The following is a 72089-nucleotide window of genomic DNA, read 5'->3' on the forward strand; positions in this document are numbered from 1 at the left end:
CCGTGCCGGGGTGGAGGTTGGGGGGGGTCCGTGCCGGGGTGGAGGTTGGGGGGGTCCATGCCGGGGTGGAGGTTGGGGGGGGGCCGTGCCGGGGAGGGGGATGTGGGGTCCGTGCCGGGGTGGAGGTGGGGGGGGTCTGTGCCGGGGTGGAGGTTGGGGGGGGGTCCGTGCCGGGGAGGGGGATGGGGGTCCGTGCCGGGGTGGAGGTTGGGGGGTGGGTCCGTGCCGGGTTGGAGGTTGGGGGTGGGGGTCCGTGCCGGGGAGGGGGATGGGGGGTCTGTGCCGGGGTGGATGTTGGGAGGTGGGTCCGTGCCGGGGAGGAGGATAGGGGGGTCCGTGCCGGGGAGGGGGTTGGGGGAGGGCCCGTGCCGGGGAGGGGGATGGGGGGGTCCGTGCCGGGGAGGGTGTTGGGGGGGGGTCCGTGCCGGGGCGGGGGATGTGGGGGGTCCGTGCCGGGGAGGGAGATGGGGGGGGGTCCGTGCCGGGGAGGGGGATGGGGGGGTCCGTGCCAGGGAGGGGGATGGGGGGGTCCGTGCCGGGGAGGGGGATGGGGGGGGGGGTCCGTGCCGGGGAGGGGGATGGGAGGTCCGTGCCGGGGTGGAGGTTGGGGGGGGTCCTTGCCGGGGTGGCGGTTGGAGGGGGGGTCCATGCCGGGGAGGGGGATGGGGGGTCCGTGCCAGGGTGGAGGTTGGTGGGGAGGTCCGTGCCGGGGTGGAGGTTGGGGGGGGTCCGTGCCGGGGAGGGGGATGGGGGGTCCGTGCCGGGGTGGAGGTTAGGGGGGTGTCCGTGCCGGGGTGGAGGTTGGGGGGGTGGTCCGTGCCGGGGAGGTGGATGGGGGGTCCGTGCCGGGGTGGAGGTTGGGGGGGGGGGTCCGTGCCGGGGTGGAAGTTGGGGGTGGGGTCCGTGCCGGGGAGGGGGATGGGGGGTCTGTGCCGGGGTGGAGGTTGGGGGGGGTTCCGTGCCGGGGTGGAGGTTGGGGGGGGTCCGTGCCGGGGAGGGGGATGGGGGGCGCCGTGCCGGGGAGGGGGATGGGGGTGTCCGTGCCGGGGAGGGGGATGCGAGGGCAAGTGTGTTGGACCACCTGGCCAGGTGCCAGCCTCCAACAGTTGGACCCATGCGGTCCATGCCACCTGGCTGGGGGGAGGAGGGGATATGGGCAATGATGACATGTCGTCGTTCCCCTCCCCCCCACCAGGCCGTCATGTTTTCCGATCATCCAGTGATGTTGGCCGCCGTGGCGGCAGCCCCTCATGTCTATGTTGCCCTGGATGAGGAGGAGGAGGAGGAGGAGCGTGCCAGAGAGGCGGCGCAGGCTGCCACAGAGGGACAGGCGGCAGCCGCCCAGGCTGGAGAGACACCTGACCGACAGGACGAGGAGGGGGAGGAGGACGTCGCGGCCCCACGGCAACGGAGGCACCCGAGGGCGCCCCGTGTGTACCGGCCCCGGCAGTCATACCAGGACCTCACGGACCGGGAATGCAGGAGGAGACTCCGGATGAGCCGGGAAACCGTGGCACACATCTGCCACCTGCTGGCACACCTGTCACCACGTGGCACTGGCGGGGGACACCCTCTCCCCGTGTCCGTCAAGGTTACGGTGGCCCTGAACTTTTATGCAACGAGGTCATTCCAGGCACTGAGTGGGGACCTGTCCGGCATATCGCAGACATCGGTGCATTGGTGCATCCGGGCAGTGACAGATGCCCTATATGCCATGGCGCACCGCTACATCCGCTTCCCCGTGGACCGGGCCAGCCAAGATGCCCGGGCCGTGGGCTTCTCTGCCGTGGCTGGGTTCCCCATGGTCCAGGGCGCGATCGATGGGATGCACGTCGCCGTGCGGCCACCTGCAGATAACAGGGCCGTGTTCACCAATAGGAAGGGGACCTATTCGATGAACATACAGGTGGTCTGCGACCACCGCATGATGATCCTGCACGTCTGCACCCGTTACCCAGGCAGTGTACACGACTCATACGTGTTGTTGCGGTCATCCATCCCCGGCATGAATGAGGGACGCCATCCCCGGCTGAGGGACTTGTTGCTGGGCGACAGGGGCTACCCATTGCGATCGTGGCTGATGACGCCTATACGGAGGCCACGCAATGAGGCGGAGAACCGCTACAATGATGCCCATGTAGCGACAAGGGGAGTGATAGAGAGGTGCTTTGGCGTGCTGAAGATGCGTTTCAGGTGCCTGGACCTCTCTGGGGGCGCCCTCCAGTATCAGTCAGATAGGGTCGGCCGCATCATTGTGGTGTGCTGCGTCGTGCACAACATAGCACAGCAGAGGGGCGATGTGCCGCAGGCAGAGGAGGGTGGAGTGGAGGAGCAGCAGGAAGAAGCGCAGTCCTCCCCAGATGAGGGGGATGGGGGTAATGGTCAGGGCAGACGGGGTAGACACAGGCGGGTGGCTGTCCACCGTTACCGGCTGGCCCAGCGGGCACGGGACAGACTGATAGCCGCCCGCTTCACTGACTAGATGGGCGTGGGAATCGGGTAGTATGGCCACAGACCGCACACCATGGCAACAGCCGACCACCCACACCCCCCCACCCATCCACCCACCCAGCACCCTCACCCCCCTCCCCAACCCCACCCACCCCACCCGCATGCACACCACCCCCCCCCCATTGCCGATCCACCTGCGGCACAACGGGCCGGGCTCACACAGTTGCGGGTGGACGCGTGTCTATTGCAGGCCATGGAGGATGATGACAACCCGCCCTGCGATGAGCTCCTGGCTCTACATCGTTGGACTATGTCTGACCCATGGCCACAGTACCACCATCCACCCGGACCATCCCTGCATGCGGCTGTGACACTGCAGCGCACCGTCCCGTCCTCTGCCCGGGGGATGTTGATGGCGGCCCAGGGGGAAGGGGGCAGACTCACCTGGGGCTGAGGTAAGACCACCCCTCACACACACACTTGCGCTCAACGTACATGACACGCCCGCACACTTTGGACAGAGCACAAAGGCAGCTTCGGTAGGTTTAACATTGACTTTAATAACCAAAGGAGTTCATGCACGTGCCCTAGCCCCTAAAACTCATCTGTGCCCTGCACCCGTGCCAACTTACTCAGTGTCTAATTGTTTGGCCTTACGGGCCCTTTGACTACGTCTACGTGGTTCCCCAGATGGTACAGCAGAACTGGAGGTGGACTCCTGTGATTCCTGCCCTCTGACACTGGATCCCTTTGGCGGCCGTTTCCTGGGGTGCCCTGGCCTAAATGGGCCAGGCTGCGGCCCGGGCGACTGGGATGGCGAGCTGCCAGACTGTCCTGCCCGTTGCCCACCCGATGCACCTGGGACAGAAGGGGGGGAGTCCGAGGTGTCGCGGTGTACCGGGACCTCCCCTACAGGGGGAGCCGGGACGGACCACACCACCTCCTCCTCCCTCGGGGTGCCCGATGGCCCCCAGGCCTCTACATGGGTGGGGGATGCGAACGGACTGGCCTTCCGACGCCCCCCCGACATCTGGCGCTGCCAGTCCTGGAGGCCCGTGCTGGTATCGACAGGGGTCTGCAGGTTTGCAGCCATGGAGCCCAGGGGGTTGGCAAACCCTGTCTGTAACAGTGCGACGCCGGCTCGCACATGGCCACTGGCGCCGATGCCCTCAGCGATGGCCTGCAGAGACTGGGCCATGGCCTGCAGAGACTGGGCTATGGCGTTGTGCGCCTCTGCCATCTGGCGCTGGCACTGGCTCATGGCCTCCTGTGAGAGGGCAGCCATTTCCTGGGCCACAGACGCCGCCTGCACGGAATGCCCCAGGCCTCGCAAACCGTTCCCCATGTCTGACACCGTCGCACCCATTGCCTCCACCGCGAACGCCACCCGTGCGGTGTCAGCTTGGGTGGCACGCATGACCGGCACCACTCCCAGCTCCTGGACGCGGGTGGACCCCTCCACCTGCGACTGTAGCCGCCGCAAGCCGCCCGTCACCCTCTTCGCTCGTCTCCGGGTCGGTGGTTGCATCGGATCTATGTGTGGGTGTGGTAACTCCAGGAACCCGGGATCCATCTGGGCGGCAGATGTTCGCTTGGGCTGGGCTGCCCTCCGACCGCCCGGCCCCTCTGCTGCTCCTACCTCCACCTGCTGTACCGGGACGGCTGTGTTGTGCGCACCAGTGAGTGTACCAGACGTCTCATCACTAAAGTGCCCCACCGAGGTGAGTGTTTCTGCGATGGTGGAGGGTGTTGGTGACAGCAGTGGAGTTGTGTCGTGCTCTTCGTCCCACTCTGAGTCCATTGCACTTTGGGGTGGGGTTCGTCTCCACCCATCCACTCTGTGTCACTGTCCAGTATTTCGTCTTCCTGGGTAGTGGTGTCCCGGGTAGGGGTGTCCTGGGCAGTGCTGTCCTGGGTAGTGGTGTCCCGGGTAGTGGTGTCCCGGGTAGTGGTGTCCCGGGTAGGGGTGTCCTGGGCAGTGCTGTCCCGGGTAGTGGTGTCCCGGGTAGTGGTGTCCCGGGTAGGGGTGTCCTGGGTAGTGGTGTCCTGGGTAGTGGTGTCCTGGCTCGGATGTGACGGGGGCCTGTGGCTGCCCCCCTCATCGCTGGGTGGTCGCTCCCGCACGTGACGGGGGTGTCGTCTCCCTGTTGCTCCAGGTATCTCCGTCTCCCGTGGTGTGCGAGGGGCATCCTGCGGGCGTCGCATGCTGGAGGGTGCGGGTCTCGCCATCTCCCGTGGTGTGCGAGGGGCATCCTGCGGGCGTCGCATGCTGGAGGGTCCGGGTCTCTCCGTCTCCCGTGGCCTCCGAGGGGCATCCTGCGGGCGGTCTGCATCTGCGGGGATAGGTGCCTGGACGTTTGGTCCTGCAATACACAATGAAGCATGCATGGTTAGACATCAGGCAGTGATCAGGTGATATGGGGGAGGGGGATATAGGGGAGGGGGGATATGGGGACGGGTTGTCGGTGGCTCACTTGCTACTACGCCCCCGACCTCTGCATCAGCAACCTCCCGGTCCTCAGGTCCGCCAGCCAGTTCCAGGGCCCTTTCCTCGTGTTCGGTCAGTGGCCTCTCATCAGCGGGGCCTCCTCCAGTCCTCACATGCTCCCTATTGTGTGCGCGCTTATCCTGTGGGGGGGGGGGGGGGTGGCAGGTGTAAAAGGCAACACTGTCAGGCAGGTATATGAATGCACGCCATCGGTTGCGCGTGCATTGCAGAGGTTAAGGTTCGGGCTGGATTCACTTGGGGATATGGGGGAGGGGGGGATACGGGGGATATGGGGAGGGGGGATATGGGGAGGGGGGATATGGGGAGGCGGGATATGGGGGAGGGGGGATATGGGGGAGGGGGGATATGGGGGATATGGGGGAGGGGGGATATGGGGGAGGGGGGGATATGGGGGAGGCTCACCCTGCCTGCTCTGACGAGGTCGTTCACTTTCTTGTGGCATGGGTGCCTGTCCGTGGTGTCAGGGCCGCAGCGGTGACGGCCTCTGCCACTTCCCTCCACAGACGCCGGCTGTGGCGTGGGGCAACTCTGCGGCCGTGTCCGGGATACAGGGCGTCCCTCCTCTGCTCCACCGCGTCCAGGAGCGCCTCCACGTCCCGTGACTTGAACCTCGGGGCTGAGCGGCGGCCATCCATCCAGTCGGGTGTTGCGGTGGGGTGTTCCGGTCGGGTGGGGGGGAGCAGCACGGCCTTATGAGCCGTCACGCCGTGCGGCGCGTATGACGCTGCACGCCGTGAACCACTGCGCAAGCGCGGATCCCGTTACGTCGCTGCTAGCCCATTTCGGGCCGGAGACTTTCGACCCATTTTTCCGACGTGACGCAAGTCGGATTTGCGCCGTTTTTTGCGCCGATCGGCGGACTTTCATAAGAACATAAGAACATAAGAACATAAGAACTAGGAGCAGGAGTAGGCCACCTGGCCCCTCGAGCCTGCTCCGCCATTCAATGAGATCATGGCTGATCTTTTGTGGACTCAGCTCCACTTTCCGGCCCGAACACCATAACCCTTAATCACTTTATTCAAAAAACTATCTATCTTTACCTTAAAAACATTTAATGAAGGAGCCTCTACTGCTTCACTGGGCAAGGAATTCCATAGATTCACAACCCTTTGGGTGAAGAAGTTCCTCCTAAACTCAGTCCTAAATCTACTTCCCCTTGTTTTGAGGCTATGCCCCCTAGTTCTGCTTTCACCCGCCAGTGGAAACAACCTGCCCGCATCTATCCTATCTATTCCCTTCATAATCTTATATGTTTCTATAAGATCCCCCCTCGTCCTTCTAAATTCCAACGAGTACAGTCCCAGTCTACTCAACCTCTCCTCGTAATCTAACCCCTTCAGCTCTGGGATTAACCTAGTGAATCTCCTCTGCACACCCTCCAGTGCCAGTACATCCTTTCTCAAGTAAGGAGACCAAAACTGAACACAATATTCCAGGTGTGGCCTCACTAACACCTTATACAATTGCAGCATAACCTCCCTAGTCTTAAACTCCATCCCTCTAGCAATGAAGGACAAAATTCCATTTGCCTTCTTAATCACCTGTTGCACCTGAAAACCAACTTTCTGCGACTCATGCACTAGCACACCCAGATCTCTCTGCACAGCAGCATGTTTTAATATTTTATCATTTAAATAATAATCCCTTTTGCTGTTATTCCTACCAAAATGGATAACCTCACATTTGTCAACATTGTATTCCATCTGCCAGACCCTAGCCCATTCACTTAGCCTGTCCAAATCCCTCTGCAGACTTCCAGTATCCTCTGCACTTTTTGCTTTACCGCTTATCTTAGTGTCGTCTGCAAACTTGGACACATTGCCCTTGGTCCCCAACTCCAAATCATCTATGTAAATTGTGAACAGTTGTGGGCCCAACACTGATCCCTGAGGGACACCACTAGCTACTGATTGCCAACCAGAGAAACACCCATTAATCCCCACTCTTTGCTTTCTATTAATTAACCAATCCTCTATCCATGCTACTACTTCCCCTTAATGCCATGCATCTTTATCTTATGCAACAACCTTTTGTGTGGCACCTTGTCAAAGGCTTTCTGGAAATCCAGATATACCACATCCATTGGCTCCCCGTTGTCTACCGCACTGTTGATGTCCTCAAAAAATTCCACTAAATTAGTTAGGCACGACCTGCCCTTTATGAACCCATGCTGCGTCTGTCCAATGGGACAATTTCCATCCAGATGCCTCGCTATTTCTTCCTTGATGATAGATTCCAGCATCTTCCCTACTACTGAAGTTAAGCTCACTGGCCTATAATTACCCACTTTCTGCCTACCTCCTTTTTTAAACAGTGGTGTCACGTTTGCTAATTTCCAATCCGCTGGGACCACCCCAGAGTCTAGTGAATTTTGGTAGTAAATTATCACTAGTGCATTTGCAATTTCCCTAGCCATCTCTTTTAGCACTCTGGGATGCATTCCATCAGGGCCAGGTGACTTGTCTACCTTTAGCCCCATTAGCTTGCCCATCACTACCTCCTTGGTGATATCAATCCTCTCAAGGTCCTCACCTGTCATAGCCTCATTTCCATCAGTCACTGGCATGTTATTTGTGTCTTCCACTGTGAAGACCGACCCAAAAAACCTGTTCAGTTCCTCAGCCATTTCCTCATCTCCCATTATTAAATCTCCCTTCTCATCTTCCAAAGGACCAATATTTACCTTAGCCACTCTTTTTTGTTTTATGTATTTGTAGAAACTTTTACTATCTGTTTTTATATTCTGAGCAAGTTTAGTCTCATAATCTATCTTACTCTTCTTTATAGCTTTTTTAGTAGCTTTCTGTTGCCCCCTAAAGATTTCCCAGTCCTCTCGTCTCCCACTGATCTTTGCTATTTTGTATGTTTTTTCCTTCAATTTGATACTCTCCCTTATTTCCTTAGATATCCACGGTCGATTTTCCCTCTTTTTACCGTCCTTCCTTTTTGTTGGTTCCGCTGATAACGGAGAATTTCACCCAATGTCTGTGATTCTTTTAAAAGCTTCAAATTGCCGACGAATTGCCTTTTAAATGACTTTCAAATTGTAATCAACAGAAGACAAATAAAACAATTCTTATTGGCACCGGAGAAGTTTTAACTTCAATTTCTGCTGAGTTCCAGTAATCGCAAAGTACTGCTAGTAACCGAATGGTAGAAATCCTTCAACTGAGAAGTTTTAACTTAAATTTCGACTGAGTTCCAGTAATCGCAAAGTGCTGCTGGTTACCGAATGGTAGAAATCCAGGCCAACCAAGGAAAGAAGCCCACATAGCTGACGCCCAATTCATCAAGTTAAAGATTTACTGGTCAAACCACTGGCTTACAATCAGATAAGAGTTACAATATGCCTTGTACATGAATGTACCTATGACAGCAGGCCCTACCCAACCCCACACGTCCACCCAACCAAAAATAAATACCGACCTCTATAATCTCTAAGGCAAAGTAAGTAGATACAGATAAACACATAAAACTTCACGTTCAGCTCGGTGACAGAGGCCACCTTAACATAGAACTATAAATGGCAGAGGTTCTTCTTAACAGAAATCAGAGCAGCGAAAATGGGAAGTTAAACCGTCGAACAGTAAATTAGTTGAAGCATTGGAGAAAGGACAGAGATATTTAACATGTGTTCAGATTATCTGATGTTTTGATAGTAGGGAAAGTTAGCTTCAGTGGAATTGCCGGTAACTAGGAATATGTTAACTTCTGAAGACACATTTGGACAGGTTTCATTTCCCATCGTTCAATGAGAACAGTTTTGCCAAGATAACAATTAACTCAATTAATGAGAACAAAGAACAAAGACAAATTGTAGCACAGGAACAGGCCATTCGGCCCTCCAAGCCTCCGCCGAACCAGATCCTCTATCTAAAACTGTCGCCTATGTTCTAAGGATCTGTATCCCTCTGTTCCCTGCCCATTCATGTATCTGTCTAGATACATCTTAAATTACTCTATCGTGCCCGCCTCTTCCACCTCCGCCGGCAATACGTTCCAGGCACCCACCACCCTCTGCGTAAAGAACTTTCCACGCATCTCTCCCTTAAACTTTTCCCCTCTCACATTGAACTCATGACCCCTAGTAATTGAGTCCCCTACTCAGTGAAAAAGCTTCTTGCCATCCACCCTGTCTATAACTCTCATGATTTTGTAGACCTCAATGAGGTCCCCCCTCAACCTCCGTCTTTCTAATGAAAATGGTCCTAATCTACTCAACCTCTCTTCATAGCTAGCGCCCTCATAGAATTTACAGTGCAGAAGGAGGCCATTCGGCCCATCGAGTCTGCACTGGCTCTTGGAAAGAGCACCCTACCCAAGGTCAACACCGCCACCCTATCCCCATAAACCAGTAACCCCACCCAACACTAAGGGCAATTTTGGACACTAAGGGCAATTTATCATGGCCAATCCACCTAACCTGCACATCTTTGGACTGTGGGAGGAAACCGGAGCACCCGGAGGAAACCCACGCACACACGGGGAGGACGTGCAGACTCCGCACAGACAGTGACCCAAGCTGGAATCGAACCTGGGACCCTGGAGCTGTGAAGCTATTGTGCTATCCACAAGGCTACCGTGCTGCCCTCCATGCCAGGCAACATCCTGGTGAACATCCTCTGCACCTTCTCCAAAGCATCCACATCCTTTTGGTAATGTGGCGGCCAGAACTGTACGCAGTATTCCAAATGTGACCGGACCAAAGTCTTATACACCTGTAACATGGCCTGCCAACTCTTGTACTCAATACCCCTTCCGATGAAGGGAGGCATTCTGTATGCCTTCTTGACCTCTCAATCGACCTGCACAGTCACCTTCAGGGTACAATGGACCTGAACACTCAGATGTCTCTGTACATCAATTTTCCCCAGGGGTTTTTCATTTACCGTATAGTTCGCTCTTGAATAGGATCTTCCAAAATGCATCACCTTGCATTTGCCCGGATTGAACTCCATCTGCTATTTCTCCGCCCAACTCTCCAATCTATCTATATTCTGCTGTATTCTCTGACATTCCCCTTCACTATCTGCTACTCCAATCTTAGTGTCATCTGCAAAGTTGGTAATCAGAGCACCTTTTCCTTCCTTGATCGTTTATGTATTTCACAAACAACAGTTGTCGCAGCACGGATCCCTGTGGAACACCACTGGTCACAGATCTCCATATTGAGAAACTCCCTTCCACTACTATTCTCTGTCTCCTGTTGCCCAGCCAGTTCTTTACCATCTAACTAGTACAATCTTTGGCCGGTAGGATCAAGGAAAACCCCAAGGCCTTTTACACAAATGTGAGAAATATGAGAATGACTAGAGCGAGCGTAGGTCCGATCAATGACAGTAGCGAGAGATTGTGTATTGAGTCTGAAGAGATAGGAGAGGTCTTGAACGACAACAATTCTTCTGTATTGACAAATGAGAGGGGCCATATTGTTGGAGAGGACAGTGTGAAACAGATTGGTAAGCTCGAGGAAATACTTGGTAGGAAGGAAGATGTGTTGGGCATTTTGAAAAACTTGAGGATGGACAAGTCCCCCGGGCCTGACGGGATATATCCAAGGATTCTATGGGAAGCAAGAGATGAAATTGCAGAGCCGTTGGCAATGATCTTTTCGTCCTCCCTGTCAACAGGGGTGGTACCAGGGGATTGGAGAGTAGTGAATGTCGTGCCCCTGTTCAAAAAAGGGACTAGGGATAACCCTGGGAATTACAGGCCAGTTAGTGTTACTCTGGTGGTAGGCAAAGTAATGGAATGGATACTGAAGGATAGGATTTCTGAGCATCTGGATAGACACTGCTTGATTAGGGATAGTCAGCACGGATTTGTGAGGGGTAGGTCTTGCCTTACGAGTCTTATTGAATTCTTTGAGGAGGTGACCAAGCATGTGGATGAAGGTAAAGCAGTGGATGTAGTGTACATGGATTTTAGTAAGGCATTTGATAAGGTTACCCATGGTAGGCGTATGCGGAAAGTAAGGAGGCTTGGGATAGTGGAAAATTTGGCCAGTTGGATAACAAACTGGCTAATCGATAGAAGTCAGAGTGGTGGTGGATGGCAAATATTCAGCCTGGATCCCAGTTACTAGTGGCGTACCGCAGGGATCAGTTCTGGGTCCTCTGCTGTTTGTGATTTTCATTAATGACGTGGATGAGGGAGTTGAAGGGTGGGTCAGTAAATTTGCAGACGATACGAAGATTGGTGGAGTTGTGGATAGTGAGGAGGGCTGTTGTCGGCTGCAAAGAGACATAGATAGGATGCAGAGCTGGGCTGAGAAGTGGCAGATGGAGTTTAACCCTGAAAAGTGTGAGGTTGTCCATTTTGGAAGGACAAATATGAATGCGGAATACAGGGTTAACGGTAGAGTTCTTGGCAATGTGGAGGAGCAGAGAGATCTTGGGATCTATGTTCATACATCTTTGAAAGTTGCCACTCAAGTGGATAGAGCTGTAAAGAAGGCCTATGTGTGCTAGCGGTCATTAACAGAGGGATTGCATTTAAGAGCCGTGAGGTGATGATGCAGCTGTACAAAACTTGGATAAGGCTACATTTGGAGTACTGTGTACAGTTCTGGGCGCCTCATTTTATGAAGGATGTGGAAGCTTTGGAAAAGGTGCAAAGGAGATTTACCAGGATGTTGCCTGGAATGCAGAGTAGGCCTTACGAGGAAAGGTTGAGAACAAAGAACAAAGAACAAAGAAATGTACAGCACAGGAACAGGCCCTTCGGCCCTCCAAGCCCGTGCCGACCATACTGCCCGACTAAACTACAATCTTCTACACTTCCTGGGTCCGTATCCTTCTATTCCCATCCTATTCATATATTTGTCAAGATGCCCCTTAAATGTCCCTATCGTCCCTGCTTCCATTACCTCCTCCGGTAGTGAGTTCCAGGCACCCACTACCCTCTGCGTAAAAAACTTGCCTCGTACATCTACTCTAAACCTTGCCCCTCTCACCTTAAACCTATGCCCCCTAGTAATTGACCCCTCTACCCTGGGGAAAAGCCTCTGACTATCCACTCTGTCTATGCCCCTCATAATTTTGTATACCTCTATCAGGTCGCCCCTCAACCTCCTTCGTTCCAGTGAGAACAAACCGAGTTTATTCAATCGCTCCTCATAGCTTATGCCCTCCATACCAGGCAACATTCTGGTAAATCTCTTCTGCACCCTCTTAAATCTCTTCTGCACCCTCTAAATCTCTTCTGCACCCTCTGAGGGTGCTATGTCTTTTCTCATTAGAATGGAGAAGGATGAGGGGCGACTTGATAGAGGTTGATAAGATGATCAGGGGAATAGATAGAGTAGACAGTCAGAGACTTTTTCCCCGGGTGGAACAAACCATTACAAGGGGACATAAATTTAAGGTGAATGGTGGAAGATATAGGGGGGATGTCAGAGGTAGGTTCTTTACCCAGAGAGTAGTGGGGGCATGGAATGTACTGCCTGTGGAAGTAGTTGAGTCGGAAACATTAGGGACCTTCAAGCAGCTATTGGATAAGTACATGGATTATGGTAGAATGATATAGTGTAGATTAATTTGTTTTTAACGGCAGCACGGTAGCATTGTGGATAGCACAATTGCTTCACAGCTCCAGGGTCCCAGGTTCGATTCCGGCTTGGGTCACTGTCTGTGTGGAGTCTGCACATCCTCCCCGTGTGTGCGTGGGTTTCCTCTGGATGGTCCGGTTTCCTCCCACAGTCCAAAGATGTGCAGGTTAGGTGGATTGGCCATGATAAATTGCCCTTAGTGTCCAAAATTGCACTTAGTGTTGGGTGGAGGTGTTGACCTTGGGTAGGGTTCTCTTTCCAAGAGCCGGTGCAGACTCAGCGGGCCGAATGGCCTCCTTCTGCACTGTAAATTCTATGAAAATTTATGATTAATCTAGGACAAAGGTTCGGCACAACATCGTGGGCTGAAGGCCTGTTCTGTGCTGTATTTTTCTGTATTTTATGTACACCCTGGACCCGATGAGACTTCACTTTCTCCATCAGACTACCATGGGAAACCTTATCAAACGCCTTACTGAAGTCCATGTATATGACATCTACAGCCCTTCCCTCATCAATCTACTTTGTCTCTTCCTGAAAGAATTCTATTAAGTTGGTAAGACAGGACCTTCCCTGCACAAAACCATGTTGCCTATCACTGATAAGTCCATTTTCTTCCAAATGGTAATCGATCCTATCCCTCAGTATCTTCTCCAGCAGCTTCCCTACCACTGATGTCAGGCTCACCGGTCTATAATTATCTGAATTATCCCTGCTATCCTTCTTAATGAAGGGGACAACATTGGCAATTCTGCAGTCCTCCGGTACCTCACCCATGTTCACGGATGCTGCAAAGATATCTGTTAAGGCCCCAGTTATTTCCTCTCTCACTTCCCTCAGTAACCTGGGATAGATCCCACCCGGACCTGGGGGCTTGTCCACCTTAATGCCTTTTACAATACCCAACACATCGTCCCTCCTTATGCCAACTTGACCGAGAGTAATCAAACGTCTATCGCTAACCTCAACATCCGTCATGTCCCTCTCCTCGGTGAATACCGATGCAAAGTACTCGTTAAGAATCTCACCCATTTTCTATGACTCCACGCATAACGTTCCTCCTTTGTCCTTGAGTGGGCCAACCCTTTCTCTCGTTACCCTCTTGCTCCTTATATATGAATACCCATGCTTTCCATCCATGTTTCATATTATGGTACAGATTTTACCCAGAGCAGCTGGCTAACAAATGTTGTGGGAGCCAGACGAGAACAGGGTGTTCCATTTCTAGCAATGAATACTTACCCAGAGCGACACATGTCTTCCCAATAATTTAAAATCTAACTCTCACCAATCACAACTGGTTAAAGACAGACGCCCTGTTCTCAGAGAAAAGACACGTGGAGGGCATGTTTTATTCATAGAATCATAGAATTTACAGTGGTGAACACCATTCGTCCCAACGAGTCTGCACCGGCACTTGGAAAATGCACCCTACCCAAACCCACATCTCCAGCCCATCCCCGTAACCCACTCACCCCACAATTGTAACAATGTCTGACTTCAGAGGAATGAGAAATAAAAGAAAACACATGAAACAGGCTGTGCTGCTAACTGGCAAACCGAGAGAAAATGAACATGAATGAGCCACTAAGATACGTATTTAGTTTGAACATTTCAAATAAATTGTCCTACACATGGAAATGCAGGTTTCCCGTTCCCGATCTTGTAGTGGTTTGTACTAAATATTGAACTCAAAGGAAGAAATGCCTTGTCGAAGAGCAACCTTATTAACCGAATGGACGACCTGGAATTCAGAATGTAAACTGCAGGATTTATTGCACAATAGATTTGATATTAACATTCTTCTCACTCCCCTCGTCAATTCATGGCATGACATACAATACCAACACATGTCAATATGTTTTTCCCGTGCATACCGGGGCTTATTTTGTCTTCTTTTTTTGGTAACTTGAATTTGTCTGTGACTCACGATGTCGTCTTCACCTTAAATAAGCCATAATATCTCTACCGTTTCTATGAATCCACTTGCAGCATTAAATCTTGAGCTTTAGGGGAAGTTTTTAAACCCCAGAGTTTATTAGTTTCTTTAACTCCTGAACCATTTAGTCCACCCTATTCGCCCTCATTCTCAATCTTGGAAATCATATTCATGTTTTTCCTTGCAACCATCCCCCCATACATCCATACATCCCTCCATCCCCCATCCATCTATCTATCTATCTATCTATCTATCTATCTATTTAAATATCTATCTATCTATCTATCTATCTATTCATCTATCTATCTATCTATCTATCTATCTATCTATCTATCCATCTATCCATCTATCCATCTATCTATCTATCTATCTAGCTTTCTAGCTATCTTTCCATCTATCTGTCTGTCTATCTATCTCTCTATCTATCTATCTATCTCTCTATCTATCTGTCAGTCTGTCTATCTATCTATCTTTCTATCTGTCTATCTATCTGTCTATCTGTCTGTCTATCTATCTATCTACCTCTCTACCTATCTATCTATCTATATATATATATATATTTATCTGTCAATCTATCTATCTATCTCTCCCAATAGAAACAAGCAATTATACAGCACAGAAAGCGAACATTCAGATCATCAGGTATTTGCCGATTCTTTAATTGAACAAAGCAGCTCTATTTCCTTGTCATAGAACATAGAACTGTACAGCACAGTACAGGTCCTTCGGCCCACGATGTTGTGCCGAACTAGTCTGAAACTAAAAGCAAATCAACCTACTCCCAATCATTCTAGTGCACTCCATATGCCTATCCAATAAACGCTTGAAAGTTCCTAAAGTGTCCGACTCCACTACCATAGCTGGGAGTGCGTTCCACACCCCAACCACTGTCTGAGAAAAGAACCTACCTCTGACATCCCTCCTATATATTCCACCATGAATCTTTTAGTTATGCCCCCTTGTAATAGCTCCATCCACCCCAGGAAAAGGTCGCTGAACGTAAACTCTATCTGTCCCTCATCATCTTATACACCTCAGTTAAGTCACCTCCCATCCTCCTTCGCTCCAATCAGAAAAGCCCTAGTTCCCTCAACCTTTCCTCATAAGACCTATCCTGTCTTTCTCTGTAGTGTTTTTTGGCAATGTCTATCTCCATACTTTGAGCGGGATTCTAAGTTTCTGACACTAAGTGTTGACGCCGATACAGAATACATGGACTTTTCCGGCAGAAAAACAGTACCACACATGGATCGATTCTGCTACTGTTAAGAGCCCAGCAGCAGCGGAATGTGAAGCACAATTGATTCTAATGAGAAACGGTGCCGGATTCGCCGGTTTCGCAATTGACACCCAAAGGCTGACAAGCTACAACCGCAGAGAAACAATTCTTCCCTCAAACACATCATCCGACCCAACAAGATGGCACCGAGGAAGGCAACCCTGAAGTTCACAGACGCCAAGCTGAAGACCCTGTTGGCTGTGGTGGAGGAACAATGGATGACCCTGTACCCCAGCCCGGGAAGGAGGCTGCCTGCCGCTGCCATTCACAGTGTCGGGGCGCAGTGCCATGAGCACCTTGCTAACACCATCCGGACAGGCCAGCAGTGCCGGAAAAAGCTGCACGACCTTCTCAGGTTAGCCATGGTCAATAGAGAGCAGTGTGCCCCTGGCACCAACCCTCCTACCATGCACCTATACCCCTACCCCCCTCTCCCGGAGGGTGGCTAAAACCCCACCCTGTACCACATGCAGTACCCAAAGCGGCCACCAGGTGCCCTGGCCACTGAGTGAATGAGTTGCCCACCCCCTGGGCTGCCTGCTGGATTGTCTAACACTGTTGTTTCCTGTGTCACCCCCACCCCCCAGGAGAAGGGCCCGCACAAAAGCCGGCAGCGGAAGGAGACAGGAGGGCTGCCACCGGTCCATGGCAGAGCAAAGGACCCTGGACGTGGTTGCCAGCCTGGAGGAAAGGAAGGTCACCGAGGTGGAGACCGGCCCAGGGTGAGAAAGTGACAATTTGATCAGTTGCGGTTCCTTGTGACATGTGCACCAACCCCCACCCAATTCAACTGCGCCACCACCCTAACATCCATCCTTACCCCCACACCACCGTCACCCTGCACCTCACTCACAGCCACCTTCACCCCCAGACCATTTTCACTTCAACACGATCCTAACCTCCCCCCACATATACACACAACCCTCACCCACGCTACCCTCACCCTCACCCACACACACACCATACACCACACTGACACCTCCACCACACACCCCCACAACTATCCCCAATTCCCCTGGCCTACAGTCTAATCATGCCTCTTGTCTTGTATCTTGTGGGTCCATCTGATGATCCCCACCCCCGGCTCGTGCCACAGCAGGAGCCCATAGTGTGACAGGTACGTATCACGGAGGAAGGTGCAGGTGGGCGATGGACGGGGTGAGGAGGGGGTAAGGGAGTGTGGGGTTGGGATGTGGAGTCTTTGCCCCTGTATATTCCACCCCACCCAACCACTAGTCAGTGATCCTGGAGATAATCAGAGCGCCCCGTGCATGTTGGCCCTGGCCCACACTTGATGCGCCTCCCCTGCCTGCCTGGGCTCCGTGTTCTGCCCACCCTCACCCTCCTCCACATCCTCCTCATTGGACGAATCCTGACCTTCATCCTCCTCCTCCAGCACGTCATCCGTCTGCTGTGTGATGTTGTGGAGGATGCAGCAGGCCAACAAGATGCAGACGGTTCTCTCAGCATCATAGTGGAGGCCCCTTCCAGAGCAGTCCAGGTACCTGAATGGCATCTTCAGGAGGCCGAAGCACTGCTCGATCACACCCCTGGTCGCTGCATGGGCGGCATTGTAGCGGGACTATGCGCCAGATACGTGTCAGCAGCCACGACAGCAGCGGATAGCCCCTGACACCCAGGAGCCAAGCGCCCTTACAGAGAGGCATCTCAAAAATGTCAGGAATTGTTAAGTGTGCCAGGAATGAAGCGTCATGTGCACTGTCCGGGTATTGGGCACAGACGTGCATGATGAACATGCTGATGGTCACACACCAGCTGCACGTTCATCAAGTGGAACCCCTTTCTCTTTGTGTAGGGAGGCCTGTCATCAGCTCATAGGGGGACATGCACCCCATCGATCACGCCCTGGAGCCGAGGCACCCGTCAATAACAGCGAGAGGCGGCACGGTTTTGTGAAGGGGACGTTGTGTCTCACTAACTTGATAGAGTTTTTCGAGGAGGTAACAAAGGTGATTGATGCAGGTAGGGCAGTGGATGTTGACTTTATTGACTTCAGTAAGGCCTTTAACAAGGTCCCTCATGGCAGACTGGTACAAAAGGTGAAGTCACGGGATCAGAGGTGAGCTGGCAAGAAGGATACAGAACTGGCTAGGTCATAGAAGGCAGAGAGCAGAAATGGAAGGGTGCTTTTCTGATTGGAGGGCTGTGACTAGTGGTGATCCGCAGGGATCAGTGCTGGGACCTTTGCTGTCCGTAGTATATATAAATGACTTGGAGGAAAATGTAACTGGTCTGATTAGTAAGTTTGCAGACGACACAAAGGTTAGTGGAATTGCGGATAGCGATGAGGACTGCCAGAGGATACAGCAGGATTTAAATTGTTTGGAGACTTGGTCGGAGAGATAGCAGATGGAGTTTCATCCGGACAAATGTGAGGTAATTCATTTTGGAAGGTCTAATGCAGGTAGGGAATATACAGTGAATGGTAGAAACCTCAAGAGTATTCACAGTCAGAGAGATCTAGGTGTACAGGTCCACAGGTCACTGAAACGGGCAACACAGGTGGAGAGGGTAGTCAAGAAGTCATACGGCATGCTTGCCTTCATTGGCCGGGGCATTGAGTATGAAAATTGGCAAGTCATGTTGCAGCTGTATAGAACCTTAGTTAGGCCACACTTGGAGTATAGTGTTCAATTCTGGTCACCACATTACCAGAAGGATGTGGAGGCTTTAGAGGTGGTACAGAAGATATTTACCAGGATGTTACCTGGTATGGAGGGCATTAGATATGAGGAGAGTTTAATAAATTTGGTTTATTCTCACTTGAAGGACGGAAGTTGAGGGGCGACCTGATAGAGGTCTACAAAATTAAGAGGGGCAGAGACAGATTCGATACTCAGCTCCCAGAGTAGAGGGGTCAATTACGAGGGACATAGGTTTAAAGTGCGAGGGGCAAGGTTTAGAGGAGATGTGCAAGGGAAGTTTTTTGCAGTGTGTAGCGGGTGCCCGGAACTCGCTGCCGGAGGAGATGGTGGAAGCAGGGACGACAGAGACATTTAAGGGGCATCTTGACAAATACATGAATAGAACATAGAACATTACAGCGCAGTACAGGCCCTTCACCCTCGACGTTGCGCCGAACTGTGAAACCACTCTAAAGCCCACCTACACTATTCCTTTATCATCCATATGTCTATCCAATGACCATTTGAATGTCCTTAGTGTTGACGAGTCCACTACTGTTACAGGCAGGTCATTCCACGCCCTTACTACTCTCTGAGTAAAGAACCTAACTCTGACATCTGTCCTATATCTATCTCCCCTCAATTAAAAGCTATGTCCCCTCGTGCTAGACATCACCATCCGAGGAAAAAGGCTCTCACTGCCCACCCTATCCATTCCTCTGATCATCGTGTACGCCTCAATTAAGTCACCTCTTAACCTTCTTCTCTCCAACGAAAACAGCCTCAAGTCCCTCAGCCTTTCCTCATAAGATCTTCCCTCCATACCAGGCAACATTCTGGTAAATCTCCTCTGCACCCTTTCCAATGCTTCCACATCCTTCCTATAATGCGGCGACCAGAATTGCACGCAACACTCCAAATGCGGCCGCTCCAGAGTTGTGTACAGCTGCAACATGACCTCATGGCTCCGAAACTCAATCCCTCTGCAAATAAAAGTTAACACACCATACGCCTTCTTAACAACCCTCTCAACCTGGGTGGCAACTTTCAGGGATCTATGTACATGGACACCGAGATCTCTCTGCTCATTCACACTGCCAAGAATCTTACCATTTGTCCAGTATTCTGTCTTCCTGTTATTCCTTCCAAAATGAATCACCTAATACTTTTCTGTATTAAACTCCATTTGCCACCTCTCAGCCCAGCGCTGCAGCTTATCTATGTCCCTCTGCAACTTGTAACATCCTTCCGCACTGTCCACAACTCCACCGACTTTAGTGTCATCTGCATATTTACTCACCCATCTTTCTACGCCCTCCTCCAGGTCATTTATAAAAATGACAAACAGCAGTGGCCCCAAAACAGACCCTTGTGGTACACCACTAGTAACTGGACTCCAGTCTGATCATTTCCCATCAACCACCACCCTTTGTCTTCTTCCAGCTAGCCAATTTCTGATCCAAACTGCTGAATCACCCTGAATCCCATGCCTCCGTATTTTCTGCAGTAGCCTACCGTGGGGAACCTTATCAAACGCTTTACTGAAATCCATATACAATTCAACTGCTTTACCCTCATCCACCTGTTTGGTCACCTTCTCAAAAAACTCAATAATGTTTGTGAGGCACGACCTACCCTTCACAAAACCGTGTTGACTATCTCTAATCAAATTATTCTTTTCCTGATGATTTACATCCTATCTCTGATAAACCTTTCCAAGATTTTGCCCACAACAGAAGTAAGGCTCACTGGTCTATAGTTACCAGGGTTGTCTCTAATTCCCTTCTTGAACAAGGGGACAACATTTGCTATCCTTCAGTCTTCTGACACTCTTCCTGTAGAAAAAGATGACTTAAAGATCAAAGCCACAGACTCAGCAATCTCAAAAAGTCAGAGACTTTTTCCCCGGGTGGAACAAACCATTACAAGGGGACATAAATTTAAGGTGAAAGGTGGAAGATATAGGAGGGATATCAGAGGTAGGTTCTTTACCCAGAGAGTAGTGGGGGCATGGAATGCACTGCCTGTGGAAGTAGTTGAGTCGGAAACATTAGGGACCATCAAGCAGCTATTGGATAGGTACATGGATTACGGTTAAATGATATAGTGTAGATTTATTTGTTCTCAAGGGCAGCACGGTAGCATTGTGGATAGCACAATTGCTTCACAGCTCCAGGGTCCCAGGTTCGATTCCGGCTTGGGTCACTGACTGTGCGGAGTCTGCACGTCCTCCCCGTGTCTGCGTGGGTTTCCTCCGGGTGCTCCGGTTTCCTCCCACAATCCAAAGATGTGCAGGTTAGGTGAATTGGCCAATGATAAATTGCCCTTAATGTCCAAATTGACCTTGGTGTTGGGTGAAGGTGTTGAGTTTGGGTAGGGTGCTCTTTCCAAGAGCCGGTGCAGACTCAAAGGGCCGAATGGCCTCCTTCTGCACTGTAAATTCAATGATAATCTATGATTAATCTAGGACAAAGGTTCGGCACAACATCGTGGGCCGAAGGGCCTGTTCTGTGCTGTATTTTCTATGTTCTATGTTCTATGTTCCTCCCTAGCTTCCCAGAGAATCATAGGATAAATCCCATCCGGCTCAAGGGACTTATCTATTTTCACACTTTCCAGAATTGCTAACACCTCCTCCTTATGAACCTCAAGCCCATGAAAATGAAAATTGCTTATTGTCACAAGTAGGCTTCAATGAAGTTACTGTGAAAAGCCCCTAGTCGCCACATTCCGGCACCTGTTCAGGGAGGTTGTTACGGGAATTGAACCGTGCTGCTGGCCTGTCTTGTCTGCTTTCAAAGCCAGCGATTTAGCCCTGAGCTAAATTGCCCCTTCTAGTCTAGTAGCCTGAATCTCAGTATTCTGCTCGACAACATTATCTTTTCCCTGTGTGAATACCGACGAGAAATGTTCATTTAGCACCTCTCCTATCTCCTCGGACTCCACGCACAACTTCCCACTACTGTCATTGACTGGCCCTACTCTTACCCTAGTCATTCTTTTATTCCTGACATATCTATAGAAAGCTTTAGGGTTATCCTTGATCCTACCTGCCAAAGACTTTTCATGTCCCCTCCTGGCTCTTCTTAGCTCTCTCTTTAGGTCATTCCTAGCTAACTTGTAACTCTCGAGCGCCCTAACTGAACCTTCATGTCTGATCTTTACATAAGCCTCCTTCATCCTCTTGACAAGTGTTTCGACTGCTTTAGTAAACCACGGTTCCCTTGCTCGACCACTTCCTCCCTGCCTGCCAGGTATATACTTATCAAGGACACGCAGTAGCCGTTCCTTGAACAAGCTCCACATTTCCATTGTGCCCGTCCCCTGCAGTTTTACTCTCCATCCGATGCATCCTAAGTCTTGCCTCATCGCATCATAATTGCCTTTCCCCCAGATATAACTCTTGCCCTGTGGTATATACCTATCCCTTTCCATCACTAAAGTAAACTTAATAGAATTGTGGTCACTATCACCAAAGTGCTCACCTACATCCAAATCTAACACCTGTCCTGGTTCATTACCCAGCACCAAATCCAAAATGGCCTCGCCTCTCGTTGGCCTATCTGTATACTACGTCAGGAAACCCTCCTACACACATTGGACAAAAACGGACCCATCTAAAGCACTCGAACTATAGCGTTTCCAGTCAATATTTGGAAAGTTAAAGTCCCCCATAACAACCACCCTGCTGTTTTCACTCCAATCCAGAAGCATCTTTGCAATCCGTTCCTCTACATCTCTGGAACTTTTCAGAGGCCTATAGAAAACTCCTAACAGGGTGACCTCTCCTTTCCTGTTTCTAACCTCAGCCCATACTACCTCAGTACACGAGTCCTCATCAAACTGTCCTTGACTAACAATACCACCCCTCCCCCTCTTTTACCACCTTCCCTGAGCTTACCGAAATATCTAAACCCCGGCACCTGCAATAACCATTCCTGTCCCTGCTCTATCCATGTCTCCGAAATGACCACAACATGAAGTCCCATGTACCCACCCATGCCGCAAGTTCACCCACCTTATTCCGGATGCTCCTGGCATTGAAGAAGACACACTTTAAACCACCTTCCTGCCTGCCGGTACACTCCTGCAACTTTGAAACCTTACTCATGACCTCACTACTCTCAACCTCCTGTACACTGGAGCTATAATTCAGGTTCCCAAGCCCCTGCTGTACTAGTTTAAACCCTCCCGAAGAGCATTAGCAAATTTCCCCCCCAGGACATTGGTACCCCTCTGGTCCAGGTGTAGACCATCCCGTTTGTAGAGGTCCCACCAACCCCAGAATGAGCCCCAATTATCCAGAAATCTGAAACCCTCCCTCCTGCACCATCCCTGTAGCCACGTGTTCAACTCCTCTCTCTCCCTATTCCTCATCTCGCCAGCACGTGGCGCGGGTAACAACCCAGTGATAATAACTCTGTTTGTCCTAGATCTAAGTTTCCACCCTGGCTCCCTGAATTCCTGCCTTACATCCCTATCCCTTTTCCTACCTGTGTCGTTGGTACCTATGTGGACCACGACTTGGGGCTGCTCCCCCTCCCCCTTAAGGATCCCGAAAACACGATCTGAGACATCACGCACCCGGGCACTTGGGAGGCAACACACCAACCGCGAGCCTCTCTCGTTCCCACAGAATCTCCTATCTATCCCCCTAACTATGGAGTCTCCAATGGCTAATGCTCTGCTCCTCTCTTCCCTCCCCTTCTGAGCAACAGGGACAGGCTCTGTGCCAGAGTCCTGTACCCCATGGCCTACCCCTGGTAAGTTATCCCCCCCAACAGTATCCAAAGCGGTATACTTGTTACTAAGGGGAACGACCACAGGGGATCCCTGTACTGACTGCTTCCTCCCAGCCCCTCTCACCGTCACCCATCTATCTTTATAGGATAGGTGGGAATAGAGGTATACGGACCCCGGAAGCGTAGAAGATTTTAGTTTGTACGGGCAGCATGGTCGGCACAGGCTTGGAGGGCTGAAGGGCCTGTTCCTGTGCTGTACTTCTCTTTGTTCTTTGTTCTAACTCCTCTGCCCGGACATCCTGGTGGGCTCGGTTCACATTGAAACGGATGCATTTTACCTCCTGGGCATTTAGGGCCTCCGTGACGACATGGATGCACCTGTGCACCGATTTCTCTGAGAACCCGGACAGTCCCAATTTGCTGCCTGGAAGGACCAGTCGCTTAGAAGTTCAGAGCGACCATCACCTTGATGACCACCGGGAGAGGGTGTCCTCCCCCATACTTCCGTGGTGCCAGATATGCCGATATTTTGCACTGTCTCTCTGCTAAGCTCGAGTCTTTGATGGCATGCCCAGTCTGACACGTCCTCGAATGTCAGGTGGTGCCGGTACACATGGCTCATGTGTCCGTATTTGACACCTCGTCCTCCTCGGCCTGTTGGGCAACCGGATCCCAAACCTGGTCGGCTGCCACCTGTCTCTCTCTGCTGCATGGACTGCTGCTGCCTGCTCCACTGCTGCACGTTCCATTGCTGCATCTTCCTCCTTCTCAAGCAACACCAGCTGCATGGTATCCCGCATGGCGGCAGCGACCAGCTGAAAGGCCAGCATTGCTAGTTGTATTCCAATATCCATTGTCTGTAAAGGGTGAAAGGCCGACATGTTAGAACGGTGAGTACTCCCATGCACAACCAGGTCCACCTGAGTAGATGGTGGCCAGCTTGTCACTGCAAGCTCTGTCCCTGGAAATCCCGTCACGCCCCAATCAGGAGGTACCATTGACTGGCACTGCTCTTGCCAGAGGCTATATGGGTGTTGGCATGGGTGGGCCACAGGTGGGTGACGGCAAGGTGGTATGGGATTGGGGCGTAGGGTGGTGGTGTGGTGGGTGAAAGGTTGCCAGGGTGGCGGGTGTTAGCACCCATACAGTTGATGTCACTCTGCAGAACCAGGGGCCATGGTGGGTGGTCAGTGTGTGTGCAGCGTGATGACCGCCGTAATGGCGGTCCGGCACTGGACTCCACCCACTCCCATGAGGGTGTCACGACGGCCACTCGGCCTGTTCCCCTGTCGCCCCTCTTCCCCATTCCTGCTAGACCCCCTTGCAGCCAATATGACCAATGTCCGGACAAGTCGCCCGCAGTCGCTCCTCTCTGGTCCTACCTCCTCCCTCTCTCCCTTAGCGCCCAGCACGCAGTTTAACAATTTTTAAATGTACAAATGAAACGCGCCATCGGGAATTCGGCCTATTTTTGTTTTTCTCCCAAGCCCCTTTACATTGCTTCATTTGCAACTCTTCTACCACTGCAATTTTTGTATTCATTCCTGGGGCGTGGGTGTCGCTGTCTGCACCAATATTTATTTCCCAGGGACATGTAAGAGACATTGCTTTGTATCTGGAGTCACAGACCGAGTAAGGACGACAGATTTCCTTCCTTGAAGTACATTAGTCTAAGATGGGTTTGAAAACAATCGGCAATGGTTTCCGTGGTAACCTTTTTTCAAGAAAACATTTCCTAAGAACATAAGAACTAGGAGCAGGAGTAGGCCATCTGGCCCTTCGAGCCTGCTCCGCCATTCAATGAGTTCATGGCTGATCTTTTGTGGACTCAGCTCCGCGTTCCCACCCCAATACTATAACCCTTTATTCCTTTATTCTTCAAAAACTATCTATCTTTATCTTGAAAACATTTAATGAAGGCGCCTCAAGGAGCAGTGAAGCAACTGTGCTAACCTGTATTACCGTACACCCCTGAAAACTCCGTCTGAAAACTTGGACCAGGTGCAGTCTAGGACCAAATTTTACCTCAAAGTTATTAAAAGAAGTTATGGAAAGCTTAGGAATGAAACAATTTCAATCAACTGCGTACCATCCAAAATCGCAGGGGGCATTACAGAGGTGGCATCAGCCATTAAAGACAATGTTAAGGGCTTATTTTCAAGATTATCCAGAGGATTGGGATAAAGTAATTCCATTCGTACTGTTTGTAATTAGGGATGCACCTAATGAGTCAACCAAATGTAGTCCTTTTGAACAAATTTTTGGTCATGAGATAAGAGGACCACTTAAATTGATTAAGGAAAAATTGGTGGGTGAGAAATCGGAAATTACATTATTCGATTACGTGTCAAATTTTAGGGAACGATTAAATAGAGTAGGTGAATTGGCTAGACAACATTTGAAAGTTGCACAAAATGTGATGAAACGGGTAGCGGACTTTCAACGGGCATTTGACCGCGTGAAAGCTGTGATAACCGATGCTCCTGTATTGGGGAATTGCAAGGGACTCTGTGATCAGATTGAACTGAAGTATCTAACTTTAAAGAGAAATGCCGAGGCGTAGAGGAATGAATGGATCGTGCAGAGACTTTCTTCTTCAAAGAGACTGTCAATCGAGAAGGATTTCGGATGGAGGAAGAAGAGCGGGAAAAATGGACTATATTATTATACCTGTTTGGGTTTATATTACTTTACCTGTTTGGGTTTAATGTTTTTTTTTGAACCGATAAAGTGTTTTTATTGTGCGCATTTCTTAATTGATGGGGCAAAGGTGAAAAATGAAACCATCTTGAAGTTGATGGTTTATTTATTTTTTCTTGAGGGGAGGTGTGAGAGTACCTTTAAGAAATGGGCATTTCAGAAATGTACCTTTAAGAAATGGAACTGATCATATTACTGTAGTGATGTCAGAGGGTGGGGGGGGGGGGAGCTGAGCGTACTTCTTATTTTGAGTTTCCGTTTGAGAGAGCAGCTTGGGTGTGTCTGTGTGTATCCATTTAGCTGCATGAAGAAAGCAAAGAGGCTGTAGCTGAAGGAACCAAAAGCAGCAGCACAGTTGAACCCTTTCTCACTATATATATTGAATGTAAGCTAATGTGCTCATGTGTGAAGGTTGCTTAAGTCTTTTGGATGTTAAAAGGAGAGCTGAAATGATTACTTAGTCTTTGGGGGTTATCTTTGACTTAATGGGTGTTAAGATATTCAATGACTGTTTTAAAAAGGTTGACTTGAGTTGATAGAATAAACATTGTTTTGTTTTAAAAAAAACACTTGTCCATTTATGCCGTATCACACCTGTAGAGTGGGCCGTGTGCTCCCCACACCAAAATCTATTAAAGGTTGTGGGTCAGTTGAACTCCATGCTACACTTTGGGGTTCTCTAAACTCTGCCCCATAACACAAGCCCCAATAATTTGAATCGCTCCCTCTTGCACCATCTCTTGAGCCAACATTCCTACTATGACGAGCTCGTGGAGCTGGTAGCAATCCTGAGATTGCCTACATTTCTGGTCCTACTTTTTAGTTTAACTCTTAAATCCCTGAATTCAGCTTGTACGTATATCTTTTCTTACCTATATCGTTGTTTCCTATATGCACCACGACAGTTGACTGTTCACCCTCCCTCCGCGCAGCCCCCACGTATGTCCTGCAGCCGCTCAAAGACATCCTTGACCCTTGCACCAGGGAGGCAGCATGCCATCCCGGAGTCTCGATTGCGTCCGCAAACATTGCCTGTCTATTCCCTTACGATTGAGTCCCCTATCACTATAGCCTTGGAATTCCTCTTCCTGCCTTCCTGCGCAGCAGAGCCAGCCATGGTGCCTTGAGCCTGGTTGCTGCTGCCTTCCCCTGGTGAGCTATCTCCCCAAACAGTATCCAAGGCGATATATCTGTTCTGCAGGGAGAAGACTCTTGCTCTGTCTTTTGGTCACCCATTTTCTATCTCCCTCAGTAATTTTCACCTAAGGTGTACCCAACTCAGCGAATGTGCTATCCACGACGTCCTCAGCATCGCGGATGCTCCAAAGTGAGTCAACTCACAGTTCCAGAGCCATCAAGCAGTCTAACAGCAGCTGCAGCTGTGCACACTTCTTGCTTGTACAGGAGCCAGGGACAATGGGCGTGCCCCTGAGCTCCCACATCGCACACGAGGAGCATGACACGGGTCTGTGATCTCCTGCCATGTCTTAAACCTTAGGTTAACTTATACAACTACAATGCCAAACAACAAAAGAAAAACAATAAAACAAAATAAACAAATGAAAAGTAAAACTACTTACCAGTCACCACTACTTACCAGCAAGTCCTCTCTTCGCCAATCTAATAACAGCTTTCCTGTGACGTCATTCTTCAGTTTGTCCCCAGTCTAAACCTCAGATTCACCGTTTACCCGCTTACCTTCCCAAGATGCTGTCTGTCCAACCGCTCGCCACCGCTCCTGAAAAGGAAGGCTGCGTCCCCGAGCTAGGTTTTTAAACTCCCCGCATACTTTCCCAACATGCCATCTGTCCAACCACTCACCTCCGCTCCACTCCTACCCAGGATGCTCTCGGGATCTCTCCCTACAGATTAATAGTTACCAGCCAGAAGAAAGAAAAAAAAACGAAAGAGAAAAAGCACCTCCTACCACTCTGCACCGAATTATCTCACTGCTCCAAATGATCGAATTTCAACTTCACTCTAGCTGTCTCACTGACTCAGGATGTGTCGAATTCACTGCAGGCAAAGGTTACTGAGTGTATGCTTAAGGTATTTATTGTTTGATATCAATAAAGGATACAAATACAAATACAAATAGGGGCAGCACGGTAGCCTTGTGGATAGCACAATTGCTTCACAGCTCCAGGGTCCCAGGTTCGATTCCGGCTTGGGTCACTGTCTGTGCGGAGTCTGCACATCCTCCCCGTGTGTGCGTGGGTTTCCTCCGGGTGCTCCGGTTTCCTCCCACAGTCCAAAGATGTGCAGGTTAGGTGGATTGGCCGTGATAAATTGCCCTTAATGTCCAAAATTGCCCTTGGTGTTGGGTGGGGTTATTGGGTTATGGGGATGGGGTGGCGGTGTTGGCCTTGGGAGGGGTGCTCTTTCCAAGAGCCGGTGCGGACTCGATGGGCCGAATGGCCTCCTTCTGCACTATAAATTCTATGTAAATGTAAACACAGTTCAGTGCGTAACACATCCCTTCATCTCCTACTGTTCCTGCCTATTCTCGACACAAAATACTCCCCTATCCCCCTTACCCACCCCCCCCACCCACTTATTAAATCTGCTGACAGTTTGGTTTTCTCCGAAGACGTCGCTAAACGGTTGTCACCTCTGAAAGAACATTAACGTTGTCCTCTCAGGACAAGCTTAATTTTCTCAAGTCTAAGAAACCCAGCCATATCGCTCACCCAAACCCTTGATTTCGGGGGCTTCGAGTCCCTCCACACTAGCAATATCCGTCTACGGGCTACCCCCGGCAAAGGCAAAAACGCCAGTTTCTCTCGTCCCCTGGACTCCCGGATCTTCCGACACTCCAAAAATCACCACCTCTGGAATTGGCGCCACCCTCGTTTTTAGTGCCATGGACATGAAATCCGCAAACCGCTGCCAGTATCCCCTAAGCTTCGGGCATGCCCAAAACATGTGGGCATGGTTAGCGGGCCCTCCTGTGCACCTCACACACCTGTCCACTACCCCAAAACATGTGCTCATCCGGGCCACCGTCATGTGTGCTCGGTGCACCACTTTGAATTGTATCAGGTTTTGTCTGGCACATGATGAGGACGTATTGACTCTGCTCAGAGCACCCTCCCACAGATCCGCCTGTACCTTCCCTCCTCGCTTATTTTCCGATTTACGCTTTAGCTCACCTATCTGGTTTTCCTCCCACTCCTTAAGTTCTTTATAGATTTCTGCAAACTTCCCCACCCCGGATTAGAAACTACCTTGTCCAGTATCCCCTGTGGTGCTGGAAGCGGAAAGGTCGAAACCTGACTTCGCAGAAATCTCTTATCTGCAGATACCGAAACCCATTCCAAGTCCTCTAAACATGGAAAGATACCATCAATAAATAGATCCTCCAGCCTATCAATCCTGCTCTCTGCGAACTCAAAAACCACCCATCCAGACTCCCCGGGACAAACCGGTGGTTGCCACATATTGGAGCCCACATCGACACTCCCAACACTCCCATATGCTTCCGCCACTGCCCCCAAACTCGAAGAGCTGCCACTACCACTGGGTTTGTGGAGTACCGGGCTGGCGAAAATGGCAGAGGAGCCGTCATCAATGCCCCCAAACTTGTGCCCTGATATGAGGCCACCTCTCTCTGCTCCCACATCAACTCCCCCCCCCCCCCCACCCCCACCCCCACTACCCACTTCCCAATCATGGATAGATTTGCCTCCCAGTAGTAGTTACTAAAGATCGGCAGTGCCAGCCCACCACCTGCTCGGATGATGTGAACCACGCAAAAATCCACCGCCACCGAATGAGGCGGATGAGCACAGGGCAGCACACGTCAGCCTCCTCTGCCGGCGGAAACGATGCGGGGTGATAGGAAAATATCTCTTGAACCTCCAGTTATCTTTCTGTGCTCTAATTCTCTTTTGTCTCGCCATGTCAATGATGTTCTACTTTCCTGACATCATAATACTCTTTTCCCTGTGCATACGCTCTCTCTCATGCTTTGACATTTTTCCCACATTATTGAGTTTAACATTGGACTCACAAATCTGACAGGCGCCTGCCCAGTGTTTTGTAAATATGTGCGTATTTCCTGGCTGCTTTTTACGTCCTGATATTTTCAAAGACAGGAACTTAAGAACATAAGAACTAGGAACAGGAGTAGGCCATCTGGCCCCTCGAGCCTGCTCCGCCATTTAATGAGATCATGGCTGATCTTTGAGGACTCAGCTCCACTCTCCGGCCCGTACACCATATCCCCGAATCCCTTTATTCTTTAGAAAGGCATCTATCTTTTTCTTAAAAACGTTTAAAGAAGGCGCCTCAACTGCTTCACTTGGCAGGAATTCCAGAGATTCACAACCCTTTGGGTGAAGAAGTTCCTCCTACACTCCGTCCTAAATCTACCTCCCCTTATTTTGAGGCTATGCCCCCTAGTTCTGCTTTCCCCGACCAGTGGAAACAACCTGCCCGCATCTATCCTATCTATTCCCTTCATAATTTTAGATGTCTCAATAAGAACCCCCGCATCCTTCTAAACTCCAATGAGTTTAATAAGTGGGTGGGGGGGGTAAGGGGGATAGGGGAGTATTTTGTGTCTAGAATAGGCAGTAGTCCCAGTCTACTCAACCTCTCATCATAATCTAATCCCCTCAACTCTGGGATCAACCTAGTGAATCTCCTCTGCACTCCCTCCACTGCCAATATGTCCTTTCTCAGGAAAGGAGACCAAATCTGAACACAATATTCCAGATGCGGCCTCACCAACACCCTATACAATTGCAGCATAACCTCACTAGGCTTGAACTACATCCCTCTAGCAATGAAAGACAAAACTCGATTAGCTTTCTTAATCACCTGTTGCACCTGCACACCAACTTTTTGCGACTCGTGCACCAGCACATCCAGGTCCCTCTGCACAGCAGCATGTTTTAACATCTTACCGTTTAAATAATAATCCATTCTGCTGTTATTCCTCCCAAAATGGATAGCCTCACACTTGGCAACATTGAATTACATCTGCCAGACCCGAGCCCATTCACCTAACCTATCCAAATCCTTCCGCAGACTTCCGGTATCCTCTGCACTTTTTGCTTTACCACTCATCTTAGTGTCGTCTGCAAACTTTGACACATTGCACTTGGTCCCCAACTCCAAATCGTCTATGTAAATTGTGAACAACTGCGGGCCCAACACTGACCCTTGAGGGACCCCACTAGTTACAGGTTGCCAAACAGAGAAACACCCATTTATCCCCACTCTCTGCTTTCTGTTAGTTAACCAATCCTCTACCCATGCTACCACTTTACCCTCAATGTCATGCATCTTTAGTTTATGCAGCAACCTTTTGTGTGTCACCTTGTCAAAAGCTTTCTGGAAATCCAGATATACCACATCCATTGGCTCCCCGTTATCTATTGCACTGGTAAAATCCTCAAAAAATTCTACCAAATTAGTCAGACACGACCTACCCTTTGTGAACCCATGCTGCGTGCCCAATGGGGCAATTTCCCTCCAGGTGCCCCGCTATTTCCTCCTTAATGATAGATTCCTGCACTTTCCCTACAACCGAAGTTAAGCTTACCGGCCTATAATTACCCGCTTTCTGCCAACCTCCTTTTTTAAACAGTGGTGTCACGTTTGCTCCTTTCCAATCCTCTGGGACCACCCCAGAGTCGAGTGAATATTGATAAATTATCACTAGTGCGTATACAATTTCCCTAGCCATCTCTTTTAACACTCTGGGATGCATCCCATCAGGGCCAGGAGACTTGTCAACCTTTAGCCCCATTAGCTTGCCCAATACTGCCTCCTTAGTGATTACAATCATCTCAAGGTCCTCACCTATCATATCCTTATTTCCATCAGCCACTGGCATGTTATTTGTGTCCTCCACTATGAAGACTGACCCCAAAAACCTGTTCAGCTCCTCAGCCATTTCCCCATCTCCGATTATTAAATCTCCCTTCTCATCTTCCAAAGGACCAATATTTACCTTAGCCACTCTTTTCTGACTTATATATTTGTAGAAGCTTTTACTATCTGCTTTTATGTTCTGAGCCAGTTTACTATCATAGTCTACCTTACTCTTTATGGCTTTTTTAGTAGCTTTCTGTTGTCCCCTAAAGCCTTCCCAGTCCTCTAGTCTCCCACTAATTTTTGCCACTTTGTATGTTTTTTCCTTCAATTTGATACTCTCCCTCACCTCCTCAGATATCCACGGTCAATTTTTCCCCTTTCTACCGTCTTTCTTTTTTGTCGGTTTGAACCTTTTCTGAACACTGCCAAAGATCGCTCGGAAGGTTCTCCACTGTTCCTCAATTGCTTCACCATGAAGTCTTTGCTCCCAGTCGACCTTACCTAGTTCTTCACTCATCCCATTGTAATCGCCTTTTTTTAAGCACAAAACACTAGTGTTTGATTTTCCCTTGTCATCCTCCAACTGTATTTTAAATTCCACCATATTGTGGTCGCTCCTTCCAAGAGGATCACAAACAATGAGATCATTAATCAATCCTGCCTCATTACACAGGACCAGGTCTAGGACCGCTTGTTCCCTTGTAGGTTCCATTACATACTGTTCCAGGAAATTATCCCGGGCACATTCTATAAACTCCTCCTCAAGGCTGCCTTTACCAACCTGGTTAAACCAATCGATATGCAGATTAAAATCTCCCATGATAACCGCTGTAGCATTTCTACATGCATCCGTTATTTCTTTGTTTATTGCCTGCCCTACCATCCTATTACTATTTGGTGGCCTATAGACTACTCCTATCAGTGACCTTTTCGCCTCGGTTTAAAGTTATGTCCCCTCGTGCCAGCCATTTCCATCTGCGGGAAAAGGCTCTCACTGTCCACCCTATCTAACCCCCTGATCATTTTGTATGCCTCTATTAAGTCTCCTCTTAACCTTCTTCTCTCCAACGAAAACAACCTCAAGTCCATCAATCTTTCCTCATAAAATTTTCCCTCCACACCAGGCAACATCCTGGTGAATCTCCTCTGCACCCGCTCCAAAGCCTCCACGTCCTTCCTATAATGCGGTGACCAGAACTGTACGCAATACTCCAAATGCGGCCGTACCAGAGTTTTCTACAGCTGCAACATGACCTCTTGACTCCGGAACTCAATCCCTCTACCAATAAAGGCCAACACTCCATAGGCCTTCTTCACAACCCTATCAACCTGGGTGGCAACTTTCAGGGATCTATGTACATGGACACCTAGATCCCTCTGCTCATCCACACTTCCAAGAACTTTACCATTAGCCAAATATTCCGCATTCCTGTTATTCCTTCCAAAGTGAATCACCTCACACTTCTCTACATTAAACTCCATTTGCCACCTCTCAGCCCAGCTCTGCAGCTTATCTATGTCCCTCTGTAACCTGCTACATCCTTCCACACTGTCGACAACACCACCGACTTTAGTGCCGTCTGCAAATTTACTCACCCACCCTTCTGCGCCTTCCTCTAGGTCATTGATAAAAATGACAAACAGCAACGGCCCCAGAACAGATCCCTGCGGTACGCCACTTGTAACTGAACTCCATTCTGAACATTTCCCATCAACCACCACCCTCTGTCTTCTTTCAGCTAGCCAATTTCTGATCCACATCTCTAAATCACCCTCAATCCCCATCCTCCGTATTTTCTGCCGTAGCCTACCGTGGGGAACCTTATCAAACGCTTTACTGAAATCCATATACACCACATCAACTGCTCTACCCTTGTCTACCTGTTCAGTCACCTTCTCAAAGAACTCGATATGGTTTGTGAGGCATGACCTACCCTTCACAAAGCCATGCTGACTATCCCTGATCATATTATTCCTACCTAGATGATTATAAATCTTGTCTCTTATAACCCGCTCCAAGACTTTACCCACTACAGACGTGAGGCTCACCGGTCTATAGTTGCCGGGGTTGTCTCTGCTCCCCTTTTTGAACAAAGGGACCACATTTGCTATCCTCCAGTCCTCTGGCACTATTCCTGTAGCCAATGATGACATAAAAATCAAAGCCAAAGGTCCAGCAATCTCTTCCCTGGCCTCCCAGAGAATCCTAGGATAAATCCCATCAGGCCCCGGGGGCTTATCTATTTTCAGCCTGTCCAGAATTGCCAACACGTCTTCCCTACGTACCTCAGTGCCATCTATTCTAATAGCCTGGGTCTCAACATTCTCCTCCACAACATTTGGGCAGCACGGTAGCCTTGTGGATAGCACAAATGCTTCACAGCTCCAAGGTCCCAGGTTCGATTCCGGCTTGGGTCACTGTCTGTGCAGAGTCTGCACATCCTCCCCGTGTGTGCGTGGGTTTTCTCCGGGTGCTCCGGTTTCCTCCCACAGTCCAAAGATGTGCGGGTTAGGTGAATTGGCCATGCTAAATTGCCCATAGTGTCCAAAATTGCCCTTAGTGTAAGGTGGGGTTACTGGGTTATGGGGATAGGGTGGAGGTGTGGACCTTGGGTCGGGTGCTCTTTCCAAAAGCCGGTGCAGACTCGATGGGCCGAATGGCCTCCTTCTGCACTGTAAATTCTATGATTCTATGATTATCTTTTTCCTGAGTGAATACTGACAAAAAATATTCATTTAGTATCTCGCCTATCTCTTCAGACTCCACACACAACTTCCCATCGCTGTCCTTGACTGATCCTACTCTTACCCTAGTCATTCGCTTATTCCTGACATACCTAGAGAAAGCTTTTGGGTTTTCCTTGATCCTACCTGCTAAATACTTCTCATGTCCACTCCTTGCTCGTCTTAGCTCTCTCTTTAGATCCTTCCTCGCTACCTTGTAACTATCCATCGCCCCAACTGAAACTTCACACCTCGTCTTCACATAGGCCTCCTTCTTCCTCTTAACAAGAGATTCCACTTCTTTGGTAAACCACGGTTCCCTCGCTCTACGACTTCCTCCCTGCCTGACCAGTACGTACTTATCAAGAACACGCAGTAGCTGATCCTTGAACAAGCTCCACTTATCCAGTGTGCCCAACACTTGCAGCCTACGTCTCCAACCTATCCCCCCCAAGTCACGTCTAATAGCATCATAATTGCCCTTCCCCCAGCTATAATTCTTGCCCTGCGGTGTATACTTATTACTTTCCATCACTAACGTAAACATCACCGAATTGTGGTCACTGTCCCCAAAGTGCTCTCCTACCTCCAAATCCAACACCTGGCCTGGTTCATTACCCAAAACCAAATCCAACGTGGCCTCGCCTCTTGTTGGCCTGTCAACATATTGTGTCAGGAAACCCTCCTGCACACACTGTACAAAAAACAACCCACCTAATGTACTCGAACTATATCTTTTCCAGTCAATATTTGGAAAGTTAAAGTCTCCCATAATAACTACTCTGTTACTTTCACTCTTATCCAGGATCATCCTCGCCATCCTTTCATCTGCATCCCTAGAACTATTTGGAGGCCTATAGAAAACTCCCAACAGGGTGACCTCTCCTTTCCTGTTTCTAACCTCATCCCATACTACCTCGGAAGATGAGTCCCCATCTAGCATCCTCTCCGCCACCGTAATACTGCTCTTGACTAGCAGCGCCACACCTCCCCCTCTTTTGCCTCCTTCTCTGAGCTAACTAAAACACCTAAACCCCGGAACCTGCAACATCCATGCCTGTCCCTGCTCTATCCATGTCTCCGAAATAGCCACAACATCGAAGTCCCAGGTACCAACCCATGCTGCCAGTTCCCCTACCTTGTTTCGTATACTCCTGGCATTGAAGTAGACACACTTCAAACCACCTACCTGAACACTGGCCCCCTCCTGCAACATCAAATCTATGCTCCTGACCTCTATACTCTCATTCTCCCAAACCCTAAAACTACAATCCAGGTTCCCATGCCCCTGCTGCATTAGTTTAAACCCCCCCAAAGAGCACTAACAAATCTCCCCCCCAGGATATTTGTGCCCCTCAGGTTCAGATGTAGACCATCCTGTCTGTAGAGGTCCCACCTTCCCTAGAAAAAGCCCCAGTTATCCAGAAATCTGAATCTCTCCCGCCTGCACCATCCCTGTAGCCACGTGTTTAATTGCTCTCTCTCCCTATTCCTCATCCTCATCTGGCAACAACCCAGAGATAACAACTCTGTTTGTTCTAGTTCTGAGCTTCCATGCTAGCTCCCTGAAAGCCTGCCTGACATCCTTGTCCCCTTTCCTACCTATGTCGTTCGTGCCAATGTGGATCACGACTTGGGGCTGCTCCCCCTCCCCGTTAAGGACCCGGAAAACACAATCCGAGACATCACGTACCCTTGCACCTGGGAGGCAACATACCAAACGTGAGTCTCTCACGCACCCACAAAATCTCCTATCTGTGCCCGTGACTATCGAGTCCCCAATTACTATTGCTCTGCTCCTCTCCCCCCTTCCCTTCTGAGCAACAGGGGCAGACTCCGTGCCAGAGGCCCGTACCCCATGGCTTACCCCTGGTAAGTCGTCCCCTCCACAAGTATCCAAAGCGGTATACTTGTTTCTCAGGGGAACGACCGCAGGGGATCCCTGCACTGACTGCTTTTTCCCAGTCCCTCTTACAGTTACCCATCTGTCTCCAATCTTTGGTGTAACTAATTCCCTGAAGCTGCTATCTATGACCCCCTCTGCCTCCCGAATGATCCAAAGTTCTTCCAACTCCAGCTCCAGTTCCCTAACTCGGTCTTGGAGGAGCTGGAGATGGCAGCACTTCCTGCAGGTAAAATCAGCAGGGACACTAACGGCATCCCTCACCTCAAACATCCTGCAGGAGGAACATTGCACTCCCTTCCCTGCCATCCCTCTAACTTTCAACCAAGATCTGGCTAACACCTAAATTTTTAAAAATATATAATAATAATAATAATAAAATATGGTACTTACCTCACACCAATGGGTTTTATTATTAGGTTAGAGGAGGAGGGCGGGTGGGAGACTCTACACGTGTAGTGTCTCGGGTTTCCTCTCCACCAGAATTTATTGGTGAGGGACTTCCCAGAAGTCTGCGGGTCGAACTTCCTGTTACCGCCTTAAAAATGTTTTTTAAAATACAACAGCAAAGAGGAACAGAAACGGGACCAGGTAAGTGTTTACTTAAATACTCACCCACCAGCAGCCCCCGCACTCCACTCCCGCTGAAACTCCAAGTGATTGCCCCTGCAAGGTAAGTTATTTTAAACTTCAATACTCACCCACCAGCAGCCTCTGCACTCCGCTCCCGCTGAAACTCCAAGTGATTGCCCCTGCAAATTTCTACATGCATCCGTTATTTCTTTGCTTATTGCCTGCCCTACCATCCTGTTACTATTTGGTGGCCTATAGACTACTCCTATCAGTGACCTTTTCGCCTTACTATTCCTGATTTCCACCCAAATTGATTCAACCTTGTCCTCCATAGCACCAATATCCCTTACTATTGCCCGGATGCCATCCTTAAACAACAAAGCTACACCACCGCCCTTACCATCCATTCTATCATAGATTATCATAGAATTTACAGTGCGGCCCATCGAGTCTGCACCGGCTCTTGGAAAGAGCACCCTGCCCAAGGTCAACACCTCCACCCTATCCCCATAACCCAGTAACCCCACCCAACACTAAGGGCAATTTTGGACACTAAGGGTGATTTATCATGGCCAATCCACCTAACCTGCACATCTTTGGACTGTGGGAGGAAGCCAGAGCACCCGAAGGAAACCCACGCACACACGGGGAGGATGTGCAGACTCCACACAGACAGTGACCCAAGCCAGAATCGAACATGGGACCCTGGAGCTGTGAAGCAATTGTGCTATCCACAATGCTGCCGTGCTGCCCCAATAGTCCTGTTCCTTATCCTTTTGTATAATCTGATACCCTTGGATATTTAACTCCCAGTCGTGACCATCTTTTAACCATGTTTCAGTAATGGCCACTAAATCATAGTCATTCACGATGATTTGCGCCATCAACTCATTTACCGTATTTCGTATACCAGGAGCATTCAGGTAAAGTACACTTATGCTGTTATTTATGTCTTTTTTCCTTGTCTTTGAACCCATATCTCTACATAATAACCTGTCACGTAACCTACTGCCTTGATCTCCATTAACCATTATACTGTCCATAGCTTTACACTTCCCTTACCCCCAACTTGCTAGTTTAAAGTCCTTGTGACCAACCTATTTATCCTATTTGCTAGAACACTGGTCCCAGAATGGTTCAGGTGAAGACCATCCCAATTGCCCAGGTCCCTCCTGCCCCAGTACTGATGCCAATGCCCCATGAAATGGAATCCCTCTTTCCCGCACCACTCCTTTAGCCACGTGTTAACTTCTCTAATTTTCTCAACCCTATGCCAATTGGCACGTGGCTCGGGTAGTAATCCAGAGATTATAACCCTGGAGGACCTGCTCTTTAATTTAGTCCCTAGTGTTTGATAATCCCTAAACAGGTCCTCTTTCCTAGTCTTACCTATGTTGTTCGTCCCAACGTGGACCACAACAACTGGATCCTCCTCCTCCCTCTCCAAAATCCTTTCAAGCCGATCAGAGATGTCCCTCACCCTTGCACCGGGCAGGCAACATACCATGCGGGACTCTCGATCTGGCTTACAAAGGATGCCATCAATCCCCCTAATTATAGAATCCCCTACAACTACCACTTGTCTTTTTGCTCCCCCCTCTTGAATGGCTTCCTGTACCACGGTGCAGTGGTCAGTCAACGCATCCTCCCTACAGCCCTCTTCCTCATCCACACAGGGAGCAAGTACCTCACACCTGTTGGACAAGGTCAAGGGCTGAGGCTCCTCAACTCCTAAACCCAGGATCCCCCTACCTGCCTCCCTTGCAGTCACACCACTCTGTCCCTGACCACTGTCCGAATTAACAGAACTTATTCTACCGGATGTGACTGCCTCCTGAAACAAAGCGTCCAGGTAATGTTCCCCCTCCCTGATGTGCCGCAGTGTGTGCAGCTCGGTCTCCAGCTCATCAATTCTGAGCCGAAGTTCCTTGAGCAGCCAACACTTGCTGCAGATGTGGTCACTGACCGTCTCAATGGGATCCACCAGTACCATCATCATACAGCAACAGCACATCACCTGTCCAGCTATATTCAACTAGTTAATTAATATAAATATTTTTTTATTTTTATTTTCTTTATGGAACCTCAAGGATAAACCCGAACACCAACAAAAACACAGCCACTCACCCGAACTCAGTCACTCACCTAAACTCAGATGCACTCTGTTCCAATCAGCACTCAGTCCTTCACCTAAACTCAGATGCACTCTGTTCCAATCAGCACTCCGTGACTAAAGGCACTCCTGCCACATCTTTTGTGCACTCACCTCTCCCAGCACTGTCCCGGCTCTCTCCTCCCGCGCTTTTTAAATCTCCCGGCTCTCTCCTCCGGCGCTGTTTTCGCTGTCCCGGCTCTCTCTCCTCTCGCGCTGTTTTCACTGTCCCGGCTCTCTCCTCCCGCGCTTTTAAAATCTCCAGGCTCTCTCTCCTCTCGTGCTGTTTTCGCTGTCCAGGCTCTCTCTCCTCTCGCGCTGTTTTCGCTGTCCTGGCTCTCTCCTCCCGCGCTTTTTAAATCTCCCGGCTCTCTCCTCCGGTGCTGTTTTCGCTGTCCCGGCTCTCTCCTCCCGCGCTTTTTAAATCTCCCGGCTCTCTCCTCCGACGCTGTTTTCGCTGTTCGCTTAAGACAGGAACAGGAACATGTTTATACCAACAAAAAGGAAGGACGGTAGAAGAAGGGTAAATCGACCGTTGGTATCTAAGGAAATAAGAGAACATATCAAATTGAAGGAAAAAGCATACAAAGTAGAAAAGATTAGTGGGAGACTGGAGGACTGGGAAATCTTTAGGGGGCAACAGAAAGCTACTAAAACAGCTATAAAGAAGAGTAAGATAGATTATGAGAGTAAACTTGTTCAGAATATAAAAACAGATCGTAATAGTTTCTACAAATATATAAAACAAAAAAGAGTGGCTAAGGTAAATATTGGTCCTTTAGAGGATGAGAAGGGAGATTTAATAATGGGGGATGAGGAAATGGCTGAGGAACTGAACAGGTTTTTTGGGTCGGTCTTCACAGTGGAAGACACAAATAACATGCCAGTGACTGATGGAAATGAGGCTATGACAGGTGAGGACCTTGAGAGGATTGTTATCACTAAGGAGGTAGTGATGGGCAAGCTAATGGGGCTAAAGGTAGACAAGTCTCTTGGCCCTGATGGAATGCATCCCAGAGTGCTAAAAGAGGTGGCCAGGGAAATTGCAAATGCACTAGTGATAATTTACCAAAATTCACTAGATTCTGGGGTGGTCCCGGCGGATTGGAAATTATCAAACGTGACACCACTGTTTAAAAAAGAAGGTAGGCAGAAAGCGGGTAATTATAGGCCAGTGAGCTTAACTTCGGTAGTAGGGAAGATGCTGGAATCTATCATCAAGGAAGAAAGAGCGAGACATCTGGATGGAAATTGTCCCAGTGGGTATTCGCAGCATGGGTTCATAAAGGGCAGGTCGTGCCTAACTAATTTAGTGGAATTTCTTGAGGACATTACCAGTACGGTAGATAACGGGGAGCCAATGGATGTGGTATATCTGGATTTCCAGAAAGCCTTTGACAAGGTGCCACACAAAAGGTTGCTGCATAACATAAAGATGCATGGCATGAAGGGGAAAGTAGTAGCATGGATAGAGGATTGGTTAATTAATAGAAAGCAAAGAGTGGGGATTAATGGGTGTTTCTCTGGTTGGCAATCAGTAGTTAGTGGTGTTCCTCAGGGATCAGTGTTGGGCCCACAATTGTTCACAATTTACAAAGTTGATTTGGAGTTGGGGACCAAGGGCAATGTGTCCAAGTTTGCAGACGACAGTAAGGTGAGTGGTAAAGCAAAAAGTGCAGAGGATACTGGAAGTCTGCAGAGGGATTTGGATCGGCTAAGTGAATGGGCTAGGGTCTGGCAGATGGAATACCATGTTAACAAATGTGAGGTTATCCATTTTCGTAGGAATAACAGCAAAAGGGATTATTATTTAAATGATAAAATATTAAAACATGCTGATGTGCAGAGAGACCTGGGTGTGCTAGTGCATGAGTCGCGAAAGTCAGTGTACAGGTCCAACAGGTGATTAAGAAGGCAAATGGAATTTTGTCCTTCATTGCTAGAGGGATGGAGTTTAAGACTAGGGAGGTTATGCTGCAGTTGTATAAGGTGTTAGTGAGGCCACACCTGGAGTATTGTGTTCAGTTTTGGTCTCCTAACTTGATAAAGGACGTACTGGCACTGGAGGGTGTGCAGAGGAGATTCACTCGGTTAATCCCAGAGCTGAAGGGGTTGGATTACGAGGAGAGGTTGAGTTGACTGGGACTGTACTCATTGGAATTTAGAATGATGAGGGGGGATATTATAGAAACATATAAAATTATGAAGGGAATAGATAGGATAGATGCGGGCAGGTTGTTTCCAATGGTGGGTGAAAGCAGAACTCGGGGGCACAGCCTCAAAATAAGGGGAAGTAGATTTAGGACTGAGTTTAGGAGGAACTTCTTCACCCAAAGGGTTGTGAATCTATGGAATTCCTTGCCCAGTGAAGCAGTAGAGGCTCCTTCAGTAAATGTTTTTAAGATAAACATAGATAGTTTTTTGAAGAATAAAGGGATTAAGGGTTATGGTGTTCGAGCCGGAAAGTGGAGCTGAGTCCACAAAATATCAGCCATGATCTCATTGAATGGTGGAGCAGGCTCGAGGGGCCAGATGGCCTACTCCTGCTCCTAGTTCTTATGTTCTTATGTTCTTATAACCTTTCCTGCAGCATATTAAAGTTAAAAAATAAAAATATCATACATTATTCATTAACTTCCTTACTGTTGAAATGTATAATTCTCGGTATTTGGGGGAACCCCATCTCGCTTGTGTCTTTAGTTCCTTTGTTGGTTTAACTCCTTCTTAAATATGTTCCTGGGCTCACACCTCTTTCTGCTTTCGGTAATTCCTGCAAATGCATACCCCCACCACAAACAAAATGCATTCATAAAGCAGCATTCACATTGAAATATGTGCAGAGGTGTAGCAAAAGCAGATTAAAAACAGAATTTCTATGTGGCTGGCAGGCAACATCTCAGTCAGCGAGGCATGTTTTATGGTGTGTGTTAAATGGGGAAATTGTTCTACAGGTAAGGGAGGGAGTTAGGCTGGAAACAGTGATATAAAGATGGATATGTTTAGGGAGGTAATTACAGAGATTAGAAATTTAAGAGTGTAAATGTGCAATTGATTAAAAGAGGAGATTTACAGATTTCGAAAATTTCCCGAGTTCAATCTAAACTCGAAGTGGTTATGGAAACGTGCGTCCACAAAACATTTCTTATTCGTAAGGAAAGAGCCACTTCCCGCATTAAACTGGGTATTTTCCCCCTCTGTTGGGAAATGTGGACCAATCTTCTCAGGCCATTTGTATCACGCATGTTCTCAGGAAAGTTTGGAGTCTTGACCTTTCTCAAATTGTAAACATTGTAATATCTAACCTGTAAACATATCTGTTTTACAATTCTCTGTCTCTCAATCCCAAACTATTTTCAAATCTAATGGCTTATTTCACTTTGGAATATTCTAATGTTAGACACCAATAACACATCTTGCCATTGAGGAGATTGCACCCCAGTTCTTCAGGAATACAAAATATGTGCCAACAGTCATGTATGTGGAACTGTCTCCCTCGAAGACGAAACGGCCTGTGATCGATCTTCAGGAATCACTCTTGTATTCTGAGGCCGCCAGATGTACAACGAATGAAGAACAATACAGCCCAGGAACAGGCCCTTGGCTCTCCAAGCCTGCGCCGACCATGGTACCTGCCTAAACTAAAACCATATGCACTGAAAGAATCCGTATCTTTCCATTCGCACCCTATTCATATATTTGTCTAGATGTCCCTTAAATGTTGCTATTGTACCTGCTCCCACCACCTCCCAAAGCAGTTTGTTCCATATATTTACCACACTCTAGGTAAAAAGCTTACCTCGCACATCTGTTCTAAAGTTTTCCCCGTGCACTTTAAATCTATTCCCCTAGTACTTGACGCTCCTACCCTAGGAAAGAGCATCTGACAATCCACTCTGTCCAATCCACTAATAAGCTTGTAGACCTCTATCAGGTCGCCTCTTAACCTCCATCGTTCCAGTGAGAACAGATCGAGTTCATCTAACTTCTCCTCATAGCTAATGTCCTCGATACCAGACACCATCCTAGTAAACCGCTACTGTACCTTCTACAAAGCATCCACATCCTTCTGGTAGTGCGGCGACCAGAATTGCACACAATATTCCAAATGAGGTCTAACTCAGGTCTAGTACAGCTGCAACATGATTTGCCAATTTTTGTATTCAAGGCCCTAACTTATGAAGGTCAGCATGCCATATACCTTCTTGACCACCTTATCCACATGCGTTAAAACTTTCAGTGATCGGTGAGCGTACATACCCAGATCTCTATGCGGGCAATACTTGCAAGAGTTGTAGCATTTACTGTTTAATTTCTACATGCATTGGACCTTCCAAAGTGCATTACCTCACACTTCTCCGGATTAAACTCCATCCACCATTTCTCCGCCCAATACTCCAACCAGTTTATATCCTGCTGTATGTTCTGACAATCCTCTTCATTTTCCGCAAATTCGCCAATTTGTGTGTCGTCTGCGAACGGACTAATCAGACCAGCTTCATTTGTTTCCAAATCATTTATATACACCACAAACAACAAAGGCCCCAGAACTGATTCCTGTGGAACGCTGCTAGTCACAGCCTCCCATTCAGTTAAGCATATGTGGGCTTCCTTCGTGACAATTGGAGAAATGAAAGGACAATAGGTTTGCATCTCTGAGGTCAACAGTTAACTGATTGGGCTTCTAACCGCACCTGAAATTACAATGTGTGTGTTTTGTTTCAGTAATTCACGGTATATATTTATTCCTGCCGAGGACAGTATTTGATTCCCTCCCAGTTCAAGATCATTGCCCCACGGACCATAAACCTATGCCCCCTAGTGACTGACCCTTCCACCCTGGGAAAGTGTCCCTGCCCATTCACTCTATCCATGCGTCTCACAATCTTGTAGACCTCTATCAGGTCACCGCTCAACCTCCGTTGTTCTATTGAAAACAGTCCGGGTCTACTCAGCCTCACCGCATAGCTAACACCCAGACCAGGAAGCATTCTGGTAAACTTTTTCTGCATCTTCTCCAAAGCTTCCACACCCTTATGGTATTGTAGCACACAGACTTGTGCGCAATATTCCAAGTGCGGCCTTACCAAGGTTCTATACAACTATAGCATGACTTGCCAGTTTTTATATTCGATGCCCCATCCAATGAAAGCAAGCATCCCGTATGCTTTCTTGACTATCTTGTTCACTTGTATTGCCACTTTCAAATTATGATGGTCTCCATGATTTTCCTCAGAGCTTTGGCATTTACTGTAAATTTCTCCTCTATGTGAGGCCTACCAAAATGCATTACCACGCATTTTTCCGGATTAAACTCAATTTGCCATCTTTCTGCCCTAGTCTCCAACCTATCTATGTCCTGCTGTATCTTCTGACAATCCTAAACGCTATCTGCCACTCCACCAACCTTGTGCCATCCGCAAACTTACTAATAAATGACCAGCTCCATTTTTCGCCAAATCGTTTATGTATACTACAAGCCACAATATCTTTTGAAACATACAATACCGTCTCCTTTTTGATGTCAACATGACCCAGACTTCCCTAGCCAAGAATCATCTTCCACAAAGGCCTTTTCTTTGGTGAACACTGAGGCAAAGTAGTCATTTAGTACCTTGTCCATTTCTAATGGCCCAACACATCGACCCCCCCCCCCACTGCCTTAAGTGGTCCAACCCTTTCAGCCATTATGTAATGGCCGAGCAGACTCGATGGACCGAGTGGCCTAATTCTGCTCCCATGTCTTATGGTCTTTCCCTGGCCACCCTCTTCTTTTTTACATATGTATAAGAAGCATTGGGATTCACCTTCATCCAACTTGCCAAAGATTTGTTATGTCCCCTCCTCATATTCCACTTGAGTAACTTCGCGCTTTCTTTATACACCTCAAGTGTTTCCACTGTCCCCACCCTTCTTGACCGTATAAAAGCCACCTTTTTTCTTTTTGACGAGGTTCATAATATCCTTCTTTATTCAAGGCTCCCTAAACTTCCCATTCTATCGTTCGTTCTCTCAGGAACGTGACTTTCCTGAATCCTGATCAATTGTCGCTTGAAAGACCCCCACATATCCGATGTTGATTTACCCTCCAATAGCCACACCCAATCCAAATTCTTCAAATCCTGTCCTAAATTATCGTAATTTGCATTTCGCCAGTTTAGAACCTCGATGCGAGGATTACCCTCATTCGGATCCAACAGTACCCTAAACTTAGGGAATTGTGGCCACGACTCCCAAAATGTTCCCCTACTGAAACTTCAACCACCTGTCCTAGCTCAGACATGTGAGAAGGGAGGTGGTCAATGCAGGACTGAGGGTAGTGTACCTTAATTCACGCAATATACAGAACAAGGTAAATGAGCTTGTTGTGCACATTGAAATTGGCCAATACGATGTTGTGGGCATCACCGAGACATGGCTGCAAGGGGATCAGGGCTGGGATCTAAATATACAAGGATATGTGTATATGGATTTCAGCAAAGCGTTTGACAAGGTTCCCCACGGTAGGCTATTGCAAAAAATACGGAGGCTGGGGATTAAGGGTGATTTAGAGATGTGGATCAGAAATTGGCTAGCTGAAAGAAGACAGAGGGTGGTGGTTGATGGGAAATGTTCAGAATGGAGTACAGTCACAAGTGGAGTACCACAAGGATCTGTTCTGGGGCCGTTGCTGTTTGTCATTTTTATCAATGACCTAGAGGAAGGCACAGAAGGGTGGGTGAGTAAATTTGCAGATGATACTAAAGTCGGTGGTGTTGTCGATAGTGTGGAAGGATGTAGCAGGTTACAGAGGGATATAGATAAGCTGCAGAGCTGGGCTGAGAGGTGGCAAATGGAGTTTAATGTAGAGAAGTGTGAGGTGATTCACTTTGGAAGGAATAACAGGAATGCGGAATATTTGGCTAATGGTAAAGTTCTTGAAAGTGTGGCTGAGCAGAGGGATCTAGGTGTCCATGTACATAGATCCCTGAAAGTTGCCACCCAGGTTGATAGGGTTGTGAAGAAGGCCTATGGAGTGTTGGCCTTTATTGGTAGAGGGATTGAGTTCCGGAGTCGGGAGGTCATGTTGCAGCTGTACAGAACTCTGGTCCGGCCGCATTTGGAGTATTGCGTACAGTTCTGGTCACCGCATTATAGGAAGGACGTGGAGGCTTTGGAGCGAGTGCAGAGGAGATTTACCAGGATGTTGCCTGGTATGGAGGGAAAACCTTATGAGGAAAGGCTGACGGACTTGAGGTTGTTTTCATTGGAGAGAAGAAGGTTAAGAGGAGACTTAATAGAGGCATACAAAATGATCAGGGGGTTGGATAGGGTGGACAGTGAGAGCCTTCTCCCGCGGATGGATATGGCTGGCACGAGGGGACATAACTTTAAACTGAGGGGTAATAGATATAGGACAGAGGTCAGAGGTAGGTTCTTTACGCAAAGAGTAGTGAGGCCGTGGAATGCCCTACCTGCTACAGTAGTGAACTCGCCAACATTGAGGGCATTTAAAAGTTTATTGGATAAACATATGGATGATAATGGCATAGTGTAGGTTAGATGGCTTTTGTTTCGGTGCAACATCGTGGGCCGAAGGGCCTGTACTGCGCTGTATTGTTCTATGTTCTATGTTCTATGTTCTATGTGTCCTATCGAAAGGACAGGCAGGTGGGCAAAGGGGGCAGGGTTGCATTGAAATTAAATGAAAATTGCTTATTGTCACAAGTAGGCTTCAAATGAAGTTACTGTGAAAAGCCCCCAGTCGCCACATTCCGGAGCCTGTTTGGTGCATTGTTGGTAAGGAATGAAGTTAAATCGATAGCACAGAGCGATAAAGGATCAGAAGGCATAGAATCTCTGTGGGTAGAGTTGAGGGATCGTAAAGGTAAAAAGACCCTGATGGGAGTTACGTACAGGCCCCCGAGCAATAGGTAGGATGTGGGGCAGAAAATAACTCAGCAGATAGAGAAAGCATGTAAAAAAAGGCAATATTACAATAATCATGGGGGACTTGAATGTACAGCTGGACTCGGAAAATCAGGTTCGTAGTGGATCCCAAGAAAAGGAATTTGTGGAATGTTTGAGAGATGTTTTTTGGGAGCAGCATGTGGTAGAGCCCACAAGGGAATATGCAATTCTGGATTTGGTGATGCAAAATGAGGCAGACTTGATTAGAGATCTTAAAATGAAGGAATGGAAAGGTGAAGGAGCCTTTTCATGACAAGAGAAGTGAAGCTTCTACTCCAGAGGATGAAGGAAGCTGACGTAAGTTTGAGGAAGCAAGGATCTGACTCGACTCTAGAGGATTACAAGGTATCCAGGAAGGAACTCAAAAACGGACTTAGGAGAGCTAGGAGGCGGCATGAAAAAGCCCTGGCGGGAAGGATTAGGGGAAACCCCAAAGCATAGAACATAGAACATAGAACAATACAGCGCAGTACAGGCCCTTCGGCCCACGATGCTGCACCGAAACAAAAGCCATCTAACCTACACTATGCCATTATCATCCATATGTTTATCCAATAAACTTTTAAATGCCCTCAATGTTGGCGAGTTCACTACTGTAGCAGGTAGGGCATTCCACGGCCTCACTACTCTTTGCGTAAAGAACCTACCTCTGACCTCTGTCCTATATCTATTACCCTTCAGTTTAAAGTTATGTCCCCTCGTGCCAGCCATTTCCATCCGCGGGAGAAGGCTCTCACTGTCCACCCTATCCAACCCCCTGATCATTTTGTATGCCTCTATTAAGTCTCCTCTTAACCTTCTTCTCTCCAACGAAAACAACCTCAAGTCCATCAGCCTTTCCTCATAAGATTTTCCCTCCATACCAGGCAACATCCTGGTAAATCTCCTCTGCACCCGCTCCAAAGCCTCCACGTCCTTCCTATAATGCGGTGACCAGAACTGTACGCAATACTCCAAATGCGGCCGGACCAGAGTTCTGTACAGCTGCAACATGACCTCCCGACTCCGGAACTCAATCCCTCTACCAATAAAGGCCAACACTCCATAGGCCTTCTTCACAACCCTATCAACCTGGGTGGCAACTTTCAGGGATCTATGTCCATGGACACCTAGATCCCTCTGCTCATCCACACTTTCAAGAACTTTACCATTAGCCAAATATTCCGCATTCCTGTTATTCCTTCCAAAGTGAATCACCTCACACTTATCTACATTAAACTCCATTTGCCACCTCTCAGCCCAGCTCTGCAGCCTATCTATATCCCTCTATAACCTGCTACATCCTTCCACACTATTGACAACACCACCGACTTTAGTATCGTCTGCAAATTTACTCACCCACCCTTCTGCGCCTTTTCTCTAGGTCATTGATAAAAATGACAAACAGCAACGGCCCCAGAACAGATCCTTGTGGTACTCCACTTGTGACTGTACTCCATTCTGAACATTTCCCATCAACCACCACCCTCTGTCTTCTTTCAGCTAGCCAATTTCTGATCCACATCTCTAAATCACCCTCAATCCCCAGCCTCCGTATTTTCTGCAATAGCCTACCGTGGGGAACCTTATCAAACGCTTTGCTGAAATCCATATACACCACATCAACTGCTCTACCCTCATCTACCTGTTCAGTCACCGTCTCAAAGAACTCAATAAGGTTTGTGAGGCATGACCTACCCTTCACAAAGCCATGCTGACTATCCCTGATCATATTATTCCTATCTAGATGATTATAAATCTTGTCTCTTATAATCCCCTCCAAGACTTTACCCACTACAGACGTGAGGCTCACCGGTCTATAGTTGCCGGGGTTGTCTCTGATCCCCTTTTTGAACAAAGGACCACATTTGCTGTCCTCCAGTCCTCTGGCACTATTCCTGTAGCCAATGATGACATAAAAATCAAAGCCAAAGGTCCAGCAATCTCTTCCCTGGCCTCCCAGAGAATCCTAGGATAAATCCCATCAGGTCCCGGGGACTTATCTATTTTCAGCCTGTCCAGAATTGCCAACACCTCTTCCCTACGTACCTCAATGCCATCTATTCTATTAGCCTGGGGCTCAGCATTCTCCTCCACAACATTATCTTTTTCCTGAGTGAATACTGATGAAAAATATTCATTTAGTATCTCGCCTATCTCTTCAGACTCCACACTCAATTTCCCATACCTGTCCTTGACTGGTCCTACTCTTTCCCTAGTCATTCGCTTTTTCCTGGCATACTACACTTATCTGAGAAATAAGAGGGCGAGCAGAGTGAGAGGAGGACCGACTATGGAAAGAGGAGGGAACTTGTGCCTAGAGTCTGAGGAGGTAGGGAGGCTCGAAATGAATATTTGCCTTCAGTATTCACTAGAGATATGAACCTTGTTTCTCGTGAAACAGCGTGAACCAGGTTAATAGGCTCGAACAGATTGATATTAAGAAGAAGGATGTGCTGGAAAGTTTGAAAAGCATCAGGATAGATAAGCCTCCTGGGCCAGACGGGATATACCTAACGTTACTCCGGGAATCAAGGAAGGAGATTGCTGCGCCATTGGTGAGGATCTTTGCGTCCTCACTCTCCACTGGAGGAGTACCGGCTGATTAGAGGGAGGTGAATCTTGTTCCCCTGTTCAAGAAAGGGAATAGGGAAATCCCTGGGAATTACAGACCCATCAGTCTTATCTCTGTGGTGAGAAAAATACTTGAAAGGATTCTGATCGATAGGTTATATGATTATTTAGAAAAACATAGTTTGATTAAAGATAGTCAGCATGGCTTTGTGAGGAGCAAGTGTTGCCTCACAAGCCTCATTGAATTCTTTATGGATGTGGCGAGACAGATTAATGAATGTCGGGCAGTGGATGTGATAAACGTGGATGTCAGTAAGGCATTTGATAAGGTTTCCCATGGTAGGCCCATTCAGAAAGTCAGGGGGCATGGGATACAGGGAAATTTGGCTATCTGGATACAGAATGGGCTCTCCGAAAGAAGACAGTGAGTGGCAGTGGATGGAAAGTACGCTGTACTAGTGGTGTCCTGTTGCGATACGATCTGGGACCTCTGCAGTTTGTGTTTTTTATAATTGACTTGGATGAGGAAGTGGAAGGTTGCCGATGACACGAAGGTTGGTGGAATTGTAGACAGTGTCTAGGTATATTGCATGTTACAACAGGACATTGACAGGATGCAGAGCTGGGCTGAGAAGTGGCAGATGGAGTTCAACCTAGGTAAATGTGAAATTATTCATTTTGGAACGTCGAATTTGAATGCTGAATCCAGGGTTAAAGGCAGGATTCGTGGAAGTGTGGAGGAAGAGAGGGATCTTGGGGTCCACGTACATAGATCGCTCAAAGTTGCCACCCAGGATGAAAGGGCTGTTAAGAAGGCGTATAGTATGTTGGCTGTCATGAACAGGGGGATTGAATTAAAGAGCCGCGAGGCGTTGCTGCAGCTTTATAAAACACTGGTTAGACCACACTTGGAACATTGTGTCCAGTTATGGTCGCCTCATTATCGGAAGGATTGTATGTTATGGAGAGGGTGCAGAGGAGGTTTACAAGGACGCTGCGTGGACTGGAGCGCATGTCTTATAAAGAAAGGTTGAGGGAGCTAGAGCTTTTCTCACTGGAGCGAATGCACTGCCAGCCGAGGTGGTGGAGTCAGAGTCATGAAGGACATTTAAGAGACTCATGGGCAGGCACATGGACAGCAGTATATTGAAGGGGTGTAGGTTAGGTTGATCTTAGATGAGGACAAGTGGTCGGCACAACATTGTGCGCCGAAGGGCCTGTACTATGCTGTACTGTTCTATGTTCGATGAACCCTTAGGGAGCAGTGACCACAATATGATAGAATTTACCCTGCAGTTTGAGAGGAAGAAACTGGGATCAGATGTAAGGGTATTACAATTAAATTAAGTTAACTACAAAGACATGAGCGAGGAGCTGGCCACAGTTGATTGGAAAAGGACCCTAGAAGGGAAGACAGTGGAACAGCAATGGCAGGAATTTTTGGAGGTTATTCGGGAGGCACAGCAGAAATTCATCCTAAGGAGGAGGAAACAAGCTAAGGGGAGTACAAAGCATCCATGGTTGATGACGTAAGTCAAGGACAGCATAAAAGCAAAAGAAAAAGCATACAAATTTGCAACGATTAGTGAGAATGCAGAGCATTGGGAAGCCTTTAAAAGCAAGCAGAGGACAACTAAAAAAGGAATAAGGGGAGAGAAGATGAAATATGAGTGCAAGCTAGCTAGTAATATGAAAGAGGATTGAAAACGTTTTTTAAAATATATAAAAGGTAAAAGAGGCAAAAATAGACATTGGAACACTGGAAAATGTGGCTGGAGAAGTAATAAAAGGAACCGAAGAAGTGGCAGACGAACTGAATAGTGACTTTGCATCAGTCTTCATGATGGAAGACAGCAGTGGGATGCCAGAACTCCAGGAGAATCAGGGGGCAGATGTGTCTTTTTCAGGATGGCAGCCGGTGACTATTGGTGTGCCTCAGGGGTCTCTGCTGGTACCACAACATTTCACAATATTCATTAATGATCTGAAAGAAGGAACTGGAGGCACAGATGATACAAAGATCTGCAGAGGGATAGGAAGTATTGATGAAGCAAGGGGGCTGCAGAAGTATTTGAACAGGCTGGGAGGGTGGGCAATGGAGTGAAATGCAATGAAATGAAATGAAATACAGGCCGGAGGAAAGAGTGAGCCCAAGTAGACTGGGCACAAATAATTGAGGGAAGGATAGTTGAGGAACAATGGTGGATATTAGACACCACAATTGAAGTATATTCCTGAGAGGAAGATGAATTGTGGAAGAGAGAAAGACGTTCCATGCCAAACATGGAGGTCAGGATGGACGTAAAGGCAAAACCTGGTCCATACTATACTGAAAAAGGTGGTGTTAATCTGCAGGATTGGGAAAACTTTAAGGGTCAGCAAAAAGCTACTAAAAATAGAATCACAAAAATCTAAGATGAACTACGAAAGGAAACTAACAGAAAACATAAACACGTTGGTTAGGCCACATTTGGAATACTGTGACAAATTCTGGTTACCACACTACCAGAAGGACGTGGAGGATTTGGAGTGAGTAAAGAAGAGGTTTACCAGAATGTTGCCTGGTATGGATCGTATTAGCTTTGAGAAGACATTGAATAAACTTGGATTGTTCTCCATAGAAAGACGGAGGGTGCGTGGCGACTTGATAGAAGTATGTAAAATTATGAGGAGGACAGATAGGGTGTCAGTTGGAAGCTTACTCCGAGTGCGGATACGACAATTACAAGGGGGCACAAGTTCAAAGTGAGAGGGAATAGGTTCAGTGGAGAAGTGCAGGGGAAGATTTTTACACAGAGGGTGGTAGTGGCCTGGAATGCACTGCCAAGTGAAGTGGTTGAGTCAGATACATTAATGACCTTTAAGTCTCATCTGGATAGACACATGAAAAGACGGGGAATAGAAGGATACCGGCATTTGGTCTAGATAGGATACGTGATCGGTGCAGGCTTGAAGGGTCGAAGGGCCTGTTCCTGAGCTGTATTGCTCTTTGTTCTTAATTCTTTTTGATGTCAAGACCGTCTATAAGTATATAAAGAGGAAGAGGGTAGCTAAAGTGAATTTTTGCCCTTTAGAGGACGATACAGCTGAGGAACGCAGCGATGGCTGGGGCACTTAACCAATATTTTGCCTCTGTCTTCGCAGTAGAGGATAACAAAATTCCAAGAACTGCATTTAATGCAGAGGAAGTTATTGCTGTAACCATCACTAGGGAGAACGTATTGAAAAAATAATGGAACTAAAGGCAGATAAGTCTGATGACCTGTACCTCGGGTCTAAAAGAAGGTGACGTCAGGTAGCGGATGCATTGGGTATGGTTTTTAAAATTCCCTGGATTCTGGGAAGGTCCCGCTAGATTGGATACACGCTAATGTAACATCTCTATTTAAAAAGGGAAACAGGCAAAAACGCAGGGAACTATAGATCAGTTAGTTTGATCTCTGTGAATAAAGATCATGATCAATGCAGCACAGGAACAGGCCGTTTGGCCCACCAACCCTGCACCGGTCATGATCCTCAGCACTTCATTGTGCCATATTCCTCCATACCCATCCTATCCAAGTGGTTGTCAAGATGCCTTTTGAAAGCCGTTAATGTATCTGTGGTGGGTAAGTTACTGGAATCAATCTTTAAGGATGTGACTGAACATTTGGAAAGACAAAGCTCAATACACCACTATCAGCATGGCTTTATGAAGGGTAAGTCATGCTTGACAACCTTGCTTGAGTTATTTGAGAACGTAACTTGCAAGTTGAATAAGGGGCGACATGTGGAGGTGGCGTACATAGATTTGCAGAAAGTGTTTGACAGGTGCTGCATAATAGATTGATCCACAAGGTGAGATCGCAAGGGGTTGTTGGTACACTTGATTGGATTGAAGATTGGCTGATTGACAGAAAGCAGAGTGTCCGGTTAAGTGGGTCCTTCTCTGCAGTTAATGAGGTGCCACAATGTCCACTAAACGAACCATACTGTTTACAATCTATATAAATAATCTTCAAGCCGGGACAGATTGTAACATAGCACATTTGCTGAGATTGTAAAATGGGTGGGAAAGCAAAGAACAAAGAACATTACAGCACTGGAACAGACCCTTTAGTCCTCCACGATTGTACCGGCCATGATGCCACCCTTGGCCAAAACCCTCAGCACTTCCATGTGCCGTATCCCTCTATACCCATCCTATCCATGTATTTGTCAATATGTCTTTTGAACACCGTTAATGTATCTGCTTCCACATCCTCCCCTGACAACGCGTTCCAGGCACTCACCACCCTCTGTGTAAAACACCTACCTTGCACATCTCCTCTAAACTTTGCCCCGTGCACCTTAAACATATGTCCCCTAGTGACTGACCCCTCCACCCTGGGAAAGAGTGTCAGCCCACCCACTCTATCCATACCCCTGATAATCTTGTAAACATCTATAAGGTCTCCCCTCAACCTCCGTCGTTCTAATAAAAACAGTCCAAGTGTATTCGGCCTCGCTGTATAGCTAACACCCTCCAGACCAGGCAACATCCTGGTAAATGTCCTCTAAACCTTCTCTAAAACCTCTACACCCTTCAGGTAGTAAAGAGGAGATCCCGATTTAACAGACACGTATAGATAGGCTAGGAGATTGGGGCGACATTCAGCCCACCCACTCTATCCATACCCCTGATAATCTTGTAAACATCTATAAGGTCTCCCCTCAACCTCCGTCGTTCTAATAAAAACAGTCCAAGTGTATTCGGCCTCGCTGTATAGCTAACACCCTCCAGACCAGGCAACATCCTGGTAAATGTCCTCTAAACCTTCTCTAAAACCTCTACACCCTTCAGGTAGTAAAGAGGAGATCCTGATTTAACAGACACGTATAGATAGGCTAGGAGATTGGGGCGACATTTAGCAGATGGATTTAATGTGGATAAGTGTGAGGTTATCCCTTTTGGCCAAAAAAATGGTCAGGCAAATTATTATCTCAATGGAAAGCAGATCCAGAATGCATCTGGGCAGTGAAATTTAGAAGTCTTTGTTCATCAATCGCAGAATGTCTGTATGTAGGTACAAAATGGAAGGCAAATGAATGTGAGCGTTTATTGAAAAAGGACTGGGGTACAAAAGTACAGAAGTATTGTTGCAATTGAATCGGTTGTTCATCAGACCACATCTGGAGTTTTGTCTAATTTTGGTCTCCGTGTTTGAGGAAGAATGTGGTGGCATTATAAGAAGTTCAGAGGAGATTCACCAAATTGAATTTAGGGATGAAGGGGTTGACATATGAGCAGAGATTAACAGTTTGGACTTATACATGCTGGAGTTTAGAAGGATGAGAGGGGATCTGATCGAGTTGTACAAAATACTAAAAGGGATTGATGAAGTAAATGTAGAACAAATGTTCACCCTTGCGGGGCAATGTAGAACAAGAGATCACAGATATAGGTTGAGAGGCGGCAGATCTAAAACTGAGATGAGGATGCTCTATTTCTAGCAGAGGGTGGTGAATTTGTGGCACGCGCTGCCTCATTGAGCAGTGGAGTCCGAATCATTAAATGGTTTCAAGAACGCGATAGATATCTTTCTGCTCATAATTCCAATTTTCCTGTGGTACATTGCCTTCCACATTCTGACAACCAGCAAAACATCCCAGTTGTGCAGCTCTCTCCTGCTAGCTGACCAATCTTCAATCCTTTCCCTAATGTGAACCCTGGGAAGGCGACGGGCCCAGGCGGGATCCCTGGTCGTGCACTCAGAGCCTGCGTGGACCAGCTGGCAGAGGTATTCATGGACATCTTTAATCCGTCCCTACTCCACTCCGAGGTCCCCACCTGCTTCAAGAAGACCACCATCATACCGGTACCAAAGAAGAACCAGGCAACGTGCCTCAATGAGTACCGACCAGTGGCCCTGACTTCAGTCGTAATGAAGTGCTTCGAGAGGTTGATCATGAAGCGCATCACCTCCATACTCCCAGAATGCCTTGATCCATTGCAATTCGCATACCGCTGCAACCGGCCCACATCAGACACCATTTCCCTGGACCTACACTCATCCCTAGAGCATCTTGAAAACAAGGACTCCTACATTAGACTACTATTTATTAACTACAGCTCCGCCTTCAACACCATAATCCCAGCCAAGCTCATATCAAAGCTCCAAAACGTAGTACTTGGCTCCCCACTCTGCAACTGGATCATCGATTTTCTGACCAACAGACCACAATCAGTCAGAATGAACAACAACACCTCCTCGGGGTGCACATCTCCAAAGATCCGTCCTGGTCCACCCACGTCGACGCTACCACCAAGAAAGCACAATAGCGCCTATACTTCCTCAGGAAACTAAGGAAATTCGGCATGTCCACATTGACTCTTACCAACTTTTACAGATGCACCATAGAAAGCATCCTATCGGGCTGCATCACAGCCTGGTATGGCAACTGCTCGGCTCAGGACCGCAAGAAACTTCAGAGAGTCGTGAACACCGCCCAGTCCATCACACGAACCTGCCTCCCATCCATTGACTCCATCTACACCTCCCGCTGCCTGGGGAAAGCGGGCAGTATAATCAAAGATCCCTCCCACCCGGCTGACTCACTCTTCCAACTTCTTCCATCGGGCAGGAGATACAGAAGTCTGAGAACACGCACGAACAGACTCAAAAACAGCTTCTTCCCCACAGTCACCAGACTCCTAAATGACCCTTTTATGGACTGACCTCATTAACACTACACCCTGTATGCTTCATCCGATGCCAGTGCTTTTGTCGTTACATTGTATATGTTGTGTTGCCTATTATGTATTTTCTTTTATTCACTTTTCTTCTCATGTACTTAATGATCTGTTGAGCTGCTCGCAGAAAAATACTTTTCACTGTACCTCGGTACACGTGACAATAAACAAATCCAATCCAATAATGTTACCCTTTACCCGAATAGTTTTCATTTTCTTCAATAATCTTTTACGATTCTCCTTATCCAATCATTTTGGGGATGCTTTAAGTGCAGCACATCCATCGTTTAATGGAATGGACCTTTTCCAATGTACGAAAGGGGAATACTAGATAAAATGCGATGTTTCTACTCAAATAAAAAGCCGCGTTCTGCAGTTGGAGAGGCTGCTTTGAAAGTTTCACGAGGTGTGCAAAGTGTTAACACTTTTTCTTTGTCACAAAGATGAAGTTGGAAGTTTTAGGCTGCTGTTTTTATCCTTTCCAATATATAAAGATTGTCTGTGGGATGAAACCTCGACTTGCATGTTTAGCTTTCCTTCACATGGCTTCACTTCAGCCCGTTGACCTAATGTAACTGAAAGCCGATTTAACCCCAAGACGTGATCATCTAAATCCCAGGGTATTCGAGGATGTGGCCATGGGAATAGTTGATGCGTAGGTTGTCATGTTCCAAAATTGTGGAAATATCCTGGCAGATTGGAAGGTAGAAATTGCAACCAGTTATTTTGAAATAAAGGAAGGCACGAGGAAATTGGGAATTACAGGCCGGCTAGGCAAACACATAATATGACTTCCTTATCACAGAGGCAGTGCAAGAAACGTTGACCCAGCTTATTGCTGGGATGGCAAGTTTTTTTCTCTGAGTTGAGACTGCACTGACTAAAGAACAACGAACAAAGAAAAGTACAGCACAGGAACAGGTCCTTCGGCCCTCCAAGCCTGCGCAGACCATGCTGCCCGTCTAAACTAAAATCTGCTACACTTCCAGGGTCCGTATCCCTCTATTCCCATCCTATTCATGTATTTGTCAAGATGCCCCTTAAACGTCACTATCGTCCCTACTTCCACCACCTCCTCCGGCAGCGAGGTCCAGGCACCCACTATCCTCTGTGTAAAAAACTTACCTCATACATCTCCTCTAAACCTTGCCCCTCGCACCTTAAACCTATTCCCCCTAGCAATTGACCCCTCTACCTTGGGAAAAACTTTCTGACTATCCATTCTGTCTACGACCCTCACAATTTTGTAGACCTCTATCAGGTCACCCCTCAACCTCCTTCGTTCCAGTGAGAACAAACCAAGTTTATTCAACCTCTCCTCATAGCGAATACCGTCCATACCCGGCAACATCCTGGTAAATCTCTTCTGCACCCTCTCCAAAATCGCCACATCCTTCTGGTAGTGTGGCGACCAGAATTGAACACTATTCTTTAAGTGCGGCCTAACTAAGGTTCTGTACATCTGCAACATGACTTGCCAAATGATCTAAATCCTGCTGTATCCTGTGACAGTCCTCACTGCTATCCGCAATTCCACCAACCTTTGTGTCGTCCGCAAACTTAATAATCAGGCCAGTTACATTTTCCTCCAAATCATTGATATGTACTACGAACAGCAAAGGTCCCAGCACTGATCCCTGCGGAACACCACTAGTCACAGCCCTCCAATTAGAAAAGCACCCTTCCATTGCTACTCTCTGCGTTCTATGACCTAGCCAGTTCTGTATCCATCTTGCCAGCTCATCTCTGATCCCGTGTGACTTAACCTTCTGTACCAGTCTGCCATGAGGGACCTTGTCAAAGGCCTTACTGAAGTCCATATAGACAACATCCACTGTCCTATCTGCATCAATCATCTTTGTGACCTCTTCGAAAAACTCTTTCAACTTACTGAGACACGACCTCCCCTTCACAAAACCATGCTGCCTCTCGCTAATCCGACCCCTTGCTTCCAAATGGGAGTAGATCCTGTCTCGAAGAATTCTCTCCAGCAATTTCCCTACCACTGACGTAAGGCTCACTGGCCTGTAGTTCCCTGGACTATCCTTGCTACCTTTCTTAAACAAAGGAACAACATTGGCTACTCTCCAGTCCTCCGGGACACTACCTGAAGACAGTGAGGATCAAAAGATTTCTGTCAAGGCCTCAGCAATTTCCTCCCTTGCCTCCTTCAGTGTTGTGGGGTAGATCCCATCAGGCCCTGGGGACGTATTCGCCTTAATATTTTTCAAGACGCCAAACACCTCGTCTTTTTGGATCTCAATGTGACCCAGGCTACATACACACCCTTCTCCAGATTCAATATCTACTAATTCCTTCTCTTTGGTGAATACTGATGCAAAGTATACATTTAGCACCTCGCCCATTTCCTTTGGCTCCACACATAGATTCCCTGACCTGTCCTTCAGTGGGCCAACCCTTTCCCTGGCTACCCTCTTGCTTTTTATGTGTGTGTAAAAAGCCTTGGGATTTTCCTTAACCCAATGACTTTTCAAAAAGAAAAAAGGTGGCTTTTGTACGGTCAAGAAGGGTGGGGACAGTGGAAACACTTGAGGTGTATAAAGAAAGTGCGAAGTTACTCAAGTGGAATATGAGGAGGGGACATAACAAATCTTTGGCAAGTTGGATGAAGGTGAATCCCAATGCTTCTTATACATATGTAAAAAAGAAGAGGGTGGCCAGGGAAAGACCATAATACATGGGAGCAGAATTAGGCCACTCGGTCCATCGAGTCTGCTCGGCCATTAAATAATGGCTGAAAGGGTTGGACCACTTAAGGAAGTGGCGGAGGGGTGGGGGTCGATGTGTTGGGCCATTAGAAATGGACGAGGTACTAAATGACTACTTTGCCTCAGTGTTCACCAAAGAAAAGGCCTTTGTGGAAGATGATTCTTGGCTAGGGAAGTCTGGGTCATATTGACATCAAAAAGGAGACGGTATTGTATGTTTCAAAAGATATTAAGATAGACAAGTTTCCTCGGCCTGATGGGATTTAGCACAAAATACTGAGCGAAACAAGGGAGGAATTTGCTGGTGCCTTGATTGACATCTTTGTATCTTAATTTGTACAGGTGAGATCCCACGGATTGGAGATTAGCTAATGTGATACCGCTTTTTAAGAAAGATAGCAGACATAATCCAGGAAGCTAAAGGCCAGTGAACCTCACGTCGGTGGTAGGTACATTATTGGAGATAATTCTCAGGGACAGGATTTATAACCATTTGGAAACAAATAGACTCGTCACCCGCTGTCGATTTCAGTGGGAGCGGAGCAGGCTAGTCAATTTCAGCGGAAGCAGTGCGCAAGTGATTTCTGGGAGGTAAGTCTCTCCTTTAAAAACACTTGTCTTTGCAGGAGCAGGCCAGTCGATTTCAGCGGGAGCGGAGCAGGCTAGTCAATTTCAGCGGGAGCAGTGCGCAAGTGATTTCTGGGAGGTAAGTCTCTCCTTTAAAAACACTTGTCTTTGCAGGAGCAGGCCAGTCGATTTCAGCGGGAGCGGAGCAGGCTAGTCAATTTCAGCGGGAGCAGTGCGCAAGTGATTTCTGGGAGGTAAGTCTCTCCTTTAAAAACACTTGTCTTTGCAGGAGCAGGCCAGTCGATTTCAGCGGGAGCGGAGCAGGCTAGTCAATTTCAGCGGGAGCAGTGTGCAAGTGATTTCTGGGAGGTAAGTCTCTCCTTTATAAAACACTTGTCTTTGCAGAAGCAGGCCAGTCGATTTCAGCGGGTGCGGAGCAGGCTAGTCAATTTCAGCGGGAGCAGTGCGCAAGTGATTTCTGGGAGGTAAGTCTCTCCTTTAAAAACACTTGTCTTTGCAGGAGCAGGCCAGTCGATTTCAGCGGGAGCGGAGCAGGCTTGTCAATTTCAGCGGGAGCAGTGCGCAAGTGATTTCTGGGAGGTAAGTCTCTCCTTTAAAAACACTTGCCTTTGCAGGAGCAGGCAGTCGATTTCAGCGGGAGCGGAGCAGGCTAGTCAATTTCAGCGGGAGCAGTGCGCAAGTGATTTCTGGGAGGTAAGTCTCTCCTTTAAAAACACTTGTCTTTGCAGAAGCAGGCCAGTCGATTTCAGCGGGAGCGGAGAAGGCTAGTCAATTTCAGCGGGAGCAGTGCGCAAGTGATTTCTGGGAGGTAAGTCTCTCCTTTAAAAACGCTTGTCTTTGCAGGAGCAGGCCAGTCGATTTCAGCGGGAGCGGAGCAGGCTAGTCAATTTCAGCGGGAGCAGTGCGCAAGTGATTTCTGGGAGGTAAGTCTCTCCTTTAAAAACACTTGTCTTTGCAGGAGCAGGCCAGTCGATTTCAGCGGGAGCGGAGCAGGCTAGTCAACTTCAGTGGGAGCAGTGCGCAAGTGATTTCTGGGAGGTAAGTCTCTCCTTTAAAAACACTTGTCTTTGCAGGAGCAGGCCAGTCGATTTCAGCGGGAGCGGTGCGTTAGTGATTTCTGGGAGACCTTCACAGGAGCAGGCTAGTCAATTTCTGAGGTAAACACTGACCTGGTCCCGTTTTCGGTCCCTCTTTGCTGTTTGTTTTTAATTTTAGTGTTTAAGGCGGGAACAGGAAGTTCGACCCGCGGACTTCTGGGAAGACCCTCACCAATAAATTCTGGTGGAGAGGAAACCCGAGACACTACACGTGTAGTGTCTCCCACCCGCCTCCTCCTCTAACCTAATAATAAAACCCATTGGTGTGAGGTAAGTACCATATTTTATTATTATTATTTGTTTTTTTAATTTAATTTAGTTGTTATCCAGATCTTGGTAGAAAGTTAGAGGGATGGCAAGAAAGGGAGTGCAATGTTCCTTCTGCAGGATGTTTGAGGTGAGGGATGCCGTTAGTGTCTCTGCTGATTTTACCTGCAGGAAGTGCTGCCATCTCCAGCTCCTCCAAGACCGAGTTAGGGAACTGGAGCTGGAGTTGGAAGAACTTCGGATCATTCGGGAGGCAGAGGGGGTCATAGATAGCAGCTTCAGGGAATTAGTTACACCAAAGATTGGAGATAGATCGGTAACTGTAAGAGGAACTGGGAAGAAGCAGTCAGTGCAGGGATCCCCTGCGGTCGTTCCCCTGAGAAACAAGTATACCGCTTTGGATACTTGTGGGGGGGGGGGGACTTACCAGGGGTAAGCCATGGGGTACGGGCCTCTGGCACGGAGTCTGTCCCTGTTACTCAGAAGGGAAGGGGGGAGAGGAGCAGAGCATTAGTAATTGGGGACTCGATAGTCAGGGGCACAGATAGGAGATTTTGTGGGAGTGTGAGAGACTCACGTTTGGTATGTTGTCTCCCAGGTGCAAGGGTACGTGATGTCTCGGATCGTGTTTTCCGGGTCCTTAAGGGGGAGGGGGAGCAGCCCCAAGTCGTGGTCCACATTGGCACTAACGACATAGGTAGGAAAGGGGACAAGGATGTCAGGCAGGCTTTCCGGGAGATAGGATGGAAGCTCAGAACTAGAACAAACAGAGTTGTTATCTCTGGGTTGTTGCCCGTGCCACGTGATGGTGAGATGAGGAATAGGGAGAGAGAGAGGTTAAACACGTGGCTACAGGGATGGTGCAGGCGGGAGGGATTCAGATTTCAGGATAACTGGGGCTCTTTCTGGGGAAGGTGGGACCTCTACAGACAGGATGGTCTACATCTGAACCTGAGGGGCACAAATATCCTGGGGGGGGGAGATTTGTTAGTGCTCTTTGGGGGGGTTTAAACTAATGCAGCAGGGGCATGGGAACCTGGATTGTAGTTTTAGGGTAAGGGAGAATGAGAGTATAGAGGTCAGGAGCACAGATTTGATGTCGCAGGAGGGGGCCAGTGTTCAGGTAAGTGGTTTGAAGTGTGTCTACTTCAATGCCAGGAGTATACAAAATAAGGTAGGGGAACTGGCAACATGGGTTGGTACCTGGGACTTCGGTGTTGTGGCCATTTTGGAGACATGGATAGAGCAGGGACAGGAATGGATGTTGCAAGTTCCGGGGTTTAGGTGTTTTAGTAAGCTCAGAGAAGGAGGCAAAAGAGGGGGAGGTGTGGCGCTGCTAGTCAAGAGCAGTATTACGGTGGCGGAGAGGATGCTAGATGGGGACTCATCTTCCGAGGTAGTATGGGCTGAGGTTAGAAACATGAAAGGAGAGGTCACACTGTTGGGAGTCTTCTATTGGCCTCCAAATAGTTCTAGGGATGTAGAGGAAAGGATGGCGAGGATGACCCTGGATAAGAGCGAAAGTAACAGGGTAGTATTAGGAGACTTTAACTTTCCAAATATTGACTGGAAAAGATACAGTTCGAGTACATTAGATGGGTTGGTTTTTGTACAGTGTGTGCAGGAGGGTTTCCTGACACAATATGTTGTCAGGCCAACAAGAGGCGAGGCCACGTTGGATTTGGTTTTGGGTAATGAACCAGGCCAGGTGTTGGATTTGGAGGTAGGAGAGCACTTTGGGGACAGTGACCACAATTCGGTGACGTTTACGTTAATGATGGAAAGGGATAAGTATACACCGCAGGGCAAGAGTTATAGCTGGGGGAAGGGCAATTATGATGCCATTAGACGTGACTTGGGGGTGATAAGGTGGAGAAGTAGGTTGCAAGTGTTGGGCACACTGGATAAGTGGAGCTTGTTCAAGGATCAGCTACTGCGTGTTCTTGATAAGTATGTACCGGTCAGGCAGGGAGGAAGGCGTCGGTCGAGGGAACCGTGGTTTACCAAAGAAGTGGAATCTCTTGTTATGAGCAAGAAGGAGGCCTATGTGAAGATGAGGTGTGAAGTTTCAGTTGGGGCGATGGATAGTTCCAAGGTAGCGAGGAAGGATCTAAAGAGAGAGCTAAGACGAGCAAGGAGGGGACATGAGAAGTATTTGGCAGGTAGCTTCAAGGAAAACCCAAAAGCTTTCTATAGGTATATCAGGAATAAGCGAATGACTAGGGAAAGAGTCAAGGACAGGGATGGGAAGTTGTGTGTGGAGTCTGAAGAGATAGGCGAGATACTAAATGAATATTTTTCGTCGGTTTTCACTCAGGAAAAAGATAATGTTGTGGAGGAGAATGCTGAGACCCAGGCTAATAGAATAGATGGCATTGAGGTACGTAGGGAAGAGGTGTTGGCAATTCTGGACAGGCTGAAAATAGATAAGTCCCGGGTCCTGATGGGATTTATCCTAGGATTCTCTGGGAGGCCAGGGAAGAGATTGCTGGACCTTTGGCTTTGATTTTTATGTCATCATTGGCTACAGGAATAGTGACAGTGGACTGGAGGATAGCAAATGTGGTCCCTTTGTTCAAAAAGGGGAGCAGAGACAACCCCGGCAACTATAGACCGGTGAGCCTCACGTCTGTAGTGGGTAAAGTCTTGGAGGGGATTATAAGAGACAAGATTTATAATCATCTAGATAGGAATAATATGATCAGGGATAGTCAGCATGGCTTTGTGAAGGGTAGGTCATGCCTCACAAACCTTATCGAGTTCTTTGAGAAGGTGACTGAACAGGTAGACGAGGGTAGAGCAGTTGATGTGGTGTATATGGATTTCAGCAAAGCGTTTGATAAGGTTCCCCATGGTAGGCTATTGCAGAAAATACGGAGGCTGGGGATTGAGGGTGATTTAGAGATGTGGATCAGAAATTGGCTAGCTGAAAGAAGACAGAGGGTGGTGGTTGATGGGAAATGTTCAGAATGGAGTTCAGTTACAAGTGGAGTACGACAAGGATCTGTTCTGGGGCCGTTGCTGTTTGTCATATTTATCAATGATCTAGAGGAAGGCGCAGAAGGGTGGGTGAGTAAATTTGCAGACGATACTAAAGTCGGTGGTGTTGTCGATATTGTGGAAGGATGTAGCAGGTTACAGAGGGATATAGATAAGCTGCAGAGCTGGACTGAGAGGTGGCAAATGGAGTATAATGTAGAGAAGTGTGAGGTGATTCACTTTGGAAGGAATAACAGGAATGCGGAATATTTGGCTAATGGTAAAGTTCTTGAAAGTGTGGATGAGCAGAGGGATCTAGGTGTCCATGATCCCTGAAAGTTGCCACCCAGGTTGATAGGGTTGTGAAGAAGGCCTCTGGAGTGTTGGCCTTTATTGGGAGAGGGATTGAGTTCCGGAGTCAGGAGGTCATGTTGCAGCTGTACAGATCTCTGGTACGGCCGCCTTTGGAGTATTGCGTACAGTTTTGGTCACCTCATTATAGGAAGGACGTGGAGGCTTTGGAGCGGGTGCAGAGGAGATTTACCAGGATGTTGCCTGGTATGGAGGGAAAATCTTATGAGGAAAGGCTGATGGACTTGAGGTTGTTTTCGTTGGAGAGAAGAATGTTAAGAGGAGACTTAATAGAGGCATACAAAATGATCAGGGGGTTAGATAGGTTGGACAGTGAGAGCCTTCTCCCGCGGATGGAAATGGCTGGCACGAGGGGACATAGCTTTAAACTGAGGGGCAATAGATATAGGACAGAGGTCGGAGGTAGGTTCTTTATGCAAAGAGTAGTGAGGCCGTGGAATGCCCTACCTGCTACAGTTGTGAACTCGCCAACATTGAGGGCATTTAAAATTTTATTGGATAAATATATGGATGATAATGGCATAGTGTAGGTTAGATGGCTTTTGTTTCGGTGCAACATCGTGGGCCGAAGGACCTGTCCTGCGCTGTATCGTTCTATGTTCTATGTTCAATAGACGGCATGGTTCCCCCCGTTATCTACCTCACTGGTAATGTCGTCAACAAAATCCACTGAATTAGTTAGGCATGACCTGGCCTTTATGAACCTATGCTGTGTCTGCCCAAAGGTCAATTTCTTCCAGATGCCTCACTATTTCTTCCTTGATGATAGATTCCAACATCTTCCCTACCACCGAAGTTAAGCTCACTGGCCTATAATTACCCGCTTTCTGCCTACCTCCCTTTTTAAACAGTGGTGTCACTTTTGCTAATTTCCAATCCGCCGGGACCACCCCAGAATCTTAAGAATTTTGGTAAATTATCACTAATGCACTTGCAATTTCCCTAGCCATCTCTTTTAGCACTCTGGGAGGCATTCCATCAGTGCCAGGTGATTTGTCTAACTTTAGCCCCATTAGCTTGCCCATCACTATCTCCTTAGTGATACCAATCCTCTCAAGGTCCTCACCTGTCATAGCCAAATATCTATCAGTCACTGGCATGTTATTTGTGTCTTCCACTGTGAAGGCAGACCCAATAAACCTGTTCAGTTCCTCAGCCATTTCCTCATCTCCCATTATTAAATCTCCCTTCTCATCCTCTAAAGGACCAATATTTACCTTATTCACCCTTTTTGTTTTTTTGTGGAAGCTTTTACTATCTGTTTTTCGAAACTGAGCAAGTTTACTCTCACAATCTATCTTACTCTTCTTAAATGCTTTTTTAGTAGCTTTCTGTTGTTCCCCAAAAATTTTCCAGTCCTCTAGTCTCCCACTAAGCTTCGCCACTTTGTATGCTTTTGCCTTCAATTTGACTCTCCCTTATTTCCTTAGATACACACGGTCGATTTTCCCTCCTTCTACCGTCCTTCCTTTTTGTTGGTATAAACCTTTGCTGAGCACTGTGAAAAATCTCTTGGAAGGTCACTGTTCCTCAACTGTTTCACCATAAAGTCTTTGCTCCCAGTCTACTTCAGCTAGTTCTTTTCTCAACCATTGTAATCTCCTTTGTTTAAGCACAAAACACTAGTGTTTCACTTTACCTTCACGCCCTCCATCTGTATTTTAAATTCCACATATTGTGATCACTCCTTCCGAGAGGATCCCTAACTATGAGATCATAAATCAATCCTGCCTCATTACACAGGACGAGATCTAGAACCGCTTGTTCCCTTGTAGGTTCCATTGCATACTGTTCTAGGAAACTATCGTGGATACATTCTGTAAACTCCTCCTCAAGGCTGCCTTGACCGACCTTGTTAAATCAATCGACATGTTGATTAAAATCCCCCATGATAACTGCTGTACCATTTATACATGCATCCGTTATTTCTTTCTTTATTGCCTGCTCCAACTTAATGTTACTATTTGGTGGCCTATAGACTACTCCTATCAGTGACTTTTTTGCCTTACTATTCCTCATTTCCACCCAAATGAATTCAACCTTATCCTCCATAGCACGATGTCATCCCTTACTATTTCCTTTAACCATGTTTCAGTAATAGCCACTAAATCATAGTCAATCACGGTGATTTGCGCCATCAGCTCATTTACCTTATTCCGAATACTATGAGCATTCAGATAAGGTTCAGATGTTGGCTTTTTTGCCTCTGTTTTGAATCTTAACACCTCGATCAGCAACCTCTCCTAAGTTATATTTCCTCTTAACTTTTCTCCTAATTTTCCTTGTCTTTGAACCAATATCTTCATGTAACAACCTGCGGTGTCGCTTACCATTAATGTTTTTACTTCCTGTTTTATTCCTTTTAGTATTACTGGGCCTATTCACTGGCCTCCCCTCAGCGTCTGTACCTTGTACTGTCGCCCTTTTTGATTTTTGACTCTGGCTTACCTGCCTTACACTTTGCCCCTTACTGCCTTTTGTTTCTGTCCCTGTTTTACTCCTTTCCAACTTCCTGCATCGGTTCCCATCCCCTGCCACATTAGTTTAAACCCTTCCCAACAGCTCTAGAAAACTCCCCTATAACATCAGTTGCAGTCCTGCCGAGGTGCAGACTGTCCGGTTTGTACTGGTGCCACCTCCCCCCGGAACCGGTTCCAATGCCCCAGGAATTTGAATCCCTCCCTCTTGCGCCATCTCTCGAGCCACGCTTCATCCTATCTGTCCTGACATTTCTACTCTGTCTAGCTCGTGGCACTGGAAGCAATCCTGAGATTACTACCTTTGAGGTCCAACGTTTTAGTTTAACTCCTAACTCCCTGAATTCAGCTTGTAGGACCTCGTCCCGTTTTTTACCGATATCGTTGGTGCCTCTGTGCACCAGGACAGCTGGCTGTTCAACCTCCCCGCCCCCTCCCCCCCCCACCCCCTGCCAGAATGTCCTGCAGCCGCTCCGAGACATCCTTAACCCTTGCACCAGGGAGGCAACATACCATCGTGGAGTCTCGATTGCGTCCACTGAACCGCCTGTCTACTAACCTTATGATTGAGTCCCCTATCACTACAACCCTGCCATTCTTCTTCCTGCCCAGCTGCACTGCAGAGCCAGCCACAGTGCCATGAACCTGGCTGCTGCTGCCTTCCCCAGGTGAGCCATCTCCCTCAACAGAATCCAAAGCGGTATATCTGTTTTTGCACGGAGATGACCGCAGGGGACACCTGCATTGCCTTCCTACTCTTGCCCTGTCTTTTGGTCACCCATTTTCTATCTCCCTCAGTAACTTTCACCTGCGGTGTGACCAACTCGCTAAACGTACTATCCACGACGTCCTCAGCATCGCGGATGCTCCAAAGTCCATCCGCAGCTCCAGAGCCATCAAGCGGTTTAACAGAAGCTGCAACTGGACACGTTTTGCACGTGAAGGAGCCAGGGACAGTGGACGTGTCCCTGAGCTCCCACATCACACACGAGGAGCATGACACAGGCCTGGGATCTCTTGCCATGTCTTAAACCTGAGGTAAACGTATACAACTACAATTCCAAAAAACAAAAGAAAAAATAAATAAATTAGACAATGAAAAGAAAAACTACTTCCCAGTCATTTACCAGGGATAAAAAGCACCACCCCTACACCCTCCCCCCACCCCCGCCCCCCACAAGCTTGGAATTCCCACCTAGATTCAAATTCCCAAACTCACTCTTGGTTGTGTCTCACTCTGGCTGTGTCTTCTCCGGCTCACTGGGAGAACTCACTGGAATGAGTTACAAGTTGCTCTTTTTAAATTGGCCTGAGTTGACTCCCCTCCCCACCTGCTTTTAAATCAAAGTAGATTAAGATGAATGACACTTCACTGCCAACCAGTTATGTGAGTGGGTGGGGCAGCCCTTGTTAACCTACACTGCACAATTCTAGATTATTAAATTAATTTAAACTCCAGAAATTTAAAAGGAACAGTCTTACCGATTGGATTGGATTCAATTCCCACCTAGATTCAAATTCCGAAACTCACCCTTGGTTGAAGGTATGGCGCAATCAGGGAGACAGGCTAGTTAAATATAAACTACTCCCACTGCTTGGAGATTCGAAAACTAGTAGGCACAGTCTAAAAAATAGGTCTAGACTGTTCAGGAAAAATGTTAAGAAGCAGTTTGTCACTCAGAAAGTGACAAAGTTTTGGAACTTCCTCCCACAAACAGCAGCTAAACTATATCAATTGTAATTTTGAATATGAGTTATACAGATGTTTGTTCAGCTAAGATCTTAAAGGATATGGGCCAAAAGGCCAGCATATTGAGTTAGGTCACAGAACAGCCATGACCTCATTAATGGTGAGACAGGCTCGAAGGGTTGAACAGCATACTCCTGCTCCTATGTTCCTATATCCCAAACGATCCAGAAGCAGCGAGAAATGTTGCTTTCCCTTTATGACGAGTTCGGCTTTACCCAGAGTAATGGCATGTACAGATCGAAGGCTTCTGAATGCCCGTTACTCACAGACCAATTGGCTTTGACCACTTGCATGATCCTGTAACCCAGACTCTAGGTACTTCCTGAATTGGGTTATTCTTTATTCATGGTTGTAGTGAAGATTTTTATAACCTTCAGCATCTGTAGATGTACTTCGCCCAACACATGTGTCTGGGAGAGAGTCAGTGCTGATAATCTTTCTTGCTCCCAACCAGTATCCACTATTTTTGTGACTAATTTCTTCTTTTGCAATGTTTATTGCCTCAATCCTAATCGCCAGTTTTCTCTTTTGTTACGTTGCTTTGTTCGCCGCATCCAAAACTCTGGATTAGTGGATACACGATGAGATGTTTTATTAAGAGGTGCTGCTCATGGAATCTAAGATAGAGCCCCACAAAGCTCCCACAAATACTCTGCCCATGTCACTATACATCATGTGCAGAAATGTATCCTCTGATATATAACATCCACAACATCCATCCATTATAGTTTCGAACAGGAGGAGGCAGATTGATCAAAGCTTTTATTTGCCTGAGGGGTATTAACATGATCAACATGTGGAGGATGTCTCCACCTGCCGTAGAATCTAGAACCTGAAGTCACTGTTTCAAAATACACAAAGATTAGGAGATTTCTGAGTACTTTCCCTTGTGGTGAATACCTGGAACTCCATTTCTCAAAAGGTGCAGAAGCAGAATCTTGGAATATGTTTCATGACAGAGCAAGATAGATTCCTGATTATCTAAGGGATGAAAATTAGGAGCACGGTAGTTAGCATTGTTGCCTCACAGCGCCAGGGTCCTGGGTTTGATACCCGCTTGGGTCACTGTCTGTGTGGAGTCTGCATGTTCTTCCCGTGTCTGCGTGTGTGTCCTCCGGGTGCTCCGTTTTCCACCCACAGTCCAAAGACGTGCTTGTTAGGTGAACTGAACATTCTGAATTCTCCCTCAGTGAAACCGAACAGGCGCCGGAATGTGGCGACTGGAGAATTTTGACAGTAACTTAATTGCAGTGGTAATGTAAGCCTACTTGAGACACTAATACAGATTATTATTAAATTATTATATTATAAGCACACCTCCAGACCGTTCATGCAAGTCAACTGGAGAAAGATTGTCCCGAACACTGATCTCTGTGGAGCACTGCTCGTCACATCCTGCCAACCAGAAAAAAGACCCATTGTTGCCAACTCTCTGCTTCCGCTTAAATAGCCAATATTCAATTCATGCTAGTATGTTATCCGACGTTAAACCATTAGTTTTTATTTTTTGCAGTAACGTTTCACATGGCATTTATCAAATACCTTTTGGAACGACGAGCACAGTACATTTACCGGTTCACTACGCACGTGACTGCTTCAGCACATTCCAATAAAGTCATTCAACATTAGCAGCACGGTAGCATTGTTGGGCAGCACGGTAGCATTGTGGATAGCACAATTGCTTCACAGCTCCAGGGTCCCAGGTTCGATTCCGGCTTGGGTCACTGTCTGTGCGGAGTCTGCACATCCTCCCCGTGTGTGCGTGGGTTTCCTCCGGGTGCTCCGGTTTCCTCCCACAGTCCAAAGATGTGCAGGTTAGGTGGATTTGCCATGATAAATTTCCCCTAGTGTTCAAAATTGCCCTTGGTGTTGGGTGGGGTTACTGGGTTATGGGGATAGGGTGGAAGTGTGGGCTTGGGTAGGGTGCTCTTTCCAAGAGCCGGTGTAGACTCGATGGGCCGAATGACCTCCTTCTGCACTGTAAATTCTATGATTCTAACATGTTTTTCCTTTCATAGAACAATCTTGACACTACCTGATTTGCCTGAAATTCTCCCAAATGCCTGCTATAACATCAGACCCCTACGCTCCAACATCAATTCCCCAGAAATATCTGATGTAGGACCAGAGCTCACGTTAATTCTTTACCTGTTGAAATGTCCTCACCTGTCCATCCTTATAATTTGTACGCTCGTTTCCTGTCGTAGTCCAGCTGATCTTCCCTAGTTACCAATCTTTCTGTCAATACTTGTTCTTCTTGGTATTCTCTACAATAATCTGAGCAAATCTGTGGAAATAACTGCTTTTTCTTAAAATTTATTACTGCCATTACCTTTTATAATTAACGACAGATGATGGACCTTCTCCTTGTGGCTTGTCTTTCTAATTGAGTTTGGCTGACCTGTGTAATTTCAATTCACAGAATCGCATAATAAAAGATAGCAGAAGGGGCCCTTTGGCCCCTCGAGTCTGCACCGATGCATGAAAAACACTTGCATTTTAACATGTGCAACTGAATCCCGGTTTATCTACCTCTGAAACACAGTTGTCAGTTGATTTCTGATAACTCTGCTTTCAGCCCTGATAACTCAATGTTCCAAATACTAATCGTTAATGTACACTGTTCTCCCTCGAACTGAATGTGCACTTCCAAGAAACTATCCTGAAAGCATGCTATGAACTTATCAACTCTACTACCTTTCCCCATTTAATTTTCCAATTTATTTGTAGACTAAATTCTCCATGATTATCCTGGAACCTTTCTGACAAGACCTGCTTATCTCTTCTTTTCTTATTTTTCCTGAAATTAAGAGGAAAGGTTGAGGGAGCTTTTCTTTTTGGAGCGGAGGAGGATGAGAGTCGACTTAAGGGGGATAAACAGAGTGGACTTACAGATACTATTTCATCAGGTGGATGTAGCTGTTACAAGGTGGCATAACTATAAGGTTCAGGGTGGGAGATATAGGAGGGATGTTCGAGGTAGGTTCTTTACTCAGAGAGTGGTTAGGGTGTGGAATGGACTGCCTGTTGTGAGAGTGGAGTCGGGCACTTTAGAAAATTTCAAGCGGTCATTGGACAGGCACATGGAGCACACCAGAATGACAGGGGGTGGGATAGCTTGATCTTGGTTTCGGACAATGCTCGGTACAACATCGAGGGCCGAAGGGGCTGTTCTGCGCTGTACTGTTCTATGTTATAGTTACAATTAGGGTGCGTGCACACGACTCACGCATGCTACTTCTTGTTGTTATAATTTCCCATCTGAAATCAAAATGTATCTAGATCCTGGTTGATTGATTTTCTGACATCTCTCTCTCTACTGTTTGAATTAAGTCATTAATTATCTCCTGGTCTACATGTTCAAATGTTCTTGCCCTTCCTAAATTGGAGGGCTTTCATTTCTCTATTTCTAACAGTAAGACAAAAGCTATCGTATTCACCCCCTAAACAAACTCCCGTCCCAAATGACTGGCCTCACTCGTCTACAGTTAACATGGAATGTATATTGTATACAGTCCCAGCACTGAACATAGTCGACATGCTGAGCACATCATCCACATTGCACATCACTGCACTGAGGCAATATGTGTAGAGCTAAGAAATAGGAAGGATGCAGTAACATT

Source organism: Scyliorhinus torazame, chromosome 19 (assembly GCF_047496885.1).
Source record: "Scyliorhinus torazame isolate Kashiwa2021f chromosome 19, sScyTor2.1, whole genome shotgun sequence".
In the NCBI taxonomy this organism is placed as follows: Eukaryota; Metazoa; Chordata; class Chondrichthyes; order Carcharhiniformes; family Scyliorhinidae; genus Scyliorhinus; species Scyliorhinus torazame.